Below are 72089 nucleotides of genomic sequence, written 5' to 3' on the forward strand. Positions count from 1 at the left end.
AGCTGCAAAACCGACCCAGCAATCCCCAAACCTATCTTATTCAAATCCGGTTCTGCCTATCTCGTGTGTGTGCTGCTTCAACCTGAAACAAACCACTTTCGCGCTTGAACTCGGTTTAAGGGTTTGTGACAGTTTGTGTAGTATTGAAACCCCGATGTTAATCTCTTACCGGATTAATCACCACCCTTTGAGTGAGACGAGCTAACCGGCCAACCCCGGTCCCCCAGCCGCGACCTAGATCCTAACAATTGGTATCAGAGCAGTTAGTTTCAATACTCAAGCAACCGAATATCATCATGTCTTTCATCAACGAGCCCCCCATGTTCTGCATCGATGAATATGTTGATTGGAAGATACGCATGGAGGTGCATTTGGCCTCACAAGACGACGACATGTGGTATGTTATTACTGATGGCCCGATAAAGATTAATAAGCCAAGATGCAAATGGACGACTGATGATAAGAAGATGAATAACTTGGATAATGTTGCCAAAAACATTTTGTTCAAGTCGCTGGACAAAAACATGTTTAGTAAGATCAAGCTGTGCTCCTCTGCTAAAGAAATTTGGGAGAAGTTGATCCAACTGTGTGAGGGCAGCAGCCAAATAAAGGAGAACCGGAAATAGCAGAAGGCTCTGATAGCTACTGAAAGCAAGAGAACATGGGACGATAGCGATTCGGACGACTCATCGTCCAGCGATAGTGATGATAAAGTTGATGCATGCTTCACGGCTGAGAAAGAATCTAAGGTATTTGATTTTTCTTGTGAAGAATTTACTAAAGATGAGTTATTTAATGCACTAAATGACATGGTAGCAGAGTATAAGAACCTATTAACCTTAATACCAACCCAACTCAACTTTAGAACCGATCCTATAACACCACCCCGGTCCCCCAATCTTGAAACCGATAGTATTCAACTTGCTGAAATATTAGAAATCGAGGCAGCACCTGAACTATCCTCTAAGACTAAGCAGCTCAAGGAGTTAGTTCAAGAGTTGACCGAAGAAGAAGATGCACGAACCAAGTATCGAATAGCCGCATGGAAAATATCAAGTGAAGCGGTGAACCAATTGTCTAAATATCAAAGACAAACCAAATGCAAATTTGGTCTTGGATACAAAGACAACAGATCGGTCAACCGGAACCATTCCAACAAGATGAAACTCACAAAAGACAATCTTCCCTTCATAAGATTTGTCAAGAGCTCTTCAACCGACAATGAGGCACAACGTGACTCAAAACAGGAAGAAGAATTAATATATGTAAGTCCAACTGACTCGGAAAAATGGCTTTATCCTGAGAGAAGGAAAGTCAACCGGCCAGCAGGTAAACAAACCGATCCACGACCACATAGAACAAACCAAAAGTCACTACAAAATAAGGCACTCTTAGGACAGCAGAAAGATGCCAAGTCTTGCACAGGAAAACTAATTAGAACCATAACCGGGAAAGCTATCCGATTTATTAAAGTCTGGATACCCAAGGGACTAATCAACCGCGGACTCAAAGAAAAATGGGGACCAGATTTTCTATTGTCTATGAATGTAGGTAAATCAAGACAAAGGCTTGAAAAAGACAACATTGCATCCGGACAGCCGGCTGCTGACAGACACATCACATGAAGGGAACAAACATGAAGTGGCTAACATCCTCACAAAGCCACTTCTCGAGTCTAAGTTTTCTTCCCTTAGAAATATTTTAGAATTGTTAGATTACAAAAATTTTCAAACAAAATTCTTTTTCAAATAATGTTCTCCTTAAACCAAACCGTTTTTCCAAAAACCGGCCAAACAAACATAAGATTTTTAAACCGGCCAAACAAACATAAGATTTTTAAACCGGCCAAACAAACATAAGATTCTTAAACCGGCCTACTTCTTACTTCTTGCATGGTTTTGAATATTTATTCTAAATAATCAAAAATGGAGAAATGGTTAGAAAAATTTAAGTAAGTTAATTTTAAACCGGCCAACGATTACAAGTTTTGAATATTTATTCTAAATAATCAAAAAGGGAGAAATTGTTAGAAAATAAACCGTTAAGTCATATCAAGTATATTAATTGGTTTAAATATAACAAGAAGGTGCTGTAGCGTAGTTGTAAACACCCATGCCTGTCACACAGGTGACTAGGGATCAAATCTCATCGACTGCAAATAATATTTAAAGTTTTACTATTTCAGGTAAGCTAAGAAAAATCCAAAATTTACCTATAGCAAGATCAGCTCGGTTAAAGCGTTCGGTCAACCGGTTCGGTCAAGAAGTTCAAAATCCGGACAGGTTCAACCTGTGTGCAGAAATCCTGACAGGTTCAACCTGTGTGCAGAAATCCGGACAGGTTCAACCTATATGCAGAAATCCGGACAGGTTCAAGTTCAGGACCGGTTGAGTTGTAAACCGAAAGAACGGTCAAGAAATCTAAACGGTCAGAAAATCAAAACGGCCAGAAGAAGCAAATGAACAAACCTGAAGTTATCAAGTTGAATATCAAACTGGCCAAAAGAAGCAAATGAACAAACCTGAAATTATCAGGTTGAATATCAAACCGACCAGAAGAAGCAAATGAACAAACCTGAAGTTATCAGGAACGGTCAAAAATCTGACCGATCAAGTAATCAAACCGATTAGAAGAAGAAGCAAAGGATGTATCCAAAACCGGAAATTATCCAGTTAACCTGAAGCCAAGAACAACCGGTAGACATCCTAAACCGAAATACAGTATCCAACCGGAAAACCGATGAGAAGACTACTTAGAGAAAGAAGTCAAGAATATCAAACTAAGTATAACTTACAAATCGGTGCAAACAGATACTTTGGGTATCTGTAGAAGATAACATCAAAGGATCTGACTATGACATTGCCATATCCATAAAAGTCTGATGATACTCTACAGGCTGCAGAAGATTGCCTGAAGAGATCTTTCCACTCTGGGATAAGTCAGAGGCGCAACCTTCCAGGTGCAGGCAACTATCCAACCGACAGTTTCTATATTAAGTAAAAGACAAACTTAGCCGGTTTGACCGATGCCTTGGAAACCAGAACCGCATTTAATGCAAGGCTGAACCTCTGCTCAACCAATCACATTCTAACCGATCTGCACTAACCTACTAATACCGCTCCAACCGATTCAACATCACCTAAACCGAATTACTAAGCTGCAAAACCGACCCAGCAATCCCCAAACCTATCTTATTCAAATCCGGTTCTGCCTATCTCGTGTGTGTGCTGCTTCAACCTGAAACAAACCACTTTCGCGCTTGAACTCGATTCAAGGGTTTGTGACAGTTTGTGTAGTATTGAAACCCTGATGTTAATCTCTAACCGGATTAATCACCACCATTTACGTGAGACGCGCTAACCGGCCAACCCCGGTCCCCCAGCCGCGACCTAGATCCTAACAATATCTACTACCCAATTTGAGGGGGAGTGTAGAATTATCTCTCTATCTTCCTTGTAAGAAAATATGGAAAGTTAAACAATTTCAATAATGAAATATTATTAGTAGGAAATCTATGGGACTAATTGATTTGCTAATTAATTGAAGATTTTCTATTAATTGTCAAATCAATTATAATTCATATGATTTTGTTTAAATCATTTCCTTTTATGTAAATGTAATTTTTATTATTTAACACTAGACTTCTTATGTATAGAATACAAGCAATACAATTCTCTACATATTTTCTCTCTCAAAAATTCTAACAGATTTTTTTTTTTAAATCCGAAAATCGGGTTTGTTGTTCTTGGGATAATTATGTTGAATAATAGCCCAAAAAGCTCTCCAACATGATTGTAATGATGTTGGACAATTGTTTGGATCATGTTTGATCCATCCAGATAATATTTGATCAAAATTAAAATTTTCAAAATAATTGAAAATTTTGAGTTCTTGATTTGGTCAAAATGAATAACAATATTCATGTTTTGGTACCAATCAAGTATATGAGATATAAGAAAGTTATTTGAGAAGCTTCTTCCTCCTCAAAATAACTTTAAAATAAAAAATCCAAAATTTGATCACAAACTGTTTTGAACGATTTGATCATCATCTAAGTTGATTGATACCTTAAGATGATTATCAACATGTTCCTGAGAGCTTTGTGAAACTAGTCAAACCCCTGGATCAAAGAATTCAAGCTAAAAAATAAATTTAAAAATTTGCACTTTTGTGTTCTTGAGGACCGAAGATTGTTAGCCTAAGACCGAGACCTAAGAGCGAGAATTTCAATAGGACTGAGAGGTCCGACCGATGTTCTTGAGCTAGGACCGAGAAATTCGACCAAAGATTTTCATCCAAGATTGAAAGATCCGACCTAGGACCGAGAATTCCAGAACCTAGGACCGAGGAATCTTAACCTAGGACCGAAAGGAGCGTTGAATCTCGATCTTGGACCGATAATTCCTAAACCCGGGACCGAGGGACTTAGCCCAAAGCTAGCCTAGGACCGAGAGGTTTATACATCTCGACCAAGGGACTTAGCCTAGAGCTAGCCTAGGACCGATAGGTTTATACACTTAGACCGGTAATCTCAGCCAAGGACCGAGAGTTATTAGTACCATAACCGAGGGTGTTTTGACCTCGACCGATAAAAACGGACCCAAGGCTTAGGACTCTAGTCATAAGGCCTATTTTGGTTCCACTTTTAAAAATATGAAAATATGACATACCCTAATTTATAAATAATATTATTAATTTATAATAATAATAAAATAATATTTTGAATTTTTAAATTCAAAATAACCCAAAAAGAGATTAAAAATCAAATTAGGTTTAATTATTGTAATAATTAAACCCTAATAAGAAAAATTAAATAAAAATCCAAAACTAGTTTGAGGTTAAAATATTGTGTTTATTTTACCCAAATTAAACCCAAGAAGGGGTTGAAATTATTTAATTGTGATTTTAAACATAAATTAGGTATAATTTATGGCTTAAAACAATTAAATAAATACCCTAAAATATCCAAAAATACCTTAAAAAAATAAATGAACATAATTTTTATTATGTTGTCAAAAATATTTTTATATATTAATTTGGTGAAGAAAAACACAAGAAAGAGTTAAAAATTCGATTTCAAATAACCATTTTATTAAAAATATAAACTGATAATTCTATGTGGCCGAAATTATGTTTTAATATCGTAGTAGGATTCATAGTCAACGGATCAGCACTGGATTTTCATCCAGCGCCCAAGAAGACTCTACGCCTACCGGTTGTAACCATGTGCACGTGCGCCTGATCCACACCAGAACAACTAACGAGGACGTTAACCCCGTTAACCCAGACGCCCGAACGCCAATGGAACACTAACGGACCGCCAATGGCACGTTTTGATTAATAAAAATGACGTCGTTTTGTTCTTATTCTTCGCGAACGCCGGAGGCCGCGATCGACTCCGTCGACCTTCTAGAAAACTTATCTCCGCCATATTTTGTAAGAGAATTCTTGGGGGTTATACAAACCCAAAATTATTTTTGTAATTTTAGGACCCAATACCATTTTCTAAAAATCCCGAAAATTAGAAAATGATTTCAAAATATTTTTAGGATATTTCCCACAAAATAATATTTTGACTAAGGCCTATTGGGTGCTTATTTCTAAACTCTAACATCCTTAAAATTAACTGATGTTCTTCAGGTATTTCCCTCCCAAATAAACGTTATCAGCAACAGGTACAAGCATTTAAATATTATTGTTTCAATATTTTAAATAACGCTAAAACCTAGAAACTAGGACCAGAAGAATAATCGGTAAAAATAAAACGTTATACAAATCGATTTTTAAAAGCCAACTTTATAAGTAGAAACCATTTTTAACGGGTACAGAGGATGAAGCGCGGAAGCTTTTTTCCCAAGTATCACCAAACTACGAACTGAAAGAAACTTTGACCATTACGTGCCGTTTTTTTTAATGATTTTCAAAAATCAATTGACGACTCTATTTCAAACTAAAGAATATCTTAAATTAATTATGTTTAATTAATTTAAACTAATGGATTTCTAAAAGAATCAAATTGTATTTTGATGGTTGTAAATCTCCAGATTATTTAAAATTGAATCCGAAATTAATTATTTTTAATTAATTTCAAAACTGTGAGGAATCAATAAAATCTTTTAAAAATAATGTTTTATTTTAAAAGAAAATTCTTAACACGCACACCGATGTTGAAATTCTTGAACTTCGAGCTTTTCATGGAAAACAGGACCTAAATACAAAAATGTTTTTTCGAGGGTTACAAATCTCATTTGAGTTCTGAATGATTAATGTTAAAGTAGAGAAAGCCGAACGAATCAATAAAACTGTGTCGAAAAATCTCTACAAAATATTTTGAGCGACAATTAAAATTATCATTAGTCAAAGGTCGAAAAATAACGTATGAAAAAATCTTGGCAAATGAAAATAGACCATCTACATATATGGTTGAGATATTGAAAAATCTATACAAATAATAGGAGGATACATGTAAAAGGGTCATCCATATGAAAGATCAAATTCAATACATTTTCATTAAAAAAATGAAAAATAATAGTAGATTTAATTATTTCATCCCATTTGCTGCTAAGAAGATGACAAATACGGACTCAATAAAATATCATTAACACAATCAGAATATATGAGTAGCAAACGACCCACCAACAATTGAGAGTACTATTCGAACTATAAAAATACGAGAAAAAAACTAATACGATTAAACAAGATGTCAGAACGAATAAAACGCAATATCAACTTAAATCTAATTAATTGAAAGAAAAACGAGGCACCCTTCAATGTTAAGAAAACCATTAAAGGTATGGATGACAACGAGTATCATACCCGCTGGGTAGTGAAGTACCCATCCTCGAACCCAATTTTTATTTTACTACCCGACCCCGACGGGTATTTTTATTTATATCACATCCCCGATTCGTCGGGTACCCGATCCTGACGGATCTCCCATTACCCGATTAAAAATATAAATTTATATTTATTATTTTCTAAACATACTAAATATTAAAAACACAAAAAAAAAATGTGTATTACTTGCATACATATATTGTAAAAGTTAGAAAAATATAACAACTTTATGAAGATTAAAAAGTTGAAGTAAGGGATAAATAAACTTGATGAACTAAACAACTTTGTTGAGAAAAAGTTGGAGAAAATTAAAATAATGTTAAACTTGAAATTAAAAAGTTATCCCCTCTTCTAGCCTAGTGGCAACAAGAGATGGATATCCCTCAGGCCTTCATGAGGTCCTGGGTTCGAACCCGTCAGGCGGCAAGTTCTGCGCCTGGTTAAGTATGTTTGCGGGCTATGTACTTAATCCGCGGGGATTAGTCGCACTCCATAGGAGTAGCGGAACCCAGCGTTCTCAAAAAAAAAAAGTGATGAGTGAGTAAAGAGAAAAAAAATTATTAAAGAAAATATTAAAAGTCATGGGATGAAAAATTAAAATATGTTAAAAGTGAAGGGTTGATATCCATAAAATAAATAATAAATTTATAATGATTGTAATGACGTAGAATTTGAAAAATTATTTTAAACTTTAATATATATATATATATATATATTATTATTATTTTGGATATAGAGTATCAGATTTGGATTTTGCAATCTCCTCATCTCCGAATTCAATTGGGTAATCTTTTCATTCTCTATCACCGACCTCGAACCCGATTAAAGATACCTAAACCCGACTATTAGGTATATAAATATTCATTGTCATCCATAATTAGAGGGGCCAAGAAAAATTAATCTTTCAATTTCTCTATTGAGTGTACTTTTCTAAAGAGTGAACTAGAATAATGAGATATTTCAAACCCACTTAAATGTATAAGAATCATTATACATATTACCCCGTTACTCCATTATTTAAGCAACTCATATTCTCATAGTCATGGGTTCGATGACCATTTAAAAAAAATAATATATTATTCTATTTTATGAATAAAAATTGAAATTGATAATTTAATTATTTATTTTTTTCAAATAATCCAATATGAAAGAAGGTGTAATTTATTGATGTTGGGTTGTAGGGTAGACATAGAAAGGGAGAATATTGAAGAGAAAGAGATGGGGGAGACATGTAAGGTGTGGGGGCTCCCATTCCCATTTTGTGCAAAATTGAAAGGTGAAAGTGGCTTGTGAGGGTGGGGTTTCTTTCTAGGTCAGGGGAGAAAGAGAAAGACCCGAGGCCTTGTTAGAATGAATTTTTCATATAATTTAATACAAATCAAACATTATTTCAATCTACTCATTAAATTCATTAATCAAATACTAAAATATTATTTATAAAAATTATTATTATTATTTATTTATATATATATCAATATAATTTAATTTTTTTTACTAACAAAAATCATTCACTATTATTTATTATTTTCTCTCTTGATTTTTTAAATAACTTGTCACCACCGAGTAAGACCTAATGTCTTGTTCGAAATGAGTTTTTTTTTTAAACCTAGACGAAGAAAAAAATAATTATTGGTGATGATTTTGAGGAGGTGATGATTATTTTTAGTAAAAAGATTTAAAATGTATTGATATATATAAATAAAATAAAAAAATAATTATTTAAAATAGATAATATTTTAGTATTTTGATTAATGAAATTAGTAATGTGATTGTTGAGAAATGATTGATTGAAAATTTGATTTTAGTTGGTTTTATAAAACCCTAAGAGAACAAACCCTAAAGCCTAGTTAGTATTTGAGTTTTCAAATAACCCAACAAAATAAATTGTGATATCAACTCTCTCTTCCATCAAATCAATTAATTCATTAACTAAAATACTCTTTATTTTAGATGATTATTATTTATTTATTTTATTTATATATATAAATACTTCTTCGGTCTTTTTATAAAAAAAAAATCCTAACTTTTTCAAAATCGCCCATAATCATTGTTTTCCTTTCCAGTTATTTAAATAACCTGGAATACGAACAAGACTTAATTAACTCTCATGTCAAATCACACCAATGGCAACTCAAACCCTACCTCCCCGTTCTTCTTCTTCTTCCATCTCCTCTTCCATTATTATTATAATCACATTTAAACTCTCTTTTGTACTTGTTATTTGTCTAATCGCGCCCCAGATCTCAAACTGATTCATAGGCTATGCCTAGACCAGGACCAAGACCTTACGAGTGTTTGCGCAGGGCATGGCACAGCGATAGACATCAGCCTTTAAGAGGTTCCATAATTCAACAAATTTTCAGGTAATTGCATCAATCTATTCTATTTTATTCTATTCTTCAATTTCTGTTTTATGTACACCACCTGTTTCTTGAATTAAAGGTTTGTACACGAAAACCACAATTCTTCTACTAAGAAGAACAGAGAATGGCAAGAGAATTTACCTCTTCTTGTCTTCAAAACCGAAGAAATCAGAGGTTTTACTTTTTCTTTTTCTTCATCATCTGAAAGATTTATATGATTATTCTTGCAATATTTCAGGGGGAGTACATGGATAGCCAAACTCTATGGGAGAGAATGAATGAAGCCATTGATACAATCATTAGGAGAGATCAAAGCTCTGAAACTGAAACTGCAGACTTGTTACCGCCTTGTGTTGAAGGTAATAAATAAACAAATATTTTATTTTAAATTTAACAAGATAACCATATAAATAAATAAAGAATCGAATAACAAGAACGAATTTTGTAACTTAAATTAGTATTATCTTCTTAATAAATGACCTATTGGAAAATTTTGAGAAAGAATTTATATTATTTTTAGGGTAAATTTTTGTTGTTTAATAAATTCCTTTTTTTAGATAATAATTTAAATTCTACTTTATTTCGAATATATGAGAGTAATGGATACTTGAGTCGGATTGTGGGTTAACTCGCCCATAAACTTAAAACGGTTAAAAATAAAATTAAAAATGCTATAGGTATGGTTTGAACTTACAACCTAACAAAACAAGTATAACCTTTTAACCAAGTTGATAATAACACTTTATATTTTAAATTCAACCCAAAATTTGATAAACGCGTGACATTTTAACCATATAAATTCAACTTTTTAACTAACTAATATATATATATGCTTAATTTTTAAAGTGTCCGGATTACCGGGTCGAGAACTGTGATTAATTTGGATATATGTGAGAGTAAATTGATACTTGAGTCGGATTGTGGGTGACCCGCCCATAAAATTTTACTGTAATATTTTTTCACGATTTTTTATATTATTACTCGTGCAAATGCACGAGATACATGCTAGTTTAAATAAGATTGTTATTTGTTGTAAAAAAATATTTAAAATAAAATTAATAAATATTTTTTTTAATTTAATCTAAAAAATTATAAAAAAATATTTTCAATCATAATTTCAATCATCTTTCTTAATCAATTAATTCATTATTAAAATAATAAAATATATTTTATTTTAAATTATTGTTTTTTATTATATTTATATATATTAATATCTTTTAAATCTTTTTATTAAAAAAAAAAATTTCACTCCATCAACCGAACAAACTTTTAAAATTTATTCAGTAATGGTCCAATTACTTTTTAAAAAAACTATTCTGATTTGACAAACTTAATTAAAAGGTAGATTTCAAATATTAAATAAAAAGAGAAAAAAAATTAATATGAAATAATATAAATTTAAATGGTCTTAGGTCTTGTTTGATCTAGGAATATTTTAAATAACTAAGTTTTTGTGAAATAACTTTATTTGACATAATCTTTTAAATAATTTACTTACTATTAATCATATTTTTCAGTTATCAGCCAAAATAGAGAACATTTTTATCCAACTAACTTCAAATAGCTTCAACTTTCATCAAGGTTATTTTTTTTATAAAAAATTGATTATTAAAATAACTGGATTAAGGTTATAGATATGTAACTATATATATATTTGAGATTAATTTTAAATAATTTACTATTAAGTAATCATATCATTTCAGTTATCAACCAAATAGAGAATATTTGTATCCACTTCTAACATCAAATAACTTAAGCTTTTATTAAGAGAGAATTTGAGAGAGGGAATGAGAGAGAGAATGACTTACATCAACTTATTGGTTGGAAAAAAGGGAAAAGTGGGAGGAAAGAGAGAAGAGAGAAATTATTTGATTTTTTCAGCCAATTATATTGTGAGTCGTGTCATTCCCTCTCTTATTTCCTCACCCAAATTCCCTCTCCCAATCATTTCTCTTTTTTTTAATAACAAATTTAGCTAATTATATATAATTTATGAATTATATATGAATGATGTTAATTATTAATTTCAAATAATCACATGAATATATTTGTTTATTGAAAATTTTGTTTTTGTATTAGCTTCCCTAAATTTGGGATGTGTTCCTTTAAGAGCATCTAGAAGCCAATGTAATTCATACTCAAGAAGTTATCTTTCTCCAATCATCCAAGAACAAGAACATGAATCTCTTACAAATCTGTTAAAACATCCATTGGAAATTCTTCATGCTTCCACTAGTAAACAGTTAAATCCAATTCAACCTAATGTGTTCGAAGATAAACCTAACGGAGGATTTGAGTGTGATTTAACTTTGCGGTTAGGTTCATCAACGACAACAACAACATTTGGTATCGATCTTAACAGTGTAATTCCTAAAGAGGAAGCAACTGTTGAATGGAGGAAAAGAAAGGCATCAGTTTTCACTCAAGAATGGCATCAAAGGAAAAAACCAGGTCCGTTTTAATATGATTTTTTTATTTATTTTTTTGTGATCAAATATATGTATATATAGATAAAAAGATATATAAGTTAATTAATTACTTGTATCTTGATATTGATTTGTCGACTGATTAGGACATTCGTAATCAGTGTTGACATTTGAGAGAGCTGGCCTTCTCTTGTCCTTATTATTTGTTATTGGGCTATTTCAATTATTTGGATAAATATTTAAATTTATGCTATCTCTGAAATATTAGATGTATCATATATAAAATTGAATATTATAATATTTAAGAACAAATTTAAATAACTAATTAAATAGAATTAATAATACAAATATTTCAAAATAATCAAACAATTACAAACACAATTGAACATCCTAATAATAAAATTTATGTTTAATATTGTAATTTTAGGTTTAATATTATTATTGATGGGTATAAATATAATCAAAATAGTGTACTGAAAATTATTGGTTAGGGTAAAATTGTAATAGTTTATTTTTAAAGAATATTAGTTATAAAGATTTTTTTTACCTTTATGTTTTTAAATATATATATATATATATAATTAGTCATTAAATTAATTAAATAATAATAATAATGAGTAAATGAAATGATATTATGTAAAATGATATTTATTTAAAATAATTAATAATATATTTATTTATAAATATAAATTCATTTTTTTATTATTTATAATTATAAACTCACTTTTTTTTTATGAAATCGTATAAAATCAAAATTATTTATAAACTCGTAAAATCGAATAATCGTAAATTAAAATCGTAAAATTTTAGAATTTTAAAAATATGAAAAAAGTTAATTTGGATAGGTACTTGTATTACTAGGTCGAGCTAATAAAAGTTTATTTAAATGTATATATTATTAAAATTGGTTCATTTAGCCTTTTAATAAATATATATATTTTTAAATAAAAAATTATTAATTAAATATTTATTTTTTCTCTCACTGTTTTTATTAATTAAATATTCATTTTATCTTTCTTTTTCTTCATTCATGGATTATATTTCTCTTCTCTCTTTTTATCTTATTTCCTTTATCAATTTTGTTCTATGTAATGTTTTGTAATGAATTTGTTCTATTATAACAGGGTTTCTAATTTTGTGAAAAAAATTAACAATTTATTTGTGAATTTTATTTTAAAGTAATATTTTTATAAAATATTTATTTTTTTAATTTTTAATGTAAACAAAAATGAAATTAATACTCCTCCTATTTAATCTTTACATAAAAATTTAGAATTTTTAATAAAAATAAATATTACATAAACATTGATCTACTTTATCAATTACAATAATTAAGTATTAGTCCTTAAAAAAATCAAACAAATTTAAGTATTAGTCCTTAAAATGACCAAACAATTTTAAAATAATCTAGGTTGATATAAAAGAAAAGCAAATAGTAAAATAAATAAAATTAAAATAATTAAATGTCAAATATTGATATAAGAAATAATAATAGATAAAAGGAGATAAATTTATTAATTAATTAATAAAAAAAGAGAAAAAAAATCGAATATTTAATTTATAAATATTAGATTTTTAAAAATAAATTAACCCTGTTTACTAACCTACATTAGATGAACTAATGAACTAATTTTTAATAGTACATACATTTAAATGAATTTTTATTAGTTTATAAGTTTAATTGTTTCAAAAAATAACTTAGACATAAATAATGATGTCAATGGGTATCTGTGATATCCTTAGGTATCCAATGGTCGGATTCATGTATTTTATATCGTTTTTGGGGTCGAGGATGAAAAGTGAAAAAGGATTATCCAATCGGGCTTAGGTCGGATAAGGAGTATGTGAAACTCAAACTCGATACCCAAAATATTAATATTAAAATATAATATATATATATATATATATATTTTATTACTGGGTAGCGTTTGGTACGTGATATAAATTATATAAGGTATAAGTTGTATAGATGTATAAATTATAACGAGGTATAAATAATATAGGGTAGTATAAATTGTATAGGTTATTATTGTTTGGTATGAATTATAAGAATTGGTATAAGTTGTATATGGTTTATAATTTTGTGTTTGGTATATAGTATAAAAATGTAGTATAAAATGTATATATATTAATTTAAAATTTTAATTATTATTATTTTTATTATTTTATATTTATTTATATTATAAATAATATTGTTTATTATTATAAATTATTGTACTATTATTTAATAATTAATGTAAATTTAATTAACATTTAAAAAAATTAATTATACTATAAATCATAAATTATATTTATTTATTTTAAATATTATTAAAATTTGTAATAAAATAAAATTATTATTTATAATATAAGTAAATATATAAATTAATAATTAATCAAATTATTATTATAAAAATAAATAAATATTTTTTAATTAAAATATTGAAATATTTAAAAATATATATTAAAAATAATTAAATATAATAATAATATTATAACTAAATAAAATATATTTAATATATTATATAATAGTAAGTTATATATAATATTAATAAAAAATTATAATGAGAAATTAAAAATTAAGTGATATAAAAAAAATATTGTACCTAGAAGGACTAGTTACAATTTTATATTAAATATGAGGTATAAATTATATAAAGGTATAATTTTATAGTAAAATTCTAACAAAACACCATATTAAAACATTATTGGTATAGTTCATACTATACCAATAGTGTTATACCCCTTTATACCGGGTACCAAACACACCCTTAAAGTATAAAATAACTTTTCAAATTTCATATCTATACAAATTTATAATAAATATATTATTCATATTGCTCATTCACCCCACTCTAATATTATTTTAATTTCTCTTCTCAATTTCTCTTAATTTTTTTTTTTTTTAATAATACAAAATTTTCTCACTGTATTTACTTTTCACTTTTTATTTTTATGTTAAACAAATTTTCAACATTCTTTCTTGTTTTTTATGAACTTCAATATGTATTAACAACAAAATTATTATATTTTTAACTTATATAACATAATTATAAATTCAAATAATAATATTTTCATTTATTTTTTTTTAAATATTTATGATATTTAAAAATTAATAATAAATATAAACTCATATTTTAATCAGGTACCCGACGAATCGGGGACGATATACAAATAGAGATACCCATTAGGTTCTGGGTCAAGGTCGGGTAATAAATAAAAATTGGGTTCAGAGTTGAGTACTTTATTACCCAGCGGGTACTAGTGGTCATCCTTATACATGAACATGAGATTATGTTAATTTTTTACATTACAAAACAAATAAATAAATATTAACCATGTTAGTTAAAATATAAATGAACAACTTATATGTATTTCAATAATCTCATTTAAGCATTTAACCTCATTTAAGCATTTAAAAGAAAATAAAATTTGTAAGAGTTGGTTATAATTGGAAGAGTTGTCCATAACTTCTTAAAATAGCCTTGTAAAATTGAGAATTGAGTAATCAAATTCTATTAATAGAAAGGCTTAGAGGAAAAAGTTTAACATTGTAGTATATAATAGTTAAATGCTCCCTCCATTATTGGGTTGTTAGTTGTGACTCATTTTCAGCGATAATGAGTTTGGCTTCAAATTTGTTGTAGGCCATAGTTACTTCTTAAGTGCTATTTTACATTGTGCAACTTTTGTCCCATTTTTTTTACATTGTGCAACTTTCACTTTATATTGAAAAACCAAACAATAAACTTAGATTTTAAAGTTTTATGGTTTGTTTTAATGTAGAGTGAAAGTGCATGTTCTTCTTTCACCTTTTCAACTTTAGACCCCATTTTATTTTGATTTTTAAAATAATTTAAACAAAATTAATTTTTTAATTAATCACTTCTTAACTACACATCATTCATTTCATTAACCAAAATATTAAAATATTATTTATTTTAAATTATTATTTTTTATTTTACTTTTTATATCATTTTATAAAATATAATCATCACCTCCTTAAAATTATCAAAAATCATTATTTTTTTCTCCAAGGGTTTTAAAAAACCCCAATCCGAACCAATTATATTAGAACAAAATATATTTTTTAGGCTATATTTGTAAAACTTTCACTTGTTTAGGTCTTGTTGTTCCAGGTTATTTAAATAATTTAAAAAGAAAAAAATAATGATTATGGGCGATGATTTTGAGAAAATGATAATTATTATAGTAAAAAAACTTTTAATATATATATATATAAATAAAATAAATAATAATTTAAAATAAAAAATATTTTAGTATTTTAGTTAATGAACTAATTAATTTGATATATAAGAGAAAGAGTGATGTAATAATTGATTTTGTTAGGTTATTTAAAAAACCCAAATTTGAACGCGACTCAAAAAAGAGGAAAGAGAACAAATTATTTGTCTAACTGTCAAATCAAAATTGATTTTTCTACCACCAATTATTAGTTAGTTATTTATATTTATGGAATTAGACAGCTAGGTTTACACATTTTTTTGTTACGAATTTGAGATGAGAAAAATTAATAAATTAATAAATTAATAAATTAATAAATTAATAAATTTATCAATTTTTATTTATTTAAATTTTGGTCTAAAATATTATCACATTTATATATTTATTGAAAAGAATTTATTTAAATAAGGAATGATATATATATATATATATATATAATTAATTTTTAAACTAACACTTATAAGCTGAGTTATTTAACTAATAACAAGTGTGTTATTTAAAAATTATGATTGGCAATGATTTTGAATGATTATTTTTTTTTTTGTAAAATAATTTAAAAGATTTTACTATTTTAAAATAAATAATATTTTAGTTAAAATTGAGGGAGGTGATCTATATGAGAGGAGTTAAATTTTGTTTGATTAGGTTGAAATTATTTAAATAACCTTAACCGAAAAGACCTTCGGCAATTTATAATTTAAATAATATAACAATTTTACAAAAATTATAATTATAACAAAAAATTAAACAATCATGTAATTTTTGTAGTGTGACCTCAAATATTTATAATAATGAGTGATAAATGAGAGTACGATGAATGAACTAATAAAACGATATTAAAAAAAACAATATAAAATATTGAGAACGGTAATAAAAATAGTTATTGAATTAGGGTTGATAAATAATGTTAAAAAAAGTTCTTCAAAGTGATAACTAACCCACTGCATTTATATAAATAATGAAAAAATACTACACTTCGAATGAAAGATCAATTTTAATTAATTTTTATTGAAAAAAAACTTTAGAATCTATATCTTCATCTCTTTTTAATAAAATGTGACGAACACGAATTCGAGAAACGATTAATAATTTTTTTTTTTTAAATCGCATAAAATCATAAAATTAAAATTATTTATAAACTTATAAAATTGAATAATCGCAAATTAAAACCGTAAGCGTAAGAGTTTAATTAGTTTAAGAATTTACAGACTTGTTAGCCCTTTTTTAAATTATAAAATTTTATAATTTTAAAAGTAAGTTGAGATTTTATGAAACTTGTACATATTTTTTTTTAGTTATTTGAGTTTTTTTTTAATTATATATATATATATATATATATATAACATTTAATAAGATAAATATTAAGCGCGTTTTAAAACACTTTAAATTAGAATAAAAGATATCAAAATGAGATTATGTTAAATTTTCACTTTACAAAATAAATAAATATTAAGGTGTTAGTTAAAAATATAAATTAACAACTTATATGATATATGTTTCAATAATCTCATTAAAGCAATCAATTTGTTTTAAAAGGAGATAAAATTTGTAAAAGGCTTAGAGTAAAAAATTTGTTGGTACATAATAGTTAAATGCTTTTTTCATTATTTGGGCGTTAGTTGTGACTATTTTCAGCATCTACGAGGTTTGTTTAGGAATGATAATGTGTACTTATATGTCCGATACTCATGGGTACTCGATAGTTGGGTTAAGATATTTTAAATCGGGTTCGAAGTCAGAGTTGAGCATGGGGAGGGGGAGAAGGTATCCGGTCGGGTATGAGGTTGGGGATGGGGTATGTGCGACACCCAAACCCGTTATTCGATACCCGACTATATTAATATTAATTTTTTGTTTTATTTATGCATAATGTGTGACTTTACAAATGTTTCATCATTACAAATACAACCTAATATAAATCTTCAGCTCATCATTTTAATAATAAAATATTATTTTTCTCTCATCATTCTTCATATTTAATCTCTATTTTTTTTTTTCAATTTTCATTCTATTTTTTCTCCACTTTAATTTATCTTCATGATCTAAAAAACAAGTATATAGGTAAGTAATATATTTATTTATATTTTAATATTTTGATATTACTAATTTTAAATTATTTATTAAAGTTAGTATTTTTTTCTTCAATATTTTTAATATTATAAGTTTTTTAATCGGGTAATTGGATACCCATCGGAGATCGAGGATGAGAATATGAGTAGAGATACCCGTCGAGTACCTTACCCGTTGCCATCCCTAGTTTTCCTTCAACTTTTTAAGTACTATTTTACAATTTGCACTTTCACTTTACATTTGAAAACCAAACAATAAACTTAATATTTTATCTTCTACTTTTTCAACATATGTTTAGCACAAAATATATTTTTTAAGCGATATTTTTGTAAAATTTTCACTTGTTTAGAGAATAAGGAAGAGAGAGACCAAATTATTTGTAAGTGTCATATTAGAATTGATTTTTCTACCATGAATGGTGTTGCTATGTATATTTATAAGCCGGATCTTCTACTCTCGATTTCAGTGTTCACCTGTTGCGGACCAATGAAATTGCAGGAGCATTATTTTAATTATAAATCAAAAGCTGGGTTGAAGGGAGGGAGAGAGTATCCGGAACCCAGATATCTATCCGAGTTTACTCCAAACACTGTTAACGGAAGGTCCAGTTAACGTATGGAGTGAAGCTCCCTTCCCCCAGGCTCCATTTCAAAAGGAATGCAGATATAAGTTTAGAGAGAAACACATTTCGCTCCAGGCGCCATGTAATCACAGTGTATATAGATATGAGATACGAAGAGAAGTTTTAACATCATCAAAAAGGGAGAAATTGTTGGGTCAAATCAAACTAACTAAAATAAACTAAGGAGATAAATTTATTTAATGCTGATATTATTTGGATGATTTATGTTAAACTTAGTTATGATTAAGCTAAGTTGTCTATTTTTTTTGAGTAAGAGCAAATATAAAAGACTTTTCTACTTTAGACATGGTCTGAAGCAGGTTGTCTTAGACGTCTTACGTAGTTAGATGAGGTAGTCTAACTCCTTTAGACGCTGTCTAAAGGGAAACGTAGTTAGACGAGGACGTCTAACTCCTTTAGACGCTGTCTAAAGGGAAACGTAGTTAGACGAGGTAGTTTAACTCCTTTAGACGTGGTCTAAAGGAAAATGTAGTTAGATGAGGTAGTCTAACTCCTTTAGATGTGGTTTAAAGGGATGCGTAGTTAGACGAGGACGTCTAATTCCTTTAGACGCGGTCTAAAGGGATGCGTAGTTATACGAGGACGTGTAACTCCTTTAGACGCAGTCTAAAGGGATGCGTAGTTAGACGAGGACGTCTAACTCCTTTAGACGCGGTCTAAAGGATGCGTAGTTAGACGGGGACGTCTAACTCCTTTAGACGTAGTCTAAAGGAAAGTGTAGTTAGAAGAGGACATCTAACTCCTTTAGACGTTGTCTAAAGGGAAACATAGTTAGATGAGATAGTCTAACTCCTTAAGACACTGTCTAAAGGGAAATGTAGTTAGACGGGGTAGTCTAACTCCTATAAATGTGGTCTAAAGGGATGCGTAGTTAGACGAGGAAATCTCACTCCTTTAGACGTTGTCTAAAGGGAAATGTAGTTAGACGAGGTCTAAAGGGAAACATATTTAGAAGAGGTAGTCTAACTCCTTTAGATGTGGTCTAAAGGGATGTGTAGTTAGACGATGACGTGTAACTCCTTTAGACGCGGTCTAAAGGGATGCGTAGTTAGACGAGGACGTCTAACTCCTTTAGACGCGGTCTAAAGAGATGCGTAGTTAGACGAGGACGTCTAACTACTTTAGACGCAGCCTAAAGGAAAGCGTAGTTAGAAGAGGACGTCTAACTCCTTAAAATGCTGTCTAAAGGGAAACGTAGTTAGATGAGGTAGTCTAACTCCTTTAGACAATGTCTAAAGGGAAATGTAGTTAGACGAGGTAGTCTAACTCCTTTAGACTCGGTGTAAAGGGAAACGTAGTTAGACGAGGTAGTATAACTCCTTTAGACATTGTCTAAAGGGATACGTAGTTAGACGAGGTCATCTAATTCCTTTAGATGCGGTCTAAAGGGAAGCGTAGTTAGACGCGGTCTAAAGGGAAGCGTAGTTAGACGAGGACGTTTAACTACTTTAGACGCGGTCTAAAGGGAAGCGTAGTTAGGCGAGGACGTCTAACTCCTTTAGACGCGGTCTAAAGGGAAGCGTAGTTAGACGAGGTTGTCTAACTAAATCCTTTAGACACTTTCTAGAGGAATGCGTAGTCAAACGAGGACGTCTAACTCCTTTAGATGCGGTCTAAAGAAGAATGTTAGATCATTTGCTTTAGCAGCTGTCTGAAGGAAGCATCTGTCTAACCACAATTACTTAATTGTTTGCTCCACTTCTTTCAACAGTCGGACAAGCCTGCTATTTACATCAAATGAATGAATGTCACGCACGCGAATATCTCTAAGTTACCTTTCTAGTACATGACAAGATTAGAGGATATTCAGCGCACTACTTGTTCGGTACGACCACAATCTAAATTCTCAGAGTCTGTTGTACTCTTGTACTCTATGAGGCCGTCCAATGGATACATGCGACGTGTACACAAAGAATATTCGACCGTTGGTATACTTCAACTATATATAGAAGCTCGAGGACAACGGTCGAACGACTACACACATTATTCAAGAAAGTCTAAAAAGCAAAAAGGAAAATATCTCTTTCTTACTCTGTCTGTGAGGAATTCTAATAGCATACTGTGTTTTTTGTGAGAAACCTCAGCGTTGTAAGTTGAACAAAGGTTATTCTGTTCAATAGAGAGTTAGCTAGATTAGTGAGTTGTATTTCATTGAAAGTCTTCTAGGAGTTTTATCTACGAACATCCATAAAACTCCTCGTGTTATTTACTTTCTTACATTCAGTTGTCTAAAGCTTCAAATCCAACGAACAGTTCCGCACTTGAATCCGTTTCAAAAGTGTGGAGGATTTGTGAAGAATAGAAACAGATATTAATCCATCACAGGATTACTATCGAATTTTTTATTGTAAATTGTTCAAAATAGCAAGACCTTAGTCTCTATTGTCAACACCGATCCCATCAACATATTGTCGGGTCAATTTATTTTGACTAAACTAAACTTAAGAATAAGCTTATTTTATGCTAACTTTATTTTGATGATCTGTGTTAAAACTTACTTGTGAATAAAGCTAAGTTTTCTATTTGTTTTGTGCATGTGCATATATAAGACTATGCCACTTTAGACGTGGTCTAAAGCAGGCTATTTTAGACGTCTAACTCCTTTAGACGAGGTTTAAAGGAAAGAATAGTTAGACGTGGTAGTCTAAATTCTTTAGACGAGGTCTAAATGGTAGTTAGACGAGGTCGTCTAACTCCTTTAGACGAGGTCTAAAGGGAAGTATAGTTAGACGTGGTAGTCTAACTCCTTTAGACGAGGTCTAAAGAAAAGCGTAGTTAGACGAGGACGTCTAACTCCTTTAGACGAGGTCTAAAGGGATGCGTAGTTAGACAAGGTCGTCTAACTCCTTTAGACGAGGTCTAAAGGAAAGCGTACTTAGACGAGGTCGTCTAACTCATTTAGACGAGGTCTAAAGGGATGTGTAGTTAGACGAGGACGTCTAACTTCTTTAGAAGATGTCTAAAGGGATGCGTAGTTAGACGAGGACGTCTAACTCTTTTAGACGAGATTTATAGGGATGCATAGTTAGACGAGGACGTCTAACTCCTTTAGACGAGGTCTAAAGGGATGCATAGTTATACAAGGACGTATAACTCCTTTAGACGAGGTCTAAAGGGGTGCATAGCTAGACGAGGACGTCTAACTCCCTTAGATGCAATCTAAAGGAGCACGTCTAATGCATTGCTTTAGCAGCCGCCTGAAGAAAGCATATGTTTAACCACGACCAACTAGATATCTTCTACTCCTGCTTCACTCACTTCTGTGCAGTCTTACAAGCCAACTAATTATATCAAATGAACGAACGCCACGTACGCAAATATCCTTCCAACTGTATGTCTAGTACAAGACAATATTAGAGGATATTCGGTGCACTACCAATTCGGTACAACCACGAACATTTTACTCAGAGTTTGCTATACTCTAGTACTTTGGGCGGCCTTCCAACGGACACATGTCACGTGTCCACAAAGAAGATTCGACCGTTGGTATCCTTCTAGTATAAATAGATGCTCAAGGACAATGGATGAATCTCTCGGTTACCTAATTCACAATCTTACTCTTGCTCTAACTGACTTCTTACATCCTTCAAGATCAAGAGATAAATTGAATTACTGTCTAGCTGTGAGAACATTGTAAGTTGAATAGAGGTTGTTCTGTTTAACAGAGAGTTAGATAGCTCAGTAAGTTGTATTCGATTCAAAGTATTTAGTGAATATCCTTCTGGTTGTGGAAGAAGGGGTGACGTAGGAGTTTTATCTCTGAACATCCATAAAACTCCCCGTGTTCTATACTTTCTGCCATTTACATTCGCTCGTTCAAAGCTTCAAATCCGACGAACACTTCCGTACTTGAATTTGTTTCAAGAGTTTGGAGGATTTATGAAAAATAAAAATAGATACTAATCCCTCACAGGATAATTATCGAAGAATTTATCGTTAGCTGCTAATAATAGTCAAACCATAGTCTTTATTGGTAGCACCGATTCAAACACACGTATAATTCATTAGATAACATAAAATATAATATTGATGAAAATGTAGAAGAAATGTATATAATTTGATTAAGGGAAATGATAGAGAACAGGAAAATTTTGATAGGAATAGGTAGAAAAATGAGGTGTAATTCATCTATTGGATTAAAATTTTAAAATTCTCTCTCCTATTATATTTTCAATCCAATGGAGTGATGACACCTCATTTCTCTACATATTTCTGTCAAAAATTTTCAACTCTCTATCATTTCCCTTTCCTATGATTAATTTGAATAGTGAAGCAAGTATATACAATGTGAAGGGTGATTGATTTAAATATGATGGAAAGATACTTGTTTAGTTTAGCCATGAAATCCATATGTATTATTGGAAATATTGGGTGTAACATTTTTTAATTCAAAAATATTTGTCTTCACTTTTGTTTTGGAAATACTTAGATCTCCAATTTTTTACTTATCTGGGTTTGAACAAATATTTTTATAAGTTTATTAAAAAATAAAATTCTAGTATCTCACAAGTAAACTTCAACCTCTTTTAATTCAAACAATATGTGCTCATTTGCTTTTTCTAAAGAAAGAATAAATTTAATTCAAATAAACAATTAATTCTATTGAGTCTCTTTATCAAACAAAATATCTTTGCTAAATTAAAATTGCTCTAAGGTTGATATAAAAGTTAAATTTTTTTATTTAAACTTTAGTTTATTTTATTTAAAAAATTATCCTAACCAAACCCACATAGTTCCCATTTCATTAAAAAAAACTTAACTTTTAATCTATTTGATTCCTAGTTAATAAATATGACGATTACAACACAAAATCAATGTTTGAAAATGTCACAAAGCCCTCAAAAAGAAATGTAAGATTGATGAATATAATTGAAATCCATACATCTTTCCTCCATTTTCTTCACTAAATTAACACGATACATATTCCAATGTTGTTGGAACTCCAAAACCAAAAATATGGGAGGAGAAAATGTTCAAACCGAACCACCTAATGAACTTTCCTATTCATCGAAAGTGCTCATGAAGCCACCAAGAAATCCAGCTCCATTGCAGTCCCCACACAACATCTCCTTTTTGCCTCTGTTATAGAGGAATGGAGAAAACAAACAAACAACATAAACCATATATTTCATTGCAATTTTATGATTTAACAAGAACATCTAGTTTAATTCTCACAATATTAACAAAGTAAAAATGGAATTGTAGAATGAAGATAGGAGTATGACCTGCACAACCAGCATAATTGACCAGCTTTGAACTGCCCATTGAAGTGATCGACCGAATTGACTCCATTGCCATTACACTGAGAGCATGCTACTGCACCTGTACATTCCATAGAGACAATGAATATTAAAAGCAAACTCTATGAGCTGAGATCTTGAAAAATAACCACACCATTATTTAATGCCTTTAGAAGATAAACCACATACCATTTCCCTCACAATTTTCGCAGACAATGCTCCTTTTCTTTTTGGTGGTAGGTTCATTTTCAGCAGCCTGGGCCGTAACAATAATGGCAAATGTAAGGTCAAATTTTGAAGATAGAAGAAATGGCAAGTTAGAAGTGATGCGTCAATTGTCAATCTAAACATTTTCAAACACAAAAACTTAATCAAATACATTAGGAAGCTTTTCATTTTGAAATATGAGAAACTTTTAATTAATCCAAGATAAATGAGAAAATTCAAATGCATTGTACTAAAATTTAAGCAAGAAAATGCCCACCCATTTGTTAATCCATTGTTCATTGGCTACATATTGGTGAGATTACAATGAAATTCGTAAACTTGAACAAGGAGTCCTACATAAATACCAATCATAATCTCGAGGATGATTTAGAACGAAACGATTAAGCGCACTTTTAGTCAAAGAGATAACGTCTTTAAGGATTACCCATATTCGTCATTGTTTTCATGTTTTCTCATTAAGAGTTTGTTCAATGCAGGTTTTTTTGAATTATTTCCAAATAACCCTGATACAATCAATCATAGCTTTGTAAAACATAAGATTAAAATCATCAAGTAAAATATCAACATACTCTTACTTTAAATTTTATAACATCTTAAAACATTAAATACTAAAAATATTATGATTAATTTATCCAAATAATCAACTTTTACATCAAACAATATTAATTTTTAAATAACCCAAAATTAAACAAGGACTAACTATTGTTTTTCTTTCGCAGTAAGCTGGCCGTTTGTTTGTGAAATGAGCCCAATTGTATTATTATTTTCTAATTGAACTGATTTCTTTGTTCTAACTAAATTTTTTTTTAAAATTAAGAATCTTATCTAAAACAAAATAAAACATGTGACATTTTTGATTTCTTAAGCATAAATAAATCTTAACCCTTAAACTATTACAGTATTATGTATACAGCAGTCATAAACAAACAAGAAAAGTAACTGCAGTTAACAAATGAACTGCTCCCCCAAATATCTCTATAAGTTATTTATTTTTTAGTAAATAATATGGGTTGGGTAAATTTAATTTGAGTTGAATATGAGTCGGATAATACGGGTTGAGTTTACCCGTTTGCTCACTCCTAATTTTTACAATCCCTTATCCATAGATAGGTTCATCTAATCATCTTCGTTAACAGATTTATCAATAGCTTGCAGGCATGAGAGTTGACATGATATGAACAAAAAGTTTGAAAGCATCAAACACAATTAATTACCTTCAATTCAAACGAACGAATTCTAGCGTTTTCGGATCTCGAAGTCGTATCATTGAGCCAAACAACCTTTCTAGGTGAGGGATGGCTAACAATGAGCCCTGAAAACATAAATTTAACATTGAGAATCCTCCCCGGAAGACATTAATTTTCTAGAAAGAGAGATTGGTTACCAGGTTTAGTTGGAGGCTTAAGTGAAGAAAGAGGAGTGAAGCACAGTGACATGGACATCTTCTGAAATATGCTGCCCGCGCAAGAATGAGAAGAAATATGCTTTCCCGAAATCAGCTAAGTATACAACCAAGGAGATAGATAAGACTTCCTTTCTCCGCCTCGCGATTTTCTTATTATACTAAAATGCCCTCTCATTTTCTTTCTCTTATCCATGTTATCTTTTTCTTTTCTTTTGTTTTTTAAGCAACATAAATATACCTTAGCAAAGAGTAAAAGTTGGTAATATATTCTAATAATTGAACTAGGTACACTTTAATAATTATTTTCAATTTATGATATTAAAAATTTAAGAATTTATTAATTATTTTTTATATATAAATAAATTAAATTTATATTTACAATTTAAAAGAAATTATTTATTTTATGTTGAATTTTATTCGATTTGACATTATGTTTAGCCGTACCAGATTTTTTTTCTCGAATTTTTATAATTTGAATAATATTTCTAACTTTTGGTGTGTCGTTTGCTGCTCATATATATACTTGCCAATTGTTCTATTAATTTTTTTCTCGAGTTTGTTTTAATTCTTCTTTTAGCAACAAATAAGATGAAATTACTAGATATGAAGTTATTTCTATTTATCTAATAATGAGTTATTTAAACTGATCTCCCATTTAAAAAACTTCTTACATTTTATTATGAGTTTCTCATTATTTTGATCATATATGTAAATGACCAGTTATCACTTAATATAACTTTTTTCAGCGTTGTTACCAACCCACAGGCAAGAACAATTTTCACTACCACATATAATATTTTGTAGAGATTTTTTTGACACCGCTTAATTGGTTTATCGATTTGCTCTACTACTCACCCATCCTTATAGAACTCAAACACATCGTTGAGTCACCTTAAAAAATGCAAGATAGTTAGATAATTTCCATTAATTTTTGCAGATTTGATATATTACTTAACATCTAAATTATCATTTAATTGTTTTAATTGTGTAGATGTTATATTTTATTATTTGCAAATTAATTTTGTATATTAACTTTTTTTAATTGGTGAGAATTAACTCCATACAGAATATATATATATATATATATATAACGATTTTCAGGTTATTTTTATATTCTTTTGATTAAGAAAGTTGGAAAATAAATTTTTTTGTCCCTTACATTTATATTGGTGTTTGTTTTATTTGGTGTGACATTTTTTTTTGTAACTAGATCAGATTTTTCGTCCCAAATTTTTATAATCTGAATAATATTCTAAATTGTTGGTGAGTTATTTGTTTCTCATATCCTCCTATTATTTTTGTGAAAATTTTAGAGTCTGTGTCCGTCCACTTCTTAGTAGTAAAGGAGATGAAGTTACATAATCTCAAGTTGTATTTTATTTTATTTCTTATAGAGGTCTCTCTCTATGAGGAAATGGGTTTTTGAGTTTTATTTAAGCTTTATCCCAAAAACCCATGTTTGATGAAATATAAAAAAAATCTATTTTTAAAATTTTAAGACAAAATTACCCCTGTCTATCCCTAACCCTTAGTTCTCCTTTCATAGACTTTCTCCCGTTTCTATCTCTTTTTTTCTTTATCTTTCAATTAATCTGTTATTCTCTCTATCTAATTATTCATCTCTTCTATTTTTGTCTTAAAATAATCGTTTATCTCCCTATCTACTTATTCATCTTTTCTATTTTTGTCTTAAAATAATCGTTTAAGGACAACGAATCTTGTAAGACTTTTGAAGTCATGAATCTTGCCAATGAATTTGTCTCCGACATTAAACAATAGAGATTCATTCTCATCTTTTATTTAATTTCTCCAAGCTAGCGCTTAGAGCCTCCATCGTCGTAGTCAAACGAACGTAATCGACGTCGCACCTCCTTTCCGAGCACTTGTCTCTAATCTGTTACAAGTAAGTTTTCTTATAAATCACATTAATTAAAGGGTTATGTAGCATTACTTTATTTAAGGTTATATGAAGAGAAATATGAATCTAGAGAGATTTAAGATTATATGAGGATTTTAGATTAATGTCTTAATTGATTTAGGACAATTAACATACTTGATTTTGATGATTGATGAAATGGTTTTAAAAATGAATGGATAAAACTAAGTTTAAATATATATATATATATATATATAATTGTCAGTCATATCAATTATATAAATATATAAAAAGAAATTTACATCTTAAGTGGGGCAGTGGTTAAACATCCATTCTATATAATAAAGATCGTGGGTTCAAGTCTCACCTAGTGCTAATTTAAAATAATTTGAATTTTATTATTTTAGATACAACTCAAAATATGTATGTCTTCAGACGTGGTCTGAAGCAAGTGCGAGCAGACGTCGTCTAACTTCATTAGACGCGGTCTGAAGAAAGTGCGTGCAAACGTCTCAATAACAGAGCTCATCAACAGACTGATCCAACAATTGAGTACGTTATTAGCTGAGTGCCACATCAGCTGAATACGACAAAATGTTCATCCGTCTCTCTACTCTGCCATTAACGAAAATTCCTTTTCCATGCGCACTAAATCCTGTACGCCGGGCTCGACGAACGTACTAGGGGTCACGTATCAACAAAATAGATTTGACCGTTGTCATAAATAAAATATATAAAGGCAGCAAAGCACAACGAAGAATCACTTGATCACTAGATTTTTATACTCTTGATTTCTTGAAACAACTTACTCTCTCCAGCTATTTTCTTCTCAAGTGTATTCTGTAATTCACTACGTGAAGCTGAGAGATAATTTACTGGACTACCTAATAGTCATTAACAGTGTGTTGTAAGTTGAATAAACGGTGGTCTATTCAATAGAGTTTGATAGCTAGGAGTTCAAAAGAAGGCAATTGTTAAGTCTAGTGTGTTTGACTGTGTTTATGTAGTCACTATACAAATCAAAGCCTTCTAATGAATATCCTTCATCCATAAAACAGAAGAAGGGGTGACGTAGGAGTTTTATCTCCGAACATCCATAAAACTCCTTGTGTTATTTACTTTCTGTATCGCTCAATACGTCACCCCTTCTTCTCAAACTTTGAGAAGGATACTCACTCAGAATATTCAGATTGTTTACAATGCTTACATCGAACACCTGAGTCTTAAATACTGCTCGTATTCGACTTCTTACTAGGCTCACTCCGTTGAACAGAAATAGATTTTGTCAATTTACAATACTCACCACTCACACAAAATAATTAAAATTGTAATACACTTGGATTTATAACACACACTAAACAAACGTGAGCAGGGTTGAAATATTTAGCTAAGGATTATCACAGGTTGTACAAAGGTTTTTCGGATGGTTTTAAAGATTGTCAAAAGGTTCGTGCAAAAAAGGTGGTTAATTCGGTTGAACCTTGATCTTTTAAATAGAAAAATATGACAATGGTCATATTCTTCTTCAACGGATATATTTCCTTGATAGTACTTCATTTCTTAAATCTAATTGGCTGAGGATCAGTATGGTACAACTTTGGGATATCCTCTAATCTTGTTTAATAATAAGTCAACATGGAATTAATTTGATAATGATTTCCGAGGATCAGATCAATATGCGGATTTGTCTTCTACTGATTTGGCTTGTCTATGATAAATATCTGCTCCAAGTGGACTATATTGAACTTAACCGAAAAGGTAGTCTAAGTTCATTTGGAAAACTTCTACTTCCCAAGAGGTTTCATCAGACTTGTATTAAAATGGTAATAATACAGTCTAGACATGTGAAGGCTCCCTTCTGAAATTACCGAAATTGTTCTGCCTAGCACTAAAAAGGAAACTATCGGATGTGTTTTGTGTAAGGATGTATTAGCATAAAACCGGTTCTGCTTCTTGGATTTGACCGGTCAAACTACCAATCGGATTACCGATTACGCCCTTTGTGAATAATCGGTAAAGTTACCGTTAACTGGATATTATCGGTTCTACTTCTTGGAGTAAAACCAGTCATTCTACCGATTTCGTATAATACCGGAGAAAGGATATAACCGTTTCCGCTATATATAAGAGTCGGAGATATTACCGGATAGACTATCGGACAGACTACTGGTTGCGTCGTCTTTTATGAATCGAAGGTATTACCGGTTAAACTACTGGTTAGTTTACCGGTTCCGCTTCTTAATATTTTAATGATAAATTTATCGATCAGCTTGCTGAGCGGTAGAGCCGTTTTCCACTACCGAACCGATCCACTACTTGTTCCGTTTCTTTTATAGATATCCGAACATAAAGCCGGCCAGATAATACCGATTTGCGCCGTCTTTATAAAACCGATGAAATATTACCGGTTGCAGTTATTAAGTAAATGATTGAGCGGATAACTCATCATACTACCGGTTGTGCTTCATGGATAGAGAACTGAGAATATTATTAATCCGTTGACTGAGCGGTAAAACCGATTTCCAATACCGAACTAATTAGATAATTGGTTGCTCCTCTTTGATAGATAATATAACATAATGCCAATTTGCGCCGTCTTTATAGAGCCAAAGATATAAAATATTGGTTGCAATTTTACCAAATTTTGCATTTGTCCTTTAAGGAAAAGCCGAGTTTCTTTGCTTTGCGGTTTTCTTTTTATCCTGCACAAAAGGATGAATTTGGTTAAGTTCTTTAGATGATTAATTACTTTCTAATTAATTATCTAACTTATCTAATAATTTCTCCCTTTTGATTATTTAATCTAAATATTCAAAACCCTGTAATCGTTGGCCGCTTAAGTTAATTTAATTTTTAAGAATTTCTCCCTCTTTGATATTTTAGAATAAATTATAAAAGTCGGTTTGTTTTTATAAAAATTAATAGTAATCTGATTTCTTGCACTAAATAATCAAAAAATGAGAAATTGTTAGATTTAAATGAATAAATAAACTAGTATAAACGGCCAACGATTATAAAATTACAAGGTTTTGAATATTTATTTTAAATAATCAAAATGGGAGAAATTTTTAGATAAAATAGATAATTAATTATTAGGATCAATAAATAATTAGTAAAGAAATTAACCAAGTTAATTTTGTGCAGGATAAAGAAACCGGGAATTAAAACTGTTCGGTTTTCCTTTAAAGACGGCTGCAAAAATCAGCAAACACATATGAAGAAGCGGAACCGGTAGTCTTACCGATAGTCTGGCCGGTAGTCTGATCGGTTGTCTACTCGGTTTTATATAAGAAGCACAACCAGTAGTTTGATCGGTAGCATCTTCGGTTTTATAAAAGAAGCGAAGCCAGTAGAATGTCCGGTTATCCGTTTAGTACTATAAATGAAACTGAACCGGTAGTATCCTTACTTCGGTCTTATCATATGCGGAATCGGTAGTTCCTCTATATCGGTTATATGTTCGGTAGCATTTATCTAAAGATAGTATTCTTGGTTTTATTTTAAGAAGCAGAACCGGTAATATGTTAAAACGGTTTTATACAAGGCGCAACCGGAAGTTTCTACATCAGTGCTATGCAAAACACATCCGGTAATTGCAGAGAGCAACCTTCACGTGTCCAGACCGTGTTATTCGCACTTTGGTGCAAGTCTGATGAAAAACTTATTGTGAGCAGATCTATGTCAACTTAATCTTAATTGTCATTTTGGTGCAAGTCTGATGAAGTCTATTGGGAGCAGTTGTCTTCCATATTGTTTTAGATAGCCAAATCATTAGAAGACAAAACTGTATGTTGATTGTTCCTCAGAAATCATTAATCCAATTAATTCCATGTTAACTTATTATCAGAGTACAAACAAAATCAAAGGACATCCCATCGGTTGTACAACCTTGAACTCCAACCAATCACGATCAAGAAAGGAGTACTATCAAGCAAATATATCTATTGAAGAAGAAAATATATTTGTTAATATATTTGCCTACTTAAGAAGACATAAGTCATCTGCTTCAGCACCTTGTTCACGTTCTTATCGAGCTAGCCATATAATCTTACAACTTGTGAAAATGAGAATCCTTGCTATTAAATCGCTCAAGTTTTCAAATAGTGTGTGTTAGAAATTCAAGTGTATTACAATATTACCTATTATGTGTGAGTGGTAAGTATTGTAAGTTGATAGAATTTGTTTCTGTTCAACAGAGTCTGCTTATTGTAAGCTCGAAAACGAGTAGTCACTAAGCCTCGGTTGTTCAACTAAGTCTGTGTACGCGTTGTAAACGGTTTGAATATTCTAGTAAATATCCTTCTCAAAGGTTTGAGAAGAAGGGTTGACGTAGAAGTTTATCTCCGAACATCCATAAATTATGTGTTATGTCCTCTTTCCCTTATTGTTTTTCTAAACAGATTGTTGCTTCAAGTTGAAACAAACACTTCCGCGCTTGAACTCGGTTTAAGAGTTTGTGACATCTTGCGAAAAATAGAGACCGATATTAACCTCTAACAGGGTTATTATCAATCGGCGTGTGAGACCCCAGTCTCCTTTGGCGATCCTAATCCTAACAGAAAACATGACATATCTTTTAATTTTGAAAATGAAATATTCTTAATATTTGATTATATATTTAATTTTTTTATTACAAATGTTAATATCCATCTAAATTGTGAATGTCATTTGTATTTTAATTATACTCAAATATTTAATCAAATAAATTTAATTTATGACATAATGAGTTTAAAATCAATTATTTCTTTATAGTGTATTTGAAATGTCAAACATAAATAATGCACACATATCTTAATATTATATTTTATATTAATTAAAGATCTATTTTATTTCATATTTAACAATATATCATCATAATATAGAATCATGTTTTCCTTGTAAAGACTAAAAATTATTTTTAAAAATAAAAACTATTACAAATTCAATGACTTTTGGGTCACTAATTTGAAAGGAACCCGGGAGATTTCTTATATTTTTACTCACACATTATTGTCAAGAATAGTTCTTAAAAGATAAGAGTTGTGTGTTGGATTCCTACTTAAACGCCTTAAATGAAAGTGAGTTATGTGTTGGATTCCTACTTAAACGCCTTAAATGAAAGTGAATGTAATGGTTGTGGAGGTAATGATGTTTATAACTTTCATAAAAATAAAACATAATAATGTGAATAGAATAATATTGCACTAAAATAACATAAAATACAATGAGAAAATACAATTAATTAAAATTTTAGATATTATAAACTTTAATAGTAAGATATATTTTTATAATAATTGTAACGCCTCCATTCCTCTCGACTCGCTACCTTTAAGCTTTTCAATTTTTTCATTTATTCTTTTTTTTCTTAATTTCCAAACACTCTCATTATAAATTGAATAAAATAGTTTAATGTTAGATGTTATACTCAAATCAGCGTTTTCAAAACCAGTTTGTTGTATTCAAACTCGATTCGAGAGGGGCACTCTATAATCACTAAAATTCTACATACCCAATTTATAATATTAATATTATTTTAATTTATTTTTTGAATAAAAAATAAAAATAATGAACCCCATGCCAAAACCTAATTAGATAATTAATTAGATTAATTATTGTAATAATTAAAAAATAATTAAATAAGGAAAATGGCAAAATAAAAAAAAGAAATTATTTAGGTTAAATATTGTACTCTTTTTATCTTAAAATTATTTTAAAAAATAAAGGGATCAAAATAAATAATTTATTTTGAAATGTGGTACCCATTTCATCCCAAAAGAAATATTTATTTAACCTAAAATATAAAAAAATATTAATTGGCAAAATATTTTTTATATTTATTTTTATATTTTTTGTATATAAAAATATTAAAAATAAAGCCAAAAGGGTGAAAGAAAAATCAATTTCAAACAAACCATTACAGTTTTAAATAAAAAATAGAATTCTAATCAGGTGTAGCCGAAATTCAGTGAAATGGGTACAACCGAAACTGTGTCCATTTGATAGACGTTGGAATCTCATCCAATACCTCAGACACGCCATCCTAGCCCGCTATAATGGAAGGAGCGTATTCCCGCGAAGTTGCGAATGGCTAACACGATCCTTAGCTCCGTCAACTTGAACGCAATGGAATGCTAAAAGGTCGACGGAATGTCAACGGACCGCTCCTTGTCTGCGTTCTCACCTGAAACAACGTCATTTCACGCCTTAATCATCTTCTTCGTCGCGATCACCGGAGGGATAAGATCTAATCCATATTTGATTTTTCGTAGATGGAACTCAGCCGTTAGTCCACCTTTTTAGTTGATTCGAAAGGTGGAATGATCACCCTACAAAATTAAAATTAAAACATTTTGCAACCGATTTTTGAAAACAAAATTTGTACAGTGGAGTCTATTTTTGATGAGTACAAAGAATATAACGAAAATCCCTTGTCCGAGTATCACCAAACGCTAACCAAAATAAAAATCTAGTTAAAATACGTATGCCCTTTTTTTAAAATGATTTTCAAAAATAAATTGGCAAATTTATCTTCACACATAAAAATTATTTCTATAATCCAAGTATGATTACACTCTCAAATCTTAGTGTGGGGAAGAATGTTAAAACAACTTCTTTATTTATATATCTCTACATAGTATTCTAGATACTACTTGAATTTACATACAATAAAAATAATAAATCAACATTAAAATTGTATTAATACTGTTGTAATCATACTTGGATTCTAGAAATAAATTTTATGTGTGCAGACAGATTTACAAATTTATTTTTGAAAATCATTACAAAAAAAAAGGGCTTATGTATACAAATATATTTTTAACTAGAGGTTGGTGATACTCGGGAAAGGAATTAGAGAAGATTTGAGAGTGTGAAGAAGAATGTTGCAACTTACTTATTTATATATCTCTATAGAGTACATACAATAAAAATTATAACTCCACATTATATATATATATATGTATATGTATATATATATATATTATTTTTGATTCATTTCCATATATAGATTTGTTGTAATTATCCTTGAATTCTAGAAATAACTTTTATGTGTAATATAAAAATAGATTTATGTAATTAAATAAAAAGGACATAAATTTTGTTTAGATAGAGATGACTTTTATATTTTTGATTAATTTCCATATATATATTTTTATATTTTTGATTAATTTCCATATATATATATTATTGTAATAGAAATTAATTATATGTGTGTAATATATATATAATGATCCTTTATGTATTTAGTTTGAGGGTGACATACACGCGCTCACCTTAGTGAAAGGGTATAAAAGAGGTTTTTCACACGTTTCGGGTTAAAATAAAATCTCGCGGGTCTTTCTCTCACCCTCTTTTCCGTTAAGGTTTTTGAAGGCCGATTGAATTCAAGAAGTCATCTCACATCTATAATAGATGAGCGATCCTCGATCGGAAGATGTTAGGTGACGACTTTGGAAGATGAAAACCAAAGGTAAGGCCATAGTTTTTTTTTGTATTATAATTTATATACTCTATCTTATTCCTATTTTTCTCTAGGGTTTTGGGTTGTAGTTATAATTCTTAATAATATGAATTTGTTTGGCTTCGAATGAAGACCGTCGATATGGCCTTTTGTAGTATAATTTATAATCTATCGCATATTTCCACTTTTCTACTAGGTTTTCGGTTATAGCTTTCAGTCTTAGAGACGTGTAAAATATTAGTGAGACTTTTCTATATTTGATTTAAGGTGATTACAACGAGGTTACTTAGGAATTGGATGATCGTATTTGCAGATAGAGTCGTGTAAAAGATCAACCTCTTACAGTCGAACATGTTGTCGACATTATTAATTTACCGACAACTGTGAAGTTTACTTATAGGAAGTACTTTAATATCCTGTAGTCGTTAGGCCAATCTATAACTATATTTGATATGATTGGTTGTATAATTTATAGGTGAGTGCTCAAATTTGTCCATATTTGGTAATTTACAGAACTCATTTGTTGATAGAAGATTGTCATTCATTCTTTAATATATCTTTTATTAATAAACAACTTTTAACCTATTTATTCATTATAGAAAATACAACATTGATTTTATTCTGCTTTACCTTAATTGCATAAGAATCGAATAGCTGAACACCTTTATGGTTATTCTCCAGCTGAAGTTCTAGGTCAAAAGTCTATTGAGCTCATGATCGATAACCTAGATCTTGTTGTAGCCAATAATATCATGCAACACAGGACGACGGGTGAGAATTTGACTGACCAAATTCATGTCAAGCATAAAAAGGAGATGATTCATAGTTGTTGCTACCATAGTTGCCAATAGCGCCCGTAGCGTTAGCTATAGCGAATAGCGTGTCGTACGCACTTTCAAATAGCCCTGATTTTGTTTCTAAAGCTCATATTACACTAAAAGTTATTTCCCCTCATAGCGATGCTTTTTAAAAAAAATATTAATGATTTGACTTTTCATCTCCCCAAACTTTTTTCATTTATCTAAATTTCGAAAACAAAATTGACTCTTCCTCTTCTTTGCACGCTTCTTTTTCCTTTTTTATTCCCTTATTACTTTTTTCTCTCTAGTCTTTTCCAATTTTTTTTTCTTCTTTCCTCTAATCTTAATTCTAAATTTATTCTCTTATTACTTTTCTCTAGCCTTTTCTTATCCCTCCTTCTCTTCTTTTCTTTTCTCTAGCCTTTTCTTATCCTTATAATTCTCTTCTTTTCTCTACATCTACACCTTTAAGAAGCTCGAAGGAAATCACATCTAAGTCAAGGAGAAAAGACCAATAGGAACATCAAACAAATTTGATGTTTTAGATAAATTTAATTTAGATGAAAAAAGTGAATAAGAGAATGATGTTGAGCAATATGCAATTTCAAATGAAGAAGTTGATTTCGATCTTGATGAAGAAAATGATGACAATGAATTTTGGATTATGTTTTGAACTTTTTCTAGTTTAAGAATTTATAGTTTTTATGTTTTGAACTTTTATTTTTGTGATGTTTTTTTTATTTCTGATATTTACACATTTTTACGTTTTATTTATAAATAGCCCTCGCTACGCTATTCGCTTTATGCTATAGTCATGAGAAGTTTTGGCGTTATTTAGCGCTATACGCTATTGACAACTATGGTCGCAGCCAACACACATTTCTATGATAACGATGACACTTTATTAGGTATTATATGCGCATTGAATGATTGACGCCAATACCAAGAAATGAGGCCTTCATTCCAATGTACTAAGAATTTAGACACAAACATGGAGCTTTAGCCGTCCCTAGCTCCCTCAGCAGCCACTTCAAGTTGCCATTACCTCGAAAATATCTAATTTGGTTAGTTCCTGTAACTGCAATCTATCTTCATTTAATTTGTATTGATCGTATTTTAGAGATGATGGATTATATATATATATATATATATATAATATAAATAGGCATCAAAGGTAAGTAAAAAGGTGAAGTAAAAAATAAAGTTAAGAAATGACATCATGGTTCATGAAAGGGGGAGTAGAGATATTTATCATTATGATCGTGGTTTCTCAGATCTAGCTTTTTCTAAGCATATAGAAGATGCAAATTCCTGTGGAGCAAGTACCACTAGTGGGGAACCGATAGAGTCTTATCCATTTAACTTAATTTCTCAAGAATATTCTGGTGATGAATTTGTAGGGGAGAAATCTGTGATTCAAAAGATCATTACATCAAGAGTCGAAGCCTAGACAGATAAGAAAGGACTCTTTTGTTCGCGAAAAGGGAAAGATGAGCATGAAAGTTCATTAGAGAATAAAACTTGATGTTTTATATGGTCATAGTTAAATAAGGACCAAGAGAACAACTAAACAACATATCATTATCTTAATTGTTATTTTTCTAATGAAAAACAAGAACAAGATATAAGGGTAATACACCTGCCAACAATGATGCGTCGAGGTCTTGGTCCTCGTTCTTTAATGTTAATAGAAATAGTATTCAAGTGGTTGTTGAAATATTAGTAGTAGTGTTGTTAATAAACTTGACATGGACAATTTCTTTAATTATTAAATTCCATGGGAGAACTTGACAATTGGAGAATTGGTTGGCCAAGGTAATCATGTTTTTCTTTTAATTGCTTTGTTAGTTGTTACCTTTTTTTCACCTTAGATCATTTCTTCTTATATACATACATACATGGAAAATATGGTTCTTCATTTATTAAATATTTTTAAAATAAATAAATAATTTTCTCTTATCTTTCTTGGGTTGTTGTGGTATGTTTTACAAGAACGAAGATATGAAAGGTAAAGACTAATCCAACTACTTGTAGGAAATAAGTCCAAATTTGAGGGAACAATTTTATTTAAATTAGATGGTGTAATTCAAGTGTCAAGAGTCTTATCTAAGAGACCAAAGGTCACGGGTTCGATTCCCACTAAGAACACCTTAAGTTGAACTATAAAAAAAAAAAAATTGGTTTACGTATGTATATGTATGTGCTCGTTCTAAAAGCCAAAACTTGTGAGTCAATTATTAGAGGTTTCAATATATTGATTTTAGTTGTACATGATAGTAATATAGCATATTAGTAAGTTGTGATAATTGTTCATATGTTATTATTATTGGTACTAATATGCAAATAAACACTATTGTAGGTTTTTTTGGCAATGTTTACTGTGCTTTGTGGAATTTAACGGTATGTTTATCTAGTTCCATTTCAATTCTCCTTTATCTTCATACATGTTTAATTGTTCTCACTCTTTTTTTCAATGTTAAAGTAAGGGGTCATTCAATTTCCAAATATTCTCCCTTACAGGAAACTGATTCATCCTTCTTTAGAAAGATGTAGTTGCTAAAGTATTTCCCAAACAGGAATATTCAAATATTCAAATGATATCTTATACTCCGTTAGACAAGAGTTTTGCGATAAATAACGACTTTATTTTTTCTTTTATGGCTGGAGGGTTTTCTATTAATGAAGTTTTTCTGATTGTGTGTATTTTTTTATCTACCTGATTTGTTTGATTTAAATAATGTTGTGAGTTAGAGATCATAATTGTTGGGAAAAACTCGACAGAATCAATAGAAGAAACTAACGAAAGAATACACTAACATAATTTGATAACGGAGTTTGGCCAAATATTACCTACATCTTCAAGCACTAAGGCTATCAATTAATAAGGAAGAAGAGATACAAATAATGGGTGCAATAAAACAAAGAGGGGAGAGTTTCTTTTATAGGCTAAGAAACTTCCCCCACTCCTATCTAAAAATAGGCTAAAAAAAGTTCTTAAGTGGTTCCAATTGGCGCTCTTTAGCGCTGACTCAAACACATGTGATGTTTACCAAATTTAAACAATGTTTATATTTGGTTTTTCCAATATCTTTCATCTCAAATTCTTTACCCAATTGAGCCTTCAATTTTTCAATTTCATATTGGCTCTTTGATAATATCAACATATCATCAACGTACAAGAGTAGATAGATATAAGACTCATCTTGCAGTTTGCGCAAATACACACATGAATTGAATCTGCTTCTTGTGTACTTGTGCTCTATCATAAACTTATCAAGTCGCTTGTACCATTGTCTTAGCGATTGCTTCAACCCGTACAATGATTTATTCAACTTACAAACCCAATTTTTTTTATCAGCAATTTTGAATCCGTCTAGTTGATAAATGTAAATTTTTCCTTATTCAAATGACAGTGTATGTCTGCTGTCTTTACATCTAATTGAGCTAGCTCCAAATTCATCTTCGCTACTAAGGACAACAAAATTCTAATTGAAGAATGTTTAACAATATGATAAAGTACCTCATTATAATCACCTCCTTCCTTCTTAGCATAGTCTTTAGATACCAATTTTGCCTTGTAGAGAAAATCAAACTGTTGGAAAAAATTAAAACAAAGAAGAAAGAAAGTTAATTAAGAAAAAAATAGTTTAATTACCTTTAAAAGAATATAAAAGATCTTTATGGTTTGGAACATAATTTTTATGATGTTATTATGATCAAGCTAAGCTGTCTATTTATTTTGTGCAAGCACAAATCTAAAAGACTTTGCTATTTCAGACGCGGTCTGAAGCAAGATGTCTTATACGTCTTACGTAGTTAGATAATGTAGTCTAACTCCTTTAGACGCGGTCTAAAGGGAAGCGTAGTTAGCCGAGGACGTCTAACTCTTTTAGACGTGGTCTAAAGGGATGCGTAGTTAGAAAAGGTCGTCTAACTCCTATAGACGCGATCTAAAAGGAAGCGTAGTTAGATGAGGACATCTAACTCCTTTAGACACGGTCTAAAGGGAAGCGTAGTTAAACGAGGACGTTTAACTCCTTTAGACGCGGTCTAAAAGGATGTGTAGTTAGACGAGGTCATCTAACTCCTTTAGATGCAGTCTAAAGTGAAGCATAGTTAGACGAGGATGTCTAATTTCTTTAGACACGGTCTAAAGGGAAACGTGGTTAGACGAGGACGTCTAACTCCTTTAGACGCGATCTAAGGGGAATCGTAGTTAGACAATGTAGTCTAACTCCTTTAGATGTGGTCTAAAGGGAAGCGTAGTTAGCCGAGGACGTCTAACTCTTTTAATAGTGGTCTAAAGGGATGCGTAGTTAAACGAGGTCGTCTAACTCCTTTAGACGCAATCTAAAGGGAAGCGTAGTTAGATGAGGACGTCTAACTCCTTTAGACACAGTCTAAAGGGAAGCGTAGTTAGACGAGGACGTCTAACTCCTTTAGACGCTGTCTAAAGGGATGCGTAGTTAGACGAGGTCATCTAACTCCTTCAGATGTAGTCTAAAGTGAAGCATAATTAGACGAGGATGTCTAACTTCTTTAGACACAGTCTAAAGGGAAACGTTGTTAGACGAGGACGTCTAACTCCTTTAGACGCGGTCTAAAGGGAAGCATAGTTAGACGAGGACGTCTAACTACTTTAGACGCGGTCTAAAGGGATGCATAGTTAGATGAGGTCGTCTAACTTCTTTAGACACGATTTAAAGGGAAGCATAGTTAGATGAGGACGTCTAACTCCTTTAGACGCGGTGTAAAGGGATGCGTAGTTAGACGAGGACGTCTAAATCTTTTAGACGCGGTCTAAAGTGATGCGTAGTTAGATGAGGTCGTCTAAATCGTTTAGACAAGGTCTAAAGGGAAGCATAGTTAGACGAATATGTCTAACTTCTTTAGACACGGTCTAAAGGAAAACGTGGTTACACGAGAATGTTTGACTCTTTTAGACGCAGTCTAAAGGGAAGCGTAGTTAGATGAGGACTTCTAACTCCTTTAGACACCGTCTAAGGGGATGTGTAGTTAGACAAGGTCGTCTAACTCCCTTAGACACGGTCTAGAGGGAAACGTAGTTAGACGAGGACGTCTAATTCCTTTAGATTCGGTTTAAAGGGAAGCATAGTTAGACGAAGACGTTTAACTCCTTTAGACATTGTCTAAAGGGATGTGTAGTTAGACGAGGTTGTCTAACTCCTTTAGATGCAGTCTAAAGGGAAGCGTAGTTAGACGAGGACGTCTAACTCCTTTAGACGCTATCTAAAGAAGAACGTTTGATGCCTCGCTTTAGCAACTGTCTGAAGGAAGCATCCATCTAACAACGATCACTCAGCTGTCTACTCCAATTACTTTCAACAGTCTAACAATTAAGTCGATTCTATCAAATGAATGAATGTCACATACGCGGACACATACATTTCTAGTACAAGACAAGATTAGAGAATATTTGGTGCACTACCAGGTTCGGTACGACCACAATCCAAATTCTCAGTTTGTTGTACTATAGGCGGTCGTCCAATAGATACATGCCACGTGTCCACAAGTCATATTCGACTGTTGGTGTACTTCAACCATAAATAGAAGCTAAGGACAATGGTCAAACTACTGATGAACAAAACGAACAACTGCTTAACATACACGCAAATCTCTTACTGTTTGTATAGTTGTGATCATATTGTAATGACATATTGTCTTCTCTGTGAGAACCCTCAGTGTTGTAAGTTTAACAGAGGTTGTTCTGTTCAGCAGAGAGTTAGCTAAATTGATGAGTTATATCTGATTCAAAGTCTTTAGTGGATATCCTTCTGGTTGTGGATGAAGGGGTGACGTAGGAGTTTTATCTCCGAATATGCATAAAACTCCTTGTGTTCTTGACTTTCTAACATTTGCAATTAGTTGTGTAAAGCTTCAAATCTAACAAACAGTTCTGCACTTGAATCTGTTTCAAGAGTTTGGAAGATTTGCGAGGAATAGAAACAGATACTAATCCCTCACAGGATTATTATCGAATCGTTTATCGTTAGTTGTTCACAATAGTCAAACCCCAATCTCTATTATAAATGATCCATTCCTTTAGTATCCATCAACGTTAAAGAATTTTTTTAATCATATTTATGCATAAAACTATACAATCCGGGAATTGCTTTAATAATATTTAATTGTTTTTCAATTAAAATCCCTAAAGAAAATCCTAAGAAAATACAATAAGTAATTCTAAACCTCATTGATTTGATTAACTATGGTCAATTATTGAACATCTCTCTAGTTGTTATCATGTCAAAAGCTCATGTGGGTGATATAAGGTATAACTATTAACTGCAAACATAATAGAAAAGTTTGTTTCAAGCATCCTATTTATTTGCAACATTATTTATTTTTAGCCTTTTACTGTGTCACTCGAGCAAGGGACAATCGCAACAATAAAGTTAATAACACAACTAAAATTGAATACGAAAAATCATACATTTTATTGTTTTGAAATTTGTTGAGCAAGAAAGAATTGTGCATAGACCTTAAGCAGTAACATCAAAGTATACGATTAATGAATAGTTTGTCTTAGAATTGTCTAGAATGCATGACAATGCAATCCTATTAAACAGAAAAGATTATATATATAATATTAATTATATACTCAGTAAAGAAACTAATATCCAATATGAAATGTGAAAAAATAAAACATTTACCTTAAAACTGTGTATGTATGTATTTGTGTTTGATTAAAAGGTTATATCTCATCAGTAAATAGTTGTATTAATTATTTGTAGATTTTAAATGATAAATAAATAAAAAATAAAATCAATTTAGACGTATGTACTTGTTACCCTTATAGACTCGCATGATTTAATAAAAATTCATTTAAACGTACATATTATTAAAAATTGGTTTCGGTATTAACCATGGTTAATTGTTTTTTAAAATTTTAATAGTTATTAATTAAATATTATTTTTTTATCTCTAGTTCTTTTTTTATTAATTAATTCATTTATTTCTTTTTACTATTTTTTATTATTATTAATTAATTAATCTATTTCTCTTTTTACTGTTCCTTATTTTATTATTTAATTTTTTTTATTTTTATTTTTGTATATTAACCTAGATTATTTTAAAATTAGTTGGTCTCGAACTAATTGAATATTGTAATGTATAAAATAGTTCAATATTTTGATATTTTTATATTTCGTTCAAATATTTTTATTAAATAATTATTTATATAATCTTTTTTTAAGAAAATTTATTTATTGTGTAAACTATTCTTCACAAGTTGAATACATATTCTATATTTATCATATTTATGTAAATTAGAATAAAAATCCTACGAAATACAAATAAATATATTTTTATATAAATTAGTTAATTAAATATTATAGTAAATATTAAACTAATTTATATATTATATGATTCAAGTATTAGTCCCTAAAGTTAAAAGAGACCAAATAATTTTAAAATAATCTATATTGATATAATAAGAAGTAAATTAATAAAAAATAAATAAATAAAATAATCAAATAATAAAAGAAAAGGTAATTAAAAGAGATAAATGACTTAATTGATTAATAAAAAAATAGATAAAAGAAAAAATAGTAAAAATAATTAATTAATTAATAAAAAAAAGAACAAATAAATATTAATTTGTTTAAAAAAAAATTAACAATAATTACTAATAGAGATTAGGTGAGCCAATTTTTAATAGTACACGTTTAATTAATTAAGCTACTTGTACGTCTAGATGAACTTTTTTTTTTTTGTTTTTTTTTTTTTTATAAACCTATAAATACATTAACAATTGTCATTAACATTTCTCTCTTAATTCTTAGTTGTGATAAACTTATAAATACATTAACAATTGTCAATGACATTGAGAAGTCTCAACCAATCTATTTGGAGACATTGAGAAGTCTCAACCAATATATTTGGAATAACCCTTGTGCTCTCTTAACAATTGTCCTCTCCTCACATAGGTAATAATATTTGGGATAAACCTGAACGGTAATACCTCAAAAACTGTCACCCCAAAAAGACAATTAAAATTCTGAATTTGTCTATAAATCTAAGTTTAGTTTCTCTAAATATATTTGGGAAAAAAGTATTTCCAAATGGTGTAATTATTTCAAATGAGAACATTAATTAATTTATAGCATGAATAGAGATTATGAACCTTTTATTTAACAAAAGAATTGCACATGCCTCAATAGCATTTGGTAGGTACGTAGTATAAATTATATTGGTAGGTACGTAGTATAAATTATATAGAGTATAAGTTATATAGAAGTATAAATTGTAACGAAGTATAAATAATATAAGCTAGTATAAATTTTATAAGTTATTGATGTTTGATATTAATTATAAAAAATGGTATAAGTTGTATATAGTTTATAATTTTGTATTTAGAATATAATATAAGAATGTAATAAAAATTGTATAGATATTAATTTAAATTTTTAATTATTATTATAATTTTTATTATTTTACATTTATTTATATTACACCAATGTGCCTAACAAATCCAGACCTCAATATCATAAGTTCAAAGCTTTCCAATCGCTGATGTAGTTCGCATTGTTCATATTCAATTATAAAACTCAGCTTTCTCCACATGTATTAATCTAAGTACAATAACATATTCACATATAAGCTTACAGTGTAAAAATGTCATCCACAATCGAAGAATTCACAAGTACATAACCAGCAAACATAGAAAGAATACCGATTATATCTATATACCAACTCATATAACAAGTTCAAGATTTCAATTTCACAAAAGGCTGTTGCTTATTCTACTTATTCGCATTATCGTCTCAAACTCCTTCACAAAAACAAATGTATGTTAAAAGGGCCTCAAAGAACAACCAATGCAGCCTACCACTGTCATTTAGCATTCAGCTGCTGTTCCTACAAAACATAAACAAACAAAAACAAACCCTTATTTGAAGCTGTCATCCTTAAAAACAAACACATACAAGGAAGTTAACACCCATTATTGTTCCTAGGACTTTTTTATTTTATTTTCGAAGAAGGGTCATTTTATACATTGAAAACAAAAATTAAAAGTTCAAAGATCAAAGATCAACATCCAAACAAATAAAACAAAAGTAAGAGCTACTACTACTGTACTACATTCTAAGATACTCAAGAAAGTAGATAATATCCCTAGCAGTGGAGAAAAAACCCGAGGAAATTCAGCAAAGTATGGTGAGTATCGACCACCTTAAGATTTTGAGTGGCGGGACTTTACAGTAAAAATCCTTCGGTTAAGTCAAATAGTCCATCAAATGATGACTGAATGGGGAGCCAATACTTTCAATCCCAGACTACTGTTCCTAGATAAAAATCCACAATTGTTCAAGACAAAGAGGCAGGGAAAAACTCAATTGATTTCTTCCTTCTTTTGTTTAATTATTTCAGTAGTTATTTTCATACAATAAAACTATGTATACATACAACTCTAACTAGATAAGAGTGAATGCTTGATTTTAGGATTTGATTCCATCTAAATGCTTCTCTAATATCTTCATATTCATTGCTTTTTAATGTGTATTTGGGCCTTGTTTGAATAATCAAGCAGTTATTTCCATGTTTGATCATCCTATCGAAATAAACCGTTTTTTTAAGGTATAATGACAATAATAACCTTACATTTCTAATTAATAGAGCTAAACAAAATTAAAATGGAGGACATTTAGATACTTTGGTGGATAATGTGATTGAAGAAATGGTGGTTGATTGGATAGTAGGTTATTTAAAAATAATCTTAAATAATCAATTACGTCGTAAAACTTTCCTTTGAACAGAATTGTTTTAATCTGGTCAAGATGGAAAAATGTCTAGTTTCCATCTTTTATAACTAACCATTCCACAACAAAATATGGAAATTACCAATACAAATTGAGTTATTATGCAATAGAAGAAGTATTTATATAGTATAATAAGATAGAAATTTCAAACCTTTAATCAAAATCACGAGGCAGCCAGCATTCTGAACTGCTTCAACGAGTCACAACTGGGGGTTTCTTGCACGAATCCCCAATGGTAGCGTTGCATCTCATTCTCACAATTATGGGAAAGAACGTAAACGTAGTCTCTCTCCACCCTTGCTTCCAACGCCACACGTGCATCGCCATCTGGAGGGTATTCCTGTTCAAAGTTGGGAGATTTCACGAAAAAGTTGACGCCTTTTTCAGTAGCGAAACGATTCTGATACGGGTATTGTCTATATAGTTGATAAATTGGCTCATTACTATTTGGCAAAAAATTCAATAGCAATATTATAAGAACAGGTATCAGCTGAATTAGCATTCTGGCTGATGAACCATTGTTGTTATTGCCTGCTCTCACACCACCACCACCACCACCACCCATTCCAGTTCCAAAGCTAAATGTGCCGAATTGAGTTGTGGTTCCAGGTCCCATTCCTCCAAAGAAGAAATTCCTAAAGATTTCTTCAGCATCAAATTCAGCTTCGTGGTATCCTTGATGCCTTGTTGTGGGTCGTCTCTCATAGACTGGCTCATCGGATCCAACAACATCGTACTTCTTCCTAGATTCATCGTCGTTTAAGCATTGAAATGCTTTTGACACTGACTTGAAAGCATCTTCAGACCCTGGAGCTTTATTTTTGTCTGGATGGACTTTCAGAGAAAGCTTACGATATGCCTTACGGATATCTTCAACTGTACAGTTCTTATCTAGCCCTAAGATCTCGTAATAATCCTTCTTCATCTTTATCTCTCTGACAATCGCTATATTCTCTTCAGTATATTTCACGGACTCACCTGCCTTCGGCGATGATGATGATGACGAGCCAGCAGCTGATGGACGTCTCCGAGGACCGGAATCATTGGATAAGGGTTCAGAAGAGTCTTTGGTTGTTGGTCCGCTGGAATTTTCATCATCTGCAGCAGATTCGTAGTCGATCTTTGACAATAGATCGTCGATTGGGACAGACGGATCGAGCCTACGGGCTTTGGTTAAAAATTTAAGTGCCTTCTTCCGATCACCAGAGTCAAGGGCATCACGGCCGATCTTTAAGCATTTCAAGGCTTCGTCTTTGTTTCCGTCCATCGCTAAAATTGACACAATTTGTATCCACAGATAACCGATAACAGAACCGTGATTTTATACGACGAAGGTAACTACAAACACAAACATCACAACAAAAGAAAGGGTGAGTAGAAACCCTAAGAATCTCTGGATTAAAATTGATGAGAGAAGGAAATGAAAGAAATAGAGGAACAAACATAGATTGTCGATCGATCGGACAGATACAACGTGAAATCTGACGAGATTACAAGAGTAGCGGCCCTAGCGGAAGCTAGATCGCCGGCAGTCGCTTTGATTGAAGCTGGGGTTGGGGAGGGAAGGAAAAGCTTACGGACTAAGTATTGTGAAACAAAAAAAAAAACTGTGTTTTGAAATTGACCTTTTCTCAAAATTCTGTAAAATTTTGATGAAAATATTATATTTGTTTGAAGAGAAATTAATAGTGTGAGATGATTTGGAAAAGGGAAGTGGAGGAATGTTGCAATTAGTTAAAAAATAAAAAAAATAATGTTATGCAATATCATTTTCTTTCTTCTATCCCTACTCATTTTTTCAATAATCTTTGTTTATATTATATTTTAATAACTACGTTAAATTTTTAGTCTTTACAAAATTATCACCTCAACTAGGGTTGTAAATGAATCAAATAACCCCGAGATTGTTGACTGATCCGGGATGACGAGTCGTCCTGAGGATCAATAATTTTTCGATATTCGTATTCGAATTTTGATATTCGTATTCGTAATTTTGTGATTCGAATTCGAATAAAAATATTCGATTCGATTCGACTAATAAACAAATACGAATACAAAATCAAGATATTCGATTCGGTATTCGCTAATATTCGATTGAATATTCGATTATATATATATATATTTACCGTTTTATTAATATTAATTTTATAAATATTATTTATTCTAAAACCCTAGTACATATTGTATAAAATATGTTTTAAGAAAAATCAAATCGAATACTCGAATCGAATAATACGAATATCAATTTTAAATCGAATACGAATCACATTAATTATTCGAAAAAATTTCGAATACGAATATTCGAATTGTTTCACGAATACGAATCGAATACAGTAATATTCGCTTCGATTCGATTCGTTTACAACCCTAACCTCAACCCTTTTCGGTGTCTAACATTCAATTTGATTAGATTCATTTAATAATTCATTCGATGCGTCTCAACTTTGAATCCCGCGCTTACTAGCTCCTAAATCGCGAAGCTATCCAGATTATCTTATTTGTCATCTCCTTATAAGTTTGGTACTTTACCATTTCCTTAGTACTAGATAATTAATTTTATTTTTTTAATTATGTTTATTTTTAAATACCTAAATTAATATAATTTATAATTAATTAATCTGTATTTTGACTTTGTAATAAACAAGTTATACTTTGTATTCTTTTGATTCTAACAAATGGTAATGGTATTAGAGCGAAAAGCCTCTCAAACTATGAGCTTAAAGGGAGGAATTGAGCCTTAAGCATATCAATTAAATCTTTAAGATTAAAAAAAGACGAGTAAAATGGAAGACGAAAAAGTTTAAAGCACGATAATGAGAATTTTTAACTTTGACGGTCTCCACTACGATTACTAAAGTGAGTTAATGGAAAACTTATTCTGCTTCAAGGGTCTGTGTGATTTAATAAAGGTAGAATTTGAGGCGCTCGACAATCCAACAACTAGTGGGGCCAAAACTAACTTTGACGAGATGAAGTTGCAAATTTGTAAGGTGAATAATTATTTGAAGCGCTAAATTAAGCGACGTTCAAGCAAATATTGGACAGAAGTACCTCCAAAATAATACGTGACTCTTTAAAAAACATGCCTGGAGGTAATGAGAATGTAAAAAGATCATTTATAAATACTCTACGTAGATAATTCAAAATACTTGATATTAAGAAGAACAATACGATATATAACTATTTTGTTAGAGTTGTAAGAGTAGCCAATAAGATGAGAAATAATGATGAAATGATGGAAGACTCTATTTTAGTATAAAAGATTCTAAGAACATTAACAAAGATGTTCATTTATGTGGTGGTGACTATTGGAAAAGTCAAGGGAACTTATCAAATGATAGTCGATAAACATCAAAGTTCTTTAACTGTACATTATCAAAAATTCAAGTGTTCTTTAAAAAAGATAGTCAAGATTTTAGAGTAACACGTGAATAAAGGGAAGAAGAGGGGCTATAGAGGAAGAGGAAAATATTTTGTCATGATCATGGAAATTATTGATTGCATATTTAAAAGATCATGAGACGTCATATTTTTAAATTTCACCCATATCGTAAGGAGGAAATTGTTTTCCCCCCAAAAAGGAGAATGTCCCAACTAAAAAGATAATGCGCAATATGTTGAAGCTGATGTGAAAGAAGAAATGCTCATAATGGTTTTAGTACAGCTACATAGAAAACAAATGAAGGGTTGTGGTATTTGAACTCTAGGTGCTCAACATCATATGTGTGGGAACTTAGAGTGATTCTTTTAGTTGGATACTGACTTTAGACACTCGGTTAAACATGGAAACAACACAAGGTTAACTATTATAGGAAAAGACACTATGAAGTTTAAGTAGAATATTTAAGACAAACAATTTTAAGAGTCTATTATATTAGAGAGTTAAGGAACAACTTTCTAAGTATGGACCATCTTAGTGATAAACGGATCAAGATTGTTATTGAATGGGAAAAATATAAGTTGTATCACACTACAAAATACTTGTTCATTATTGTGCAGATGAGTGCACATAAAATGTTCAAACTATCAAGTAGCCTGCTCAAAAGAGAAGAAACAAATCAAGAGCTTAAAAGCTAGTTTAAGACTACTATAGAAAGTGAGTCATATATATTTGGCATTGCATGATGGGTTATCTAGATTATAAAAATTTAGAAACTATAGAACTCGTGAGAATTGTTGAAAGGTTACCAAAAATTACTACACCCCCGAGAAGGAGTGAATTCATTGTCTCTTTATAAAATGACAAAAATGGACTGTTCAAAAGAGAAGCAAGTGGATAGCAACTAGAAAGATGCAACTCGTACACTAAGAATATGCGGTCCCATAACACTAACTTCGAGTAGTGAAATAAAGTACATTCTCACATTTATAAATGATCTTAGCAGAAAACTATAGAGTTTATTTGTTAAAATAAAAATATAAGTATTTGACATGTTTAAAAATTTCAAACTCATGGTGGAGAAAGAGTGGACAACCTCTAACATGCTTGAGAATAGATAGAGGTTATTTTTTTTTTAGTTTTCACGAATTCAACAAATAATGTGAAGTGAATAAAATAAAAAGACAATTAATTGTATGTTATATTCTCCAACAAAACGGGATAGCTAAAAGAAGGAATAAGACAATCATAAATATTACAAGAAGCATATTGTCCAATAAACAAGTCATAATGATTTTTGGTTTCAAGTTGTGTAGTAGTATGTATGCATACATCATAAAAAGAAACTTCATTAGTGCAGTCAAATAAAAGAGTTTTGATAAACTTGGAGTGATATAAAACCTTTTGTAAATCATTTAAAAATATTTGATTGCATTGCACATGTACCTAAATAAAAAATATTGAAATTAGATAGTAAGAAATCTACTTATGTTTTTTTTTTTTTCTATGGTATAAATAAGAAATCTAAAGCTTATTGACTTTATTATCCTATTCTAAAAAGATTATATTGAGTAAGGATGCTATCTTCAAGAAATGTGTGTTTGGGTTGACATAACAACATTAGTTTAAAAAAACTATAGTAGATTCTCTATAAAGTAATAATGTTGGACAAATATTATTTAATCGATAAAGTAATAATATTTTATTTTACATGTATAATAATAAAATATAATTTTATTGAATGTTGTTGAATTTCAAAATTCAAATTATATATAGTGGGATCATTTATTATATTAGTTGTTAAAATATAATCAATTATAAAACCTTTTTATTCTTAAAATAATTTAATATGTACTGTAAATGGTGTAATATCATATGCTGTAAGATTATTTTTATCTCAAAATATTCATCTTTAAGTACATACATACAGTACATAATCTTCTACTACTCTTCTATCTTCTCCCTCTTCGATTCTCATGTCGGTTCATTCTAAGGGACTACCTGCGCCCTAACTGAACACATCTTTTATCTTCTTTCTTCTCTTCTTCTCTAATCAATCTTATACTACTCTCTTCTTTCTTATTGTATTAATATCTAATGGTTTCTCATCTAAAAAGGGTGAAGCATATAACCATGACATGTGAAATGTGTAAAACATTGTGCGGGTATAAAAGCGAGAATTCAACTTCGTCTCAAAAAGAGCTACAAAAATGGGTTTCTGAAAAATTTAACATCCCTAGATTAGTCAAGCGACAATATTGAATACAATTAAGGGGTCATCGGAATATCTCTCGGCTGATTTGACGAAACCTGATGCCAAATGACACAAATATGTAAAGTCTTCAAATCTAGAAAAGTCTTTGTATGAATGGATTCTTCAACCTCAAGAGCGGGTAAATATATTGGGAGAGTTAATTCAAGAGAAGACAAAAGATTTTATGAAAATATTGTATGGTGATAATGGTCCAGAGTTTGATTACTCTCTTGGTTTGGTGGAGAGGTTTAAATAACAATATGAATCAAGTTCTTTAGGTATTTTGGTGAAAGCATGTTTTGTCAATATAGGAGATGTGGATGGCAACTTGCCAACAATAAGAGAGAAACTAGGACTGTTTTCCATGAAATATGTTTTCAACATGGATGAAATTGGGTTGTTTATAGATTACAAGCTGATCATTCATTGGCTATAAAACAACTTGAGGGAAGAAAAAAGGACAAAGAAAGAATGACAGTAGCCATTTGTTGCAATGAAGATGGATTAGAGAAAATGCCATTATGGATCATTAGTAAGTTTACGAAACCACCTTGCATCAAAAATGTTAATTTACAAAGTTTAAATTGTCAATATCGTGCCAATAAACGAACGTAGATTACTGGAGTATTGTTTGAAGAATATGTTCGATGGTTCGACAAAAAAATGGATGTACGAAAGGTTTTATTGGTTATTGACAGTTGTCCTTCCCATTTAAAGGTAACTCAAGGGTTACAAAATGTTGAATTTTTCTTCTTACCACCCAATACAACTTCAAAAATTCAGCCATGTGATGCAGGAAAAAGAAAGAATGACAGTAGCCATTTGTTGCAATGAAGATGGGTAAGATAAATTCCATTATGGATCATCAGTAAGTTTGCGAAACCACGTTGCTTTAAAAATGTTAATTTATAAAGTTTAAATTGCCAATATTGTGTCAATAAGCGTGGATGATTGGAGTATTGTTTGAAGAATATGTTCGATAGTTCGACAAAAAGATGGATGGACGAAAGGTTTTATTAGTTATTAACAATTGTCCTACCCATCTAAAGGTAATTCAAGGGTTACAAAATGTTGAATTGTTCTTTTTACCATCCAATACAACTTAAAAAATTCATCTATGTGATGCAGGAATTATAAGAGAATTTAAGATGCATTATCGTTGCAGATTTTGTCATTCTATTTTAGAGGGTTTTGAGGCTAGAGAAACAAATTCAGAGAAAATAAATGTTCTATATGTAATCAATATTTCTATCTCAACTTGGATGAATGTTAATTTACAAATTTTAAATTGTCAATATCGTGCCAATAAACGAGCGTGGATGATTGGAGTATTGTTTGAAAAATATGTTCGATGGTTCGACAAAAAAAATGGATGTACGAAAGGTTTTATTGGTTATTGACAACTGTCCTTCCCATCTAAATGTAACTCAAGGGTTAGTAATTATTGAATTGTTCTTCTTACCATCCAATACAACTTCAAAAATTCAGCCATGTGATGCAGGAAAAAGAAAGAATGACAGTAGCCATTTGTTGCAATGAAGATGGGTAAGAGAAAATTCCATTATGGATCATCAGTAAGTTTGCAAAACCACGTTGCTTCAAAAATGTTAATTTATAAAGTTTAAATTTCCAATATTGTGCCAATAAATGAGCGTGGATGACTAGAGTATTGTTTGAATAATATGTTCGATGGTTCGACAAAAAGATGGATGGACAAAAGGTTTTAATTGTTATTGACAATTGTCCTGCCCATCCAAAGGCAATTCAAGGGTTACAAAATGTTGAATTTTTCTTCTTACCATCCAATACAACTTAAAAAATTCATCTATGTGATGCAGGAATTATAAGAGCATTTAAGATGCATTATCGTCGCATATTTTGTCATTCTATTTTAGAGGGTTTTGAGGCTAGAGAAACAAATTCGGAGAAAATAAATGTTCTAGATGTAATCAACATTTCTATCCCATCTTAGATGAACGATGTTAATAATACCACAATTGCAAATTGCTTTCAACATTGCAAACATCGTTCGGTAGAAAATATGGTTTCACAACCTTTAGAAGAAGAAGGCGTTAGGAAATCATGGTCAACAATAAAGGAGTTACACTATCGTAACACAATGAATGTGGATCAACTCTTGGATTATACGGGTGAAAATGACACGACCGAGATTTTAACTGATGAAGAAATCATTGAGGGTCTTAGAGAAAAAATCAAGATGAAGACAATGAGGATGATAGTCGTGTTTTGGAGTCTGTTTCTCGCAAAAAAGCAATTAGAGCAGCAATAAAACTTAGTGATTTTCTCCTAAAATATGATAGAAGCACTCCACAACTTCATAAAGCTTTGCAAAAAGTGAAGGATGAGATTCAAATGGATATTTCATACAAAGCAGACAACAGTGGACTCATATCTCACTAAGACACTTTGAATTATTAAAAAATAGTATATTATTACTTTATATATCGGTTGAGACCTATATGCGCCAAAAAAGTATATTACTTAATAAATTTATCAAAATTATTAATTTACCTATTTGGCCCGAGTTGGGACTATAAGAATTTATTACTTTATCGAGGTTATAATTCTATCGAATATTATTTTATCGAGAGTCTACTGTAGAATGGCAAGATGATGGATGTGAAATTAAAAGTGAAAGTAAATATGGTGAAAGTTTGGAAAAAATAATTGAAGAGGTAGGTGAATGTCTTCACTCACCAATCATCTCATAGCTAGAAGGTCTAGAACTATATACTTAACCACCAACTTTATCAAAAAGCGCAATACGAGCTCTTTATTGGCAGATTACTACATTGTTGATGGTACTTCATTAGAGGAAGACGAGAGTAACATAGTCCTACATGTATCATCTGATTCAACTTTCTTTAAAGAAATAGTTGGTAGTATCCATTTAAAGGAGGTAATGTAGACTGAAATTTAGGCTATGGAGAGGAAAAAACTTAGAATTTAGTTGAATTTCTTAAAGGAACAAAGAAGATTTGTGTCAAGTGAGTTTATAAGACCAAGTTAAATGAAAATGGAAAAGTATGCAAGCATAAAACCATATTAGTAGTGAAGGGTTATGCCCAAAAATATGGAGTTGATTATGAGAAGTTTTTTTCATCAGTAGTTATGTGAGATATTATCCAAATGTTGGTTGCAATAGTTGCTCACAAAAGCTGAAATTTGTATAACTTGAAGTAAAAAGCGCATTTTTACATGGTGAACCGGGTGAAAAGTATTTTTTGAGAAACACAAGACTTTGAAAAGAAGAATGAAGACCATAAAGCCTATAAATTAGAAAAGACTCTAACTCATGAAGGTAATCTAGTGGTAAGAGTCGCTTAAGAGACCAAAATGTCACGAGTTCAATTACATCTAAAAGCGCTTTAAGTTGAAGCAGTGTGCCATACTTGTAGGGTGTCATGTTAGTTCTCCTTAATTCAAAATAAATAAAAAAAAACCTATTTTAATCACAGAGTGTTTGAAAAATATCACTTGAAACCAACTTTGTTTATTAAGAAAGGTTCACAAAAATAATATTTTGTTAATTAGTTTATATGTAGATGACTTGATATTGAAAGAAAACAATGAAAAAACAAATTATTTTGTTCAAAAGCTCAATGACGAAGATTTATAAAATGACAAACTTGAGAAATATGAAGTGTTTTTTTTTTAGTGTTTAGATGCACCAAACACAAGGATGTATTTATTATTTTTCTCAAAAGAAGTATACCTCTGAAATTATAGAAAATTTTTATATGATTAATAGTAACTCAATGGGAAATCATATTGTGTCTGAAATAAGACTAACGAAAGATGAAGATTGAGTAAAGTTCAATCCAATTAAATTCAAACAAATAGTGTGAAACTTGAGGTATTTAAATGTAACTAGACCATATTTGATGTATGTTGTTGGGATGGTTATCATATCAATTGAATCTGTAACTTTATTTGAGTTCTGTTAAGAGAGTGCTAAGATATATTAGAGGCAGGGTCGGCCGAGAGGCAAGCCCGAAAAGCCCATGGGCTAGGGCATACCCACCCCTTGGGCAGCCCAATTCTTATTAAAAAAAAATTAATGTAATATTTTTTACCTTTTTTTTTCCATTTTAAACAGTAATTTTTTTTAATTTTTCTTTTTCTTTTTCTTTTCAAGCATGACCATCACAATCTAATTATTTTATATTATTCTTTCCTAATTTCTTAATTTAATATGTATTTTTTTTAAAATTTTATAAACTACTCAAATTAATATATATTCTTATAAATTATATAAACTTCTTATACTTATAAATTCTATATAATATACTTTAACTTTATTAAATGTTTTCTAATTTTTGAATTAGTTCTCAAATTTTCTAAGGTTATTTTTTAATCATCTTTTAATTTATATACTTAAATATTTTATTATAACTATATTGATTTTTTGAATTAGGTATTTAGTAAATTAGTAATTAATATGTTATTGTTAATACTTAATGCTTATGATAGATTTTAGTTATTTAGTATCAATCCAAGGAAATTAGAAATTTAGTTTTAAAATACTTTATCTCCGTTACTTAGAAACTAGTTATTAATTTGATAGTTATTAGATTATAAGTTTATAAATTATGATTTAAAATTATGTTATATCTATTTGTTAATTTTTATAAAAAAAATTAATTATTTTAATATATGTATTTTTTGAGCTATGACGAAGAATATAAATCAAAATATAGTGAGGTTTCGTCCATTTCAAAAACAAACTTCTAGATCTTATAATAGAAGAATCAAACGACGAAATGATGCATGATAAAGTCATTGGTGCGCTCGATTTCTAAATTATTCAATGCAAAAAATCAAAGTTCTATCCCTTCGAGTTCGAGTCTTAGAGATGAAGACATAAGTGATAGAGAAAATGACACTATTAGAAATAAAAAAATAAGTGATGAAGAAAATAATGTCATTAGAGATGAATGTGATAATGAAGAAGATGATATTTTTCAATATGAGGTTTTGAACCACCTACAAAGGATAATATTAGAGATCAATGTATCAATGAAAACATGAGTATCAAAAAATGAGTATCAAGGTGTTAATGAAGATAATGAAAAAGAAGAAAAATGTATTGATGGAGGAAGAGGAAGAGGAAGAGGAAGAGGAAGAGGAAGAGGAAGAGGAAGAGGAAGAGGAAGAGGAAGAGGAAGAGGAAGAGGAAGAGGAAGAGGAAGAGGAAGAGGAAGAGGAAGAGGAAGAGGAAGAGGAAGAGGAAGAGGAAGAGGAAGAGGAAGAGGAAGAGGAAGAGGAAGGTGTTAATGAAAGTTAGACGTGCGTCTAACTCCTTCAGACAAGTCTAAGGTAGAACCAGAATTAGACGTGCAGTCTAACTCATTGGAGTTAGACGTGAAGTCTAATGGTTATTGAATAATTAGACGTGTGGTCTAATTAATGAAAGTTAGATGTGTGTCTAACTCCTTCAGACAAGTCTGAGGTAGAACTGGAATTAGACATGCAGTCTAACTCAGTGGAGTTAGACGTGCAGTCTAATGGTTATTGAATAATTAGACGTGTGGTCTAATTAATGAAAGTTAGACGTGCGTCTAACTCCTTCAGATAAGTCTGAGGTAGAACCGGAATTAGACGTGCAGTCTAACTCTGTGGAGTTAGACGTGCAGTCTAATGGTTATTGTAATTAGATGCGAGTCTAATTCTATTTGACCAGGCGGTCTAATAGACGTTTTTCTATTAGAAGGAGATGACCTATTTCATTAGACTGATTTTCACAATCCGTCTAACTGAAATACGTCTAATGCTCAGTTTAAGAAGTACGCTTGAATCTAGCATTTCTCCTACTTACATGCTATAGCTGTACCTTACTTCTGCTCCACTTTCTAGTGAAGATTAGTACAGCAGCTATACACATTCAATCAAGGAATGCCATGTAAGAGAATTTTCCTCAAATTACTTGTTTTGTAGGTACATCCCTGATGAAATATTCGACGCACTACCAGTTCTGTATGGACACGATCCTTGTGCTCAAAACCTGATGTGTACAATGAAGGCTTTTCAATGGAAGAGTGCCACGTATCATTCTTGAAGTTTCGACCGTTAGCTCTTGCTCAGTATTTAACCAATCCTAAGGACAACGGACGAAGCACCTTAGCCGTTACTTGCCAATCTTGCTTACTGAAACTACAGAAAATTCAAGCCTTTGAATATTGTGAAGCTTCTTTCTGATTGTACTGTGTGTGAATCGAGAGAGAGAGCTAGAATCAAAACACCTTTAGTTGAGTGATATTCTTCATCTTGTAATTGAACAGAAAGTATTATGTTCAATAGTGAGCTAAGTGTGTGTGTAAACTGTATTTGATTCTAATCATTTTATAGTGAATCCTTCCGATGGTTGGAAGAAGGGGTGATGTAGGAGAGTTTCTCCGAACATCCATAAACAAACTGCTGTGTTCTTCTTTTCTGTCATCTTTTCATATTTCATCTTGTGTTTCAAACCCAAGTAAACAATTCCTCCTTGAATCTGTTTCAAGTGTTTACACAAGTTTGCGTAGAATAGAAAGCGAATTAAATTCCTAACAGAATTTCTTTCAAACTGTTATTCATAAGCCTTCATCCTTAGTCAGACCCCGTCTCTATCGATAAAGCCGATCCTATCATTGCACTAGTGAAAAAAGGATCATTACTAAGAGTACAATCTCTCAGTAATGACCCTAAATCTCTCAGTATAACACTAATACCCAAAGTTTATAGAACTTTCAGCATTCGTCGGTATTACAGCTTTCGGTAAATCTATTTGGGTGTTTCCCGAGTGATTTTGACATCTCTCGATTTTTTACTCGAGGGAAATACCGAAAGTTTTTCAAAAAACTTTCGGTATTTCTCTCGATTGAAAAATCGAGAGATAATAGATAATTTCTCGTTATTTACTCTTGTGAAAATACCGAAAGATTTTCTTATAACTTTCGGTTTTTCCCTTGTGTGAAAAACCAAGAGATAATAGATCATCTCTCAGTTTTAATACGAGGAAAATACCGAAAGTTATTCGAAATATTTTTGATATTTCTCTCGTCTGAAAAACCGAGAGATGATCTATTATATATCGGTATTGTCCCTAAAAATGATTCAAATAGGCTATTCATTTTTACGCAACCAAAACATATTATCAGCCAAACGAAAATATATACACTATCATTCATTAACAAAAATATTATTATAATTCCAAAATTCTAAATCAAACCCTGTTATTTGCCAAACCAAAACATTTACAAATATTCAAAAAAAATAACTATAATGTACTAACTAGCTAGGGGGTTGAAACTGCCTTATTAGGAATAGGAATGAAATTTATTGTTTATATTCCTCCATTTGTGAATCCTTTGCGCCTCCCTTTGCACCATTTCCGCCTCCCTTTGCGTCATTTCCTCTTCCCTTTGTGCCCATTCCGCCTCCCTTTGCGCCATTTCTACATCCCTCTTTGAATTTCCTTCACTGTTGACGCCATTTCTCTCATTTATGCCATAATCTTTTCATTCTCCTCTAACAATAACTGATTAGTGGCTCGTTGAGAATTGTTTCTATTTCGTCGATCCTCTCGAAAGTATGCGAGCCAGACATCGAATCCCATACCGATGACTGTCCCATGCAATTGGCATCCGAACACTTTCTTCGTTAAGTTAAAGTCGGAGATATCTGTTTCGTTGCTTCTTACTTTTTCCATCTCCGCCTACACATTGGAATTAATTTTCATTTATATAATCTATAAATAATTTTATTAAATTTTCAATTAAAGCCATTTAACTTATAATCTTCTCTTGCGCTCATTCGTCCGTGATTGGGTTGAGGTTTTCTTTTGTAGCTTTTGGGGTACGGGTCCTCTTGAAAATTTCAACGAAAATGGGTGCCCGTCCTATATCACCCTCTTGTTGAAATAAATGATTTATGAAATTATTAACATTCTTTATATTAAGTTTTGAAATAATGTACATACCAAATCTTCCTCCACTTGTGAAAAAGGCTTATTGCCCGTATGATGTGAAAATATCAATTTATTATTGTTCTCAATATTGATACCACTATTTCTTTACATTTGAAATAAAATATTAAGTTAGAACTAGTGTTATTAGTTTTAATTTCAATTATGAAACTGTACCTTAAATTTATCTGTGAAGTAATGGTGGCTACACACGAACTCCCAATCAGTTGGATCGTAGTCTCGTGGGGGATGGGCAAGTACCGCTGCTTCGTCTCCGTGATGAACCCGAATATAATTCCTATTCAAATTGGAGCGCCACTTATCCCATATCTGTTTGGTGTGTGCCAATCCGGTCACTCGATATTGATCAATAGGACCATATGTTATCTCGAACGAATCCTGAAAAATAAAACATTCAAATGTTATAAAATTTTATTTGAATGTTAAATTTATAAGTAATTTATCACCGTCATAGAAAGTCAAAGTGAATCAAATTGGTCAGCACTTAATGCCTTCCACTTGAGTAGACAGTGTGAGATGGCTAAGGGAGCCTGTACCACCGACCTAAAATTTCTAGACCACATGCGTCTACCTTCGCCGATTGGCCTCCTATTTACATCTCTGAAATTCAGAACTTTCCTTGATCCCAGTGGCCTCCTCGATAAAGCAATATTCTTGTTCTTCCCCTGTTTCTTCCTGACGGAAGATTCTGCAAAAGTAACAAATTCAATATTAGGTATAAATCTGTATAAGCAATAAATATAAAAATGTTATTTGTTGATGCATTATTGTCACGAGTGGACTGGTGCTCATGATCCTCTTCTTGATCCTCTTGATCCTCCTCATCAATAAACGTACTCTCAATAAACTCTTCAGACTCATCCTCATGTGTACCACCTACTAGGCCAGCAATAACTAACAGACCCACAACATACACTGTGTCTCTAGAAGAGTCTCCTTAGATCTTAAGGTGATCTGCCTATACAAGTAGGTTCTGGAATGACTTATTTAGTTTCTTTGGTATTTTTCGTATACTCCCCCAAATAGTTTGCTTACGACCACCATCCATCCTGCAAACACATATCATTAATGAATCGGAGAATAATTAAAGTACGAACATTAAAGTAAGAACATTAAAATAAGAACATTAATATAACTAATTAATCTTAACTAGATATTTGTAAACCGTGTATTTATTTTTGTCGCAATCTTCCAACTGGGTCGTGATGTCATATTAGGAGCGTAGAATATTTGTTTTGCTTGACTCACTAATATATACGGTTCCTAGATTTGTGTTTTCAAAATTCGGTTTACATTTATACTTACGAAGCCATATTTATCCACTTTAACTCCTCATTCCCCAAAATGTGTATCAAACCACTTACACTTGAATAAGACAACTCATTTGTGAGAAAAGTATTGTACTTAAAATATATCCATTAAAACTCCGTAGTATGACATAATATCTGACCTATTGTACCCTTCAACAACCACTCCGCGATTTTGAGTGGTCAAACCTTCGTCGTAATTTTCTATACATAATTTGTATCTGTTTATTTTACAACAAACATACATACATGAGTACATAGGTGGATCTTCGCCTAAAATCTTAAGGTCTCTTGATATATCGTTATCTTCTGCTAATTGGGCGACCTATATATACACTTTAGAAATTCATTCGTAAATTGTAAAATCAAAATAAAGTTATAAGATATGGTTCTGAATCTACTCACTTTATGCTTAAAATAGACGGCATACGTTTCTCTACGGGACTCAATGTTATTGCAATGCTGCATATACTCGTTATAAATATGTCGAATATTAAATAGCATACTATTTAATTTAATTAATAAGATGTACTATAATAAACAAATATTGAATCTTATATGTAAAAAGGTTCTACTTCGGGACAATTTTTCAAAATGTATGAATGATTCGTCACTCAATCGCTATAATCTAATTTGTATATTTTTACATTGGATAGTTCTTCCAACAATGAAAATATTGAAAGGCCCGAGATTGAATTTTGTGCACGTTCTTGGTCTTCCTCCTCTAGATGCTTGACACATAAGCTAATACTCTCATTTAGAAGATAACTCTCGCTTATTGAGGCTTCGACATGGTTTTTATTCCGCAAATATCTTTACTTTGTATCAATGTAATGTTTTATCGGATACATCCATCGATACTAGACAACCCCCCCAAGCAAAGCCTCAAATCTCAAATTGATAGTGGAAAAATCATTTCAAATTTGCAAAGTGTCGTTATATTATCCAAGTACAATTGTTCGATGTCTGCTGCAATCAACTCTTTGGAGCACAATAAACGAAAAAACCAGGACAAATTTACTATAACATCATACACATGATCTAAAAGTAATCCATGGGTTACTAAAGGAATTAGATATTCCAATAAAATGTGACAATTATCACTCATTAATCCCATAATCTTCTTTTCTTTCAAATTTACACAACCTTCAATATTTGAGCAAAATCCATCAGGCAACTTAAGATCCTTCAAGAATTTGCAAACACGTTTTTTATGACCAGAGGACAAAGTGAAAGGCACTTCTGGATACTAAATCACTCCTCCATCATTTACAGGATGTAACTAGTATTGTATACCTAAGAGTTGTAAATCTTTACGGGCTTTAGGACCATCCTTAATATTCTCTTTCATATTCATCATTGTTTTCAACACTCTATCAAAACTAATTTTCTCAATATGCATCATATCCAAATTATATCTCAATAATAGTGATCTCTAATAAGGCAAACGAAAGAAAATGCTAAGTTTGTTCCAATTGTCTCCCCGTGTTTCATGATATATCTTGGTTTTCTTACTTTGATCCTTAGTAAGAATTGTGCCTTCTAGGTCTCGTGCTTGCTCATAAACTTCTTGCCCCATTAACAATTTCGAGGGCTCTCTATAATTTGTTCGACCATCAAACGAATCTTTATCCCTTCTGTATTTGTGGTTTGGTGGAAGGAAGCGTCTGTGACCCATGTAACATTGTTTTTGACCATTAATTAATAGAAGAGATATAGTATCGTTGTTATAGATAGGACAAGCGAGTTTCCTTTTTGTGCTCCACCTTGATAAATTCGCATATGATGGAAAGTCGTTAATGGTCCATAAAAACGATATTCGGATGTTAAAGTATTGCGAGGTGTGTGCATCGAACGTTCTCACAAAACTGTTCCATAGTTCAGTCAACTCTTCGATCAATGGCCGGAGAAATATGTAAATTTCATCTCCTAGACTCTTTAGGAATGAAATTAACATAGATAAAATAAAATTGGTAGAATTAACGTAAGTAGTGAGTGACACATTATAATGAATGAGAATAACTGACCATGTAGTGTATGAATATTTCCCATTTGTAAAGGGTTGAAACCCATCGCTTGATAAACCTAGTCTCACGCTTCGGGAGTCCAACGTATCGAATGAAGCGTTTGTCCATTGATCGACATTCTTTATGTGAAGAAGTTTCAATAGTGTTAACAATTTCGTTATTCGAGCACCTTCATACAATGACTGTTAAGAATCATCAAGCAATTTATAGAATCTCTACGCCTCTTTGACTACTTCATGGTTGTTCGGGCCATCATTAACATTGGAGAACATATTGTGTATAAAATCTTGCATATAATGTTCTTCATTGACCTCTTAATTGACTGTATTATTAAACTCCGTTCTAAAATCGTTGAATTCCGGCACGCCATCATCCGATTGACCATGATCATCATCATCATCATCCAAGTCACCGACATCATCATCGTCATTAACCACGTTAGTAGTAAGTCTCTTTTCTCCATGAAAAATACCAGAATTCATAATTAAGGTTTATTCCATAAATGATGAGGTGAGTCTTCACATTGACTATTTCTATAAAAGTCGTGTTCAAGAATTTCACGCAAAGACAATTCACTTTTTGCTGTCTTGTACTACTCGCTGCAAACTCGATAAATTTGTCAACCCCTTACTCATATTCGAGATGATCTCGAAATAAGCTCATCCAAGTTTTATCGGGTACTTCCATCTTTATAATAAGATGACAAACAACCGACATTAATATTTACTTAACATTATCTAAATATAAATTAGGCTTACATTTCTATGTTCTTCATATATATATATATATATATATATATATATATATATATATATATATATATATATATATATATATATATATATATATATATATAACCTAAAATGTGAGTCGGTTCTCCATATATATACCTTAATCCAGTATCATACCCTAATTAATCAAGTCAAACAATACCACTAATATTACTCAACAAGTCAACAAATTCATCAAATTAAATCAAACCCAAAATTTATCATCAATGAAAGAATCATATTCAAAATCAAAATCTTAATCATACTGAACAAGTGAAACAAATTCATCAAATCTTATAATCAGATTACTATTCAACATATTTTCATCAAATCTGATTCAAGACACTATATATAACAAATAAAGTAAAAAGAGCAACCACATGCTTCAAACATATTTCAACAATCTTGAGACTCAAAATATAAATCTAACCTAAATACTAATTAACAAAATCTAACATAAATCTAACATAACATAAATCTAACATATATAAATAACATAAATCTAACCTAACCTAAATCTAACATATAAATAAATAACCTAAATCTAACATAACGTAAATCTAATATATATAACTTAAATCTAACATATATAACATAAGTCTAACATAACCAAAATCTAGCTTAAATCTAACATATAAACTAATTACTAACCTTGATCAAGCTGTAGGGCATTGAAGAAGACGAAGAGGGCTGGGGCACGTAGCGATAGGAAGATCGATTGGCGGCTAAAGGAGGTCAAGCGGACGGTCAAGGGACACATCGGGCGTGGCCGACGTCGGTCGAGGACAGTGTCGGGCGTGAATGTCGTCGGTTAAGGGCGACGTCAATCGTCGTCTTCTGTCTACAAAGGGCCCGATCGGGAGAGGTGAGGGAAGGAAGCGAGCACAAAAGTAATCGGGAAAAGAAAGGCTTTTGTTAATTAAATAGTGAAAGGATCGGCGGTACCAATAGAGACGGGAGTCTGGCTATTGATGACGGCTTCGGATAAACGATTTGATAGAAATCCTGTTAGGGATTTAAATCACTTTCTATTCTTCACAAACCCTTGCAAACTCTTGAACGATTCAAGTGCGGAAACGTTTGCACAGTTTGAAGCTAAGAACCAAAGAAGGGGAAGATGACAGAATGTAAATGACACAAAGAGCTATTTATGGATGTTCGGAGGAAAACTCTCCTACGTCACCCCTTCTTCCAACCACAGGAAGGATTCACTATACATTTCTTAAAATAAAATACAGTTGCACTTCTAGCTCAGTGTTGAACAGAACAGACTCTGTTCAACTTACAATATATTGAAGAATATCACTCAGCTAGACAATACTTTCATTCTATCTCTCTCTTGATGTACATACAATAAAGAAATTCGTGTATTAGCTTGTATGTTCGCGCGTATTCGTTCGATGTGTTCTCTGATTGATTCAGTGATTCATCTGTTGTCCTTGAGGATCTTTAAATAGGGAGAAAGTACCAACAGTCGAATCTTCTATAATGAAACGTGGCGAATACCCATTGGAAAGCGTCCATAGTACACAAGTATAGCAGACTTTGAGCACCATGATCGTGGACGTACCAATATGGTAGTGCGCCAAATATTCTTCTAGGATTTTCCTGTAAGAAGCAAGTAGTGGGAAGAATATTTTCTTACGTGGCATTAACTCATTGTATATAATTGGTTGTCGTACTGATCTGCACGGAATAGTGGAGTAGGTGTAGCATACAGCTAGTTGATAATGGGTAGACGGATGCTAGCTTCAAGCAACTGCTCAAGTTTGGCATTAGACGTGCTTCAATTGGACTAACAAGTCTAATGAAGTTAGACGCCCACATCTAATAGCAGGATCTATTAGACCACCAGGTCTAATGAGATTAGACTACACGTCTAATTACAGTTCCCTTCAGACTAATCTGAAAGAGTTAGACTGCACGTCTAACTTTTATTTGTTAGATAGCATGTCTAACTACACTTCCCTTCAGACTAATCTAAAGGAGTTAGACTGCACGTCTAACTCTCATCTATTAGATGTCACGTTTAACTACGCTTCCCTTTAGACTAATCTAAAGAAGTTAGACTACACGTCTAACTCTCATATGTTAGATTGCACGTCTAACTACGCTTCCCTTAAAACTAATCTAAAAGAGTTAGACTGCACGTCTAACTCTCATCTGTTAGACTACACGTTTAACTACGTCTGTTAGACTGCACATCTAATTACGCTTGTTAGACTGCACGTCTTACTATGCATCCGTTAGACTGCACGTCTAACTGTGCATCTAGTAGACTGCACGTCTAACTACGTCTGTTACACAGCACGTCTAACTACGTCTATTAGACTGCACGTCTAACTACGCATCTGTTAGACTACACATCTAACTGCGCATTTGTTAGATTGCACGTCTAACTATGTCTGTTAGACTGCACGTCTAACTGCGTATCCGTTAGACTGCACGTCTAACTATGCCTGTTAGACTGCACGTCTAACTACATCTGTTAGACTGCACGTCTAACTACGTCTGTTAGACTGCACGTCTAATTGCGTATCCGTTAGACTACACGTCTAACTACGCATATGTTAGACTGCACGTTTAACTATGTCTGTTAGACTACACGTCTAACTACGTCTGTTAGACTGCACGTCTAACTATGTATGTTAAACTGCACGTCTAACTATGTATGTTAGATTGCACGTCTAACTACGTTAGTTAGACTACACGTCTAACTATGTCTGTTAGATTACACGTCTAACTGCGTATCTGTTAGACTGCACGTCTAACTATGCATCTATTAGACTACACGTCTAACTATGTCTGTTAAACTGCACGTCTAATTACGTCTGTTAAACTGCACATCTAACTACGTTTATTAGACTACACGTCTAACTTAATGCGTCTAATAGCCAGTAAGTCTAATGAACCTTATTCGGACTTAGTCTAATTTTAGCATGTTTTAATGAACCTTCCTGAAGACAATTAGACAGATTATATTTCTTATTTGAGTTTTATACACACTCATCATCAAAATTCCATTAGTTAGAATACTTTGACCCAATAATTTCCCCATTTTTGATGTTGATGTTAAAACTTTGCACAATTAAAAGATTATATGAGTAATGCAGTAGATAGCAACAAACTATTCATATACCATAATTACATAAAACCATAACTTAACTTGAAATATTAGGAACATTAACCCCTAAAAACATTAAAAGATCAACATCAAAACAACATCAATAGATTCTTCCTTCCCCTTAAGTCTAAGGCTAATATTTTTCCCTTTCTTTAACATCATATGGGAAGGGAATATCCAGCGGATTCTAGAGCTAGGGTTAACGCTGAGTTATTGGATTTCCTGTTTCGTTTCTTAGATCTAAGCCTACCCAACCGAAGAACATAGTCGATGACCCTTGCACCATTCAGGACTTTAGAAGGATTGGCATGAAACCCATGACCGGGTTCAGTAAGGAGACAACAAAGGAATGCGCTAAGGGGAGTGTCATAACCGAAGATCTTCTTTCGAGAGGAAATCATTCTAACCAGATTGTTGAAGAGGAATTTCGACCAGTTGATGGCTACACCTCTTGTGATGGCCACCATTATTTCAAAGACTTTCGTACAGTAGATGTAGGAAGAGTCCTTTGAAAGAATGGATTTGGAGATGATATCGTTGAGTAGGGCATACTCAACCTTCAGACAGTTACTCTTCCCGTGATACCTAACAGAAAGGATTTGCCCTCGAAGACTTGATCTGAAAAGACAAGCATCATTTCAGACATAATTTCATTTGAGGAAGAAGGAAACTCATGGATTCCTTCGATTGGAAGTCTGAAGAACATGCCGAATGTTTCTTCAGTGAAGTAGATATTTTTGCCAAGTACATTCGCATGAATGTACTGATTATGATAAAAGCCAACGGTTTCAAAGAATTCACGAACAACTTGTTCGTGATAGATGTAGTGAGGACGAAGAAACTTCTCCAGCCTAGAAGTGTTCAATGATTCAAACATTTGAACCATTTCAGGAATCATTAGAGTTGAAACAGATTTGAAGTCTACTTGTAGAGATTTCGGAGAGAGAGAAGTAATTTTGGCAAGATGAACACAGGATTTTGGCGATTCGAATTCTAGAGAGAGAATAAAGTATTTAAGAGTACTCAACCATTTGAGTGACACTATTCATTAAATATAAGGGAGCTAACGTGTGACATTTAATATTTAATGATTATACCAACCGTCAAAATTTTCATAAACCTATTCCCAAGGGACACAACTATCAATTAATATTAATCATGAAACTGCACTATTAATATTAGACGTATAGAAGAAAGTTATCAGAAATTTTAGTCACTCTTTAAACATTGAAAGACACCTGTCTTCAATCTATTTTGTAGATGACTAATTTATTTTTGGCGGGAAAAAGTACATAGACAGATACAGTTGCAGATGACAGCTGTCCCGATACCCAGAAGATGAAAACTCTAAGTACACAAGTAGTTAGATGTTAAAACTACTTTTTACATTCTTCACTTCTAATTGGGAAATCTGTCTATTATACATTAACGTCTAATCAAGCTTGTCTTATAAACGTCTAACGTCTATTAGACGTAGACGTCTAATTACGCATAAATACCACGTACTAGACGTGTGTCCGGTTAGACATGAGCTTCCATTTGCTCTTGTCTTATAAACATCCAACGTCTATTAGACTTAGACGTCTAACCGCGTAGGTTAATTAACCAATACATGAGCTCCCAAAAGAAGATAAAGACTGCTTGAGTAGACGTACGTCTAAGTAGTCATGCTTCTTAAATTTCTAGTCCATTGGACGTATTAAGACCTCTATCTTCTTCTCTATCCAGTTACGTTTTGAACAAATGTTCCCCTTCAGTTCATGCACATAATAAAATCAATAAAGATCAACATGTCCTAAAATATTTCTAAAGTGAGAAAACTTAATCTCAGGTAGAGGTTCGTAAAGATGTCTGCAGTTTGTTGATCTATTGGGATGTATTCAAGACGAATCTTCTTTTGATTGGCATGCTCTCGGATGAAGTGATGTCTGATTTCGATGTGCTTTGTCCGAGAGTGCAGTACTGTATTATAGGTGATTGCGATAGCACTTGTGTTGTCGCAGAAAATTGGAGATTCTTCAGCCTCAATCCCATAGTCCCTAAGTGGTTGTTGAACCCATAAGAGCTGTGAACAACAACTACTAGCGACAAGGTATTCTGCTTCAGCTATAGACGTGGCAATCGACGTCTGCTTCTTGCTGAACCATGAGATAAGACGATCTCCAAAGAACTGGAAAGTTCCACTTGTGCTCTTTTTATCAATTTTACACCCTACATAATCTGTATCAGAGAAACTAGTCAAATTGAAACTGGAATCCTTTGAATACCACAATCCCACATTTTGAGTCCCCTTCAAATACTTCAGAACACGTTTAACAGAACTGAAGTGAGAAAGTTTAGGATTAGCCTAGAATCTTCCACAGACACCAACAACAAATTGGATAACTGGTCTATTGGCAGTAACATAGAGCAACGACCCAATAAGACCTCTATTGGTTGTGGCATCTACACTTTGACCACCATCATCTTTGTCCAGTTTACTGGAAGAGCTCATTGGAGTAGCTGCAGCAGAGTAGTTCTCCATCCCAAATTTCTTCAGTAACTCCTTGGTATACTTGGCCTGATTGATGAAGGTTCCTTTCTCTAGCTGATGAACTTAAGGACCGGGGAAGAAAGTTAATTCTCCCATCATGCTCATTTCAAATTTGTCCTGCATCAGCTTGGCAAATTTCTCACACAATTTGAGGTTAGTTGATCCAAATATAATATCATCAACATATATTTGAACAAACATAATGTGAGAGTCTTTAGTGAATCTAAACAAAGTTTTATCCACAGTTCCAATAACAAAATCATGATCAAACAGAAATTCAGTCAAAGTGTCATACCAAGCTCTAGGAGCTTGTTTCAAACCATATAAAGCTTTGTCAAGTTTGAAAACATGATTTGGTAAAGTATGATTTACAAAACCAGGTGGTTGCTCAACATAAACATCTTTATTTAATTTACCATTTAAAAATGTATTTTTCATATCCATTTGAAAAAGTTTAAAATTCTTAAATTATGCATACGCCAGGAAGATTCTAATTGCCTCAAGTCTTGCTACAGTTGCAAAAGACTCATCAAAGTCGATATCTTCCTCCTATCTGTATCCTTGAGCAACTACATGGGCTTTGTTTCTAATAACTAAACCATCTTCACTAAGTTTGTTTCTAAACACCCATCTTGTTCTAATGACTGACTGATCAGTCGGTTTAGGAGTTAGATTCCACACTTTATTTCTCACAAATTGATTTAATTCCTACTACATAGCATTGATCCAATCTGGATCAACCAATGATTCACCAATTTTCTTGGGTTCAATTTGAGAAATAAAAGCAGAATTGGCCATTTAATCCATCAATTGACTTCTTGTCCTTCGAGGAGAGAAAGGATTTCCAATGATCAATTCTGGTGGATGATTCTTATTCCATCTGAAGTTTGATCCAAAGGGATTGGTCATCTGAATAGGTGACTCCGCGACGTCCGAACTCTCAACAGTTTGTTGAATAGGAGTTTGTATTTCTGGTTGGATTTCAACTGGATCAGTCACAGGATCAGACAACGAAGTCCATTTATCTAGAGCTTCATCCTCACTTATAAACTCAAGGCTCGTCGCTTCTAATCTGTTAGCAAGGTCAGTGGGATCAATGGAGTTACTCTCAACAGGCTCATCAAAGACGACATGAAGGGATTCCTCAACTGTTTGAGTTCTGTTGTTATATATCTATAAGCAAAGCTTCTCTAAAACCCTAGATGCATCGAATCCGGTCTTAGCATCAAAGCCTTGCTTACTGAGGAATATCCCAGCATGAATACAGCATCAGCTTTAACATTAAAAGTGGTCAAATAAACCTTTCTATTGTTATGGATAAAACATTTATACCCGTATACTTTGAAGTACAAAACTGTGGGAATTCTCCTGTAATACAGTTCATAGGGAGTTTTATCAAAACGTTTGTTAATTATTGATCGATTTTGTGTGTAGAAAGCAGTGTTAATTGCTTCTGCCCAGAACCTCTGAGAAACGTCTGATTCAGCTAACATAGATCTCGTTGCTTCCTTTAGAGTCCTCACTCTTCTCTCAGCAATACCATTATGTTGTGGAGTTCTGGCACTAGACTACTCATGCCTAATCCCAGACTCCTCGAGATAAGAGGAAAGATATCTGTTTGTGAACTCAGTTCCCTAATCACTTCTAATGCAAGCAATATTCAAAGATTTTTTATTCTAAATTCTTTTAAAGATTCTAATCAAATTTTCAGCAATTTTATCATTTGATTGTAAAAATGCTACCCATGTAAATCGTGAGAAATCATCAATAACAATTAGGGGGGATCTCATTCCTCCTAGGCTCTTTACAGGAATTGGACCAAACAGATCCATGTGTAACAATTCTAAGCAGTGGCTGGATTGAGATTTCCCTTTACTTTTGAACGATGATCTGCCATGTTTGCCTAACTGGCAAGTAGGACATACTTTGTCCTTATAAAACTGAAGTTTAGGCAAACCAAATAATAAATTATTTGAACAGATGTTGTTGATGGTTTTAAAATTTAGATGGTTTAACCTTTTATGCCATAACCATTTCGGTCATTCTTGGCAATCATGCACATAGGATCAGATGCTTTGTTTTCCTAGTTCATTTTATAAGAACTTCCTACTCTGCTTCAAGTTAATAAAGTATTACCATGTTGATCCTTAACAAGGCATGCATGAGTTTGAAAATCAACTGACAAACCGTTATCACATAATTGACTAATGTTAATCAAGTTATAGCACAGATTGTCAACAAGTAACACATCATTAATGGTTAGATTACCATGGATAATCTTACCCTTACCCATGGTCTTACCCTTCTTGTTGTCACCAAAAGTGATCTTAGGTCCAGAGAAATCTGTTATATGAATAAGAAGTCGTCTGTTTCCTGTCATATGTCTGGAACATCTACTATCAAGATACCATACAGATTCCTCTAGGCCATCACTCACATGTACCTTGGATTGATCATCTTCCATCAAGCATGTTGCAGTTTCAGTATCATTTTCAATAGGAGAATCCTTTGAGTCGTTATCGGCCCATTTGGATTTGTTTTCAACACACATGAAGACTTTCTGATCTTTCTGATTCTTCTTGGCTTGAATGTTTCGACCATAGATCTGAATTAGCTTCACCTAAATTTCTTTAGCAGAGGAGCATGATTTGATCTCGTAGAATATGTTCATGTTGATCGATTGATACAAGATATTTTTGACCACATTATCTAGGTTATTGGTCATCTTATCTTCAGTTGTCCACTCACATCTTGGCTTCGAAATTTTTATGGGACCATCGGTAATGATACTCCACATATCACAATCAAGAGCAGCCAAGTGCGCTTGCATTCTCATCATCCAATAATCGTAGTTTTCTTTCGAAGCATAGAGATATCGTTGATGATAGACATGATTCAGGTCCTTAAAGCTTGAGAATAGAAAACAGAGCTCTGATACCAATTGAAAGGATCGGTAGCACCAATAGAGACGAGGGTCTGGCTATTGATGACGGCTTCGGATAAACGATTTGATAGAAATCTTGTTAGGGATTTAAATCACTTTCTATTCTTCACAAACCCTTTCAAACTCTTGAACGATTCAAGTGCGGATACGTTTGCTCAAAAAGCTGTTTATGGATGTTCGGAGCAAAACTCTCGTAGGTCACCCCTTCTTCTAACCACCGGAAGGATTTACTATACTCTTCTTAGAATCAAATACAGTTGCACGACTAGCTTACTATTGAACAGAACAGACTCTGTTCAACTTACAATATATTGAAGAATATCACTCATCTAGACAATACTTTGATTCTATCTCTCTCTTGATGTACACACAATAAAGCAAGAAAACAATTTGTGTATTAGCTTGTATGTTCGCGCGTATTCGTTCGATGTG

At 31.6% G+C, this 72089-nt stretch overlaps 3 protein-coding genes across 3 annotated transcripts; 1 reads left to right on the forward strand and 2 right to left on the reverse strand.

Annotated features, from left to right (window-relative positions):
- Nucleotides 1-9410: 9410 nt before the first annotated feature.
- LOC124912589 lies at nt 9411-11823 on the forward strand. The gene is made up of 2 exons (XM_047453231.1): nt 9411-9559; nt 11280-11823. The coding sequence occupies exons 1-2, from the start codon at nt 9415-9417 to the stop codon at nt 11660-11662; spliced, it is 528 nt and encodes a 175-aa protein (XP_047309187.1). The 5' UTR covers nt 9411-9414; the 3' UTR covers nt 11663-11823.
- An 11572-nt stretch (nt 11824-23395) lies between these two features.
- LOC124912058 (protein BUNDLE SHEATH DEFECTIVE 2, chloroplastic-like) lies at nt 23396-25579 on the reverse strand. Its single transcript, XM_047452614.1, has 5 exons — nt 25416-25579; nt 25246-25343; nt 23993-24059; nt 23789-23885; nt 23396-23642 (listed from the first exon to the last, which is right to left on the reverse strand). The coding sequence occupies exons 1-5, from the start codon at nt 25471-25473 to the stop codon at nt 23564-23566; spliced, it is 399 nt and encodes a 132-aa protein (XP_047308570.1). The 5' UTR covers nt 25474-25579; the 3' UTR covers nt 23396-23563.
- An 18654-nt stretch (nt 25580-44233) lies between these two features.
- LOC124912230 (chaperone protein dnaJ 49-like) lies at nt 44234-46922 on the reverse strand. Its single transcript, XM_047452796.1, has 3 exons — nt 46776-46922; nt 45484-46670; nt 44234-44430 (listed from the first exon to the last, which is right to left on the reverse strand). The coding sequence occupies exon 2, from the start codon at nt 46597-46599 to the stop codon at nt 45496-45498; it is 1104 nt and encodes a 367-aa protein (XP_047308752.1). The 5' UTR covers nt 46600-46670; nt 46776-46922; the 3' UTR covers nt 44234-44430; nt 45484-45495.
- Between the last annotated feature and the right edge of the window lie 25167 nt (nt 46923-72089).

The sequence above is a fragment of the Impatiens glandulifera genome, chromosome 8 (assembly GCF_907164915.1).
Source record: "Impatiens glandulifera chromosome 8, dImpGla2.1, whole genome shotgun sequence".
Lineage (NCBI taxonomy): Eukaryota > Viridiplantae > Streptophyta > Magnoliopsida > Ericales > Balsaminaceae > Impatiens > Impatiens glandulifera.

Coding starts and splice junctions, on each gene's coding strand:
- LOC124912230 (XM_047452796.1), bottom strand. CDS start 46,599: ATGGACGGAAACAAAGACGAAGCCTTGAAATGCTTAAAGATCGGCCGT.
- LOC124912058 (XM_047452614.1), bottom strand. CDS start 25,473: ATGTCCATGTCACTGTGCTTCACTCCTCTTTCTTCACTTAAGCCTCCA. Junction 25,344..25,415: donor TAAGCCTCCAACTAAACCTG/GTAACCAATCTC, acceptor TTATGTTTTCAG/GGCTCATTGTTAGCCATCCC. Junction 23,643..23,788: donor CAATTATGCTGGTTGTGCAG/GTCATACTCCTA, acceptor CCTCTATAACAG/AGGCAAAAAGGAGATGTTGT.
- LOC124912589 (XM_047453231.1), top strand. CDS start 9,415: ATGATTATTCTTGCAATATTTCAGGGGGAGTACATGGATAGCCAAACT. Junction 9,560..11,279: donor GTTACCGCCTTGTGTTGAAG/GTAATAAATAAA, acceptor TTTTTGTATTAG/CTTCCCTAAATTTGGGATGT.